Source organism: Medicago truncatula, chromosome 3, assembly GCF_003473485.1.
Source record: "Medicago truncatula cultivar Jemalong A17 chromosome 3, MtrunA17r5.0-ANR, whole genome shotgun sequence".
Lineage (NCBI taxonomy): Eukaryota > Viridiplantae > Streptophyta > Magnoliopsida > Fabales > Fabaceae > Medicago > Medicago truncatula.
In genome coordinates, this window is record NC_053044.1 from 44,285,919 (window position 1) to 44,339,332 (window position 53,414).

Genomic DNA, 53,414 nt, shown 5'->3' on the forward strand with positions numbered 1-53,414 from the left:
AGAGAGAAAACGACATATATTAGACACTAGACACGTCTTAGTTAGAAGTGTCCGTGGTTAACAGAGAGAAAACATAGAGAAGAAAGCAGCTAAGTAAAACATACACAGGTGCCAAGAAGAGGAACAAAGCAGAAGCATTCCCTGAACCAACAAAGAACAAACTGTGAGAATCAGAAAAAAAAAAATTATACAACAAGGTAAAAGTAAGAGTAAAAATGATAATAAATTAATTAACCTACCAAATATGCCAAACAAAAGATGTGCAACATGCATGATGTTGAATACTATTTTTTTCCTCTCCTTTCTTTTTGTTGAGAGAACAAAATTGGTGAAAGAATGCTATTTATTAGTTTCTTGAGAAATGGTAATGGATTATGATGATAGTAGTAGAGTAGTAGTTAGTGGGTTTATATAGGAAAAGGAATCATTAATAACAAGTGTAAGGTTAAACACATATGATCATAATAATAATGATACTGTTATATGAATATGATCTTATCCGTTGAATTTGATGCTGAGAGATGTTTCCTTTCTTAGTTTTCCAACCCAAATGGATTCATTCAGATGCTCATCCTATTGTCAATTGTCATACATACACGTACGTAACTCACGGGATGTGCTACAGAAAAAAATGTTGATTAACATAACATGTGTGCTACTCTGCAGATTTTACCATTAAGGTAACAGTTCTATTGATATTTTCATTAAACCAAGTGTCTGTTTTTATATTAAAATTATTGCAAAAATAGGCTGAAGGGCCAATGTGAAGTAAAAACTTAAATTTAACCGATTTTTTTTTAAAAAGATTGGCCTCCATTAATGTATATATTTCTATATTTACCGATGAAACACATATCAGATTAGACGTGTTCCGGTATCGGATACATATTGTATGTGATTAACACAATACCGTGATAATATTATCAAATTGAATCATGTCAGTTTCTTAAATTATTATCGATGTTGTTGTGTTTGTCCGTGTCGTATCCGGTATCTATGTTTGGGTCTATGGTTCATAAATGTTTACCTTTGGGGTTATTTACATTTACAATTTTACATTTACATTTGAATGTCCTTCAAATATATCAATTGGACTTTTTTTTTTCCTAGGTTTCTCCGTGGCTTATCATTGAATTCCACGAATTCTTTGCTGGATAACTCCGAGGATTCAATTACATTGTGTATTTGTGGGATTTGCAGCAGATATATAATGTAAAGCTAGGTAAAGACAAATTCTATATTTGTTTATGCATTTGTTTAAAAATTTGAGGGGAGAATACCTCATTCACATTTTCTTTCTCTTCAACAGTTCTACAATGCTACACAAATATTGTGGTAAATTATAGTATAATATACGATTTTGAGTTACATACATGATTTATGATTAATGGATACCGGCCACTGGCTGTGTTGAGCCAATGTCACCCATTGCAGAAGTGATGCAAATGTAAACAGTGTTTGAATGAAGCATTTCTTCGAGGAAGTGTAACTTTATGGAGTAATACAAATTCATCTATACAGATTTTATAAAGTTATATTTAGTGAATTTCAAATATCATTTAAAAATTCTTTTTTATTCTATATAATGTGAATTTCATTAATAACTTTTTCAAATCGGCCCTTATATTTTTCAAAATTAACAAGTCGGTCCCACTTTGTTTTAAAAATTGCAAATTGGTTGCTACAAATAAAAGAATGCAAATTAGTCCCTTTAATTTTGCAAAAAAATGCAATTAGGACCCTGAATTTTAAACTTTTGAAAATTCATTCCTATTATCCATATTTTGACATTAATCCTTCATTTGTTTTTTTGAAATTTCATAAAAAATAGCCCAACAAAGTTTAAGAATGAAAAATTTAATTATTCTATCAACAAAATAAATTAGAAATAAAGAGAATTCAATTGTATCAATTGAATTATCTATAGTTCATTTTTTTTTTTAACTTTCAATCACTCCATCCAAACACATTCTAAGGATATCGAGATAGACAATGAAATTTAATATTTTGTTCATCGTTGTTTTGTACTTATTTATTTTAATCTTTTTCCTTTATTTATTCTTTTGGTGAGAAATGTTATGCCTTTTCATAGATTGAATGATCATTTTGTTGAATAAAATGACAAGGTTGTAGTTGATGGGAGAAACAACTTACAAAAATTAAAGAATAAGCTAAACTACACTTTTCGTCCCCTAAGTTTTAAAATGTTGCGATTTTGGTCCTCTATTAAAAAAATGCGATTTTGGCCCCTTTCGTTCCAAAATTGCTGAGAAGCCGCCACGTGTCCCAAAAAAGGGGCCATAATCGCAACTTTTTTTGAGATATAAGGGGTCAAAAAACATATTTCCCTTATATTAGGGGGTCAAAAGAACATATTTCCCTAAACATGGGGTCACTTTTGCCATTTTTTTTTAATAGGGGGTCAAAATCGCAACATTTTAAAACTTAGGGGGCGAAAAATGCAGTTTAGCCTAAAAAATACAATCGTAACACAAGAATTGTTTGGTTGCCAACTAACTAGAGAATCAATTTTACCGTCTTGTATCGTCATTGCCCTCAATTTTTAACGAATAAAGAGACAACTTAAAAATTTACCTTTATAATCTCAACTCAGCACCCTTAAAAAATCAAATTGACCTTTCGAATTTAACCCTCGTTTTGTCACCTCTATTGAAGTTGGTTTTGAAATTGTTTGTAGTTTCTTGTTAGTCTCACGTCGTGCATATTCTTGTGTTGTCGAGTGTATAAATATGTTTGATTACCTTTTTTCTTTGAGCTAATTTTTAATATGAGATTCAAATCTATTTAACGTGGTTTCCATGCGAACCACTTAATTATCATGCCAAATCAGCAAGTGTGTCAACATTACCTGATTGGAACTAATTTGTCTAAACTAACATGGCTTAGGAAAATGGTTGTTGCATGACTTATGATAGTAACATGCTTTATAGTTTAATGACCAGCATTAACTTTATTTATTCATTTTTTTAAAATAAAAAATTAACACCTCCCTACAATATTTTTGAAGACAAAATCTCAAAATTGGCAAAATTCTTTCAACCCAATTTTTCTCCATAGGTTCCCTATTTAGATTAATCTTACTCTAAACATGTGAGACATTAAGTATAGATATCTCTTTAACTAATTAACACTTGAGTTTGTTTTGCATGTTGTAAATCTAGCTCCTTACTCTAGACTATCTTCTTCTGTTTCTTTTTAGCATATAAACTTAACATACTTTTATCAAGTATCAAAATTTCTTACTCACACTCAACACGCCAAAGATAAGCCATAATTAATTATATAAAACAGAATAGCCATAAATTAGAAGAAATTGTTTATCTCCACGCATGCACCCAATATCTCTATCATTACTCAATTATTACATTGGAAGATTAGGTAGTTTAACTTGTCTGAATGAAGAGATAAAGAGTTGAAAGTCACGAGTTTAAACCCGAACAAACGACAAAAAAAAATTAATATAACAAATAATTATTAACATTTATCAATTAAAAAAAAAACTCAATTATCATAGTGGTTTTTTTTAGGTGAATAGTGGTTTATGTCGATGGTGCATATATTTGGATTAAATGACTCTAAGCAAGGGTGATCATGGTGCACTTTCCCCTCAAGAAATAAATTTAATATTGTATGGACTAATAACCCATAATTAGATATTAAACTCACAATAATAAATACTACACTTTTTATACCAAAAAAAAATTAAAAATACTACACTTTATCTTGTCGTGCATTATGTAAATTAAAATCTAATTGTAATTGTAAAAATTTGAGCCGCAATAGAACGGGGACAAGTTTTTCATCTTCGTCTTTGATGGGGTTCGTGTATCCTTATATTCGTCCCTAATTCTAACGGAGTGAAAAATAGAACTCCAATCTCATACTTGATCAGCTTTGGTTATCCCAGATCTATTTGTTAACTTGGACACTATTTTTGTATTTTTTTACTAAAAATGTAAGAAGGTTAAAACTCTATTGTTTCAACAATCTAATTTTTCTAAGAGAAAATAACTTGTATAGAGACTCACGTTAAAAATAAAAAGAAACATATGAAGATAATTAATGAGTTTGTTTAAGGGTTTCTAATTTCCTAGAGGTAAAATTTAATTGAGATACAAGTAAAGTGAGTTTGTGCATGAGTTTAGGTCTTCAATATCCGTCCCACACATGTCTTTTAAAATTGGGAGAAACTCATCCAAACCCAATCAATTCGAATTTTCTTCATCAAAATCAGATGGGTTCAAATAAGTACATGCGTGTACAGATTATGTGGCCACCCATAGACAAATTTGATGTCCCGTGTTTGATTTGAAGAAAGACATAAACGGAAGGATATTAGGTGAAGAATAACTTTCAATTTAGTGGTAATCATTCAATCCAACAGTTTATAATATTCCTCACTCATTTTGGCTTTACCTCAGTCCTCAGTGCCTTATACAATACTACTGGCTAATAGTGCAGTTGGCAAAACATGGAAGTAGTGAAATATGATTTGATTTATCTTAAATTCAAATGGGGAAAATTATGGGCGTGAATGTGTGACGAGGATTTATTTACTATATCAATTTTGTTAAATCAATCATTAATAAATATGCTGCAAATTTTAAGACAAAAAAAATAGGTTTAATTACACTTTTGATCCTCGCATTTTGACCAACTCACGAAAATGGTCATACCTCTTTTAAATCAAACAAAATCGTCCATAAACTATATGTTTTTTGCAGTTTTAGTCATATCCCCCTATTTCCAACTCCAGAAACGCACAGAAATGACAGTTTTAGTCCAACCACCTATACTCAACCATGAAATAAACAAAGAATAAAGCATGTGGGTACAAGGAATCTACTTTGTTCAGCAAACAACCCAAAAAAAACCTTAATTTCTAAGACATGTTTCAGGTATGTAACATGTCTCAGAAATTAGGTTAGTGTGCTGAATAAAGTAGATTCCTTGTACCCACATGTTTTATTCCTTGTTTATTTCATGGTTGAGCATATGTAGTTGGACTAAAACTGTCATTTCTGTGCGTTTCTGGAGTTAGAAATAGGGAGATAGGACTAAAACTGCAAAAAACATATAGTTTAGGGACGATTTTGTTCGATTTAAAAGAGGTAAGACCATTTTCGTGAGTTTGTCAAAATGTGAGGACCAAAAGTGTAATTAAACCAAAAAAATATGCTACAACTTCACAGAATTCTACTGACGTCTTAATATTTGTTGTCATCTATTAAACATAAGATAGAAGAAAAAAAAAATCTTTTGTAGCCATTTAGTTGAAATATATACGAGGCTAAAGTTAAGTAGTGATCACAACATTAATTGTCCTAAAACTTGTAAAAAAAATAAAATAAATAGAACATTGCCCTAAAAAGAAGATGATGGAAACCAACATGTCGCGGTATGAGTGATAGTTATATGTGAATCCCTTAACTATTAAGTTTAAAGTTCAATCCATCGTAGAATAGGTAGCCATAGCAAGTAAATCCCTTGGGATACGGAGGGGGAGGGTGGAGCAGCGGCATGATTAGGGTTTGAGGAGATTACATACCTAATTGTGGTTATGGGAAATTGAGATTGTGTGTTTTGTTTGTTGTGTTGTCGTTGTTGAGAAGAATAAAAGGAAAAGAAGAAGACAATTGAGAGGAGGGACATAATAAAAGGAAAAGAGAGGAGAACAACAATATGTGAATTTTTAGGTTTGTTTGAGTTTTTCAATGAATTAATGTTATTTTATTTAATTATTTAAAAAATTGAAGGTTTGTGTGAACACAATGAACAAATTGATGAATAAAATGATGGATTTTCTATGCTTTGAATTTGTGATGATTGTTTAGAAGAAGATGATGAATTTAATCTAAATTTTTCATGTTTTTAGTTTTTTCTTTCTTGAAGGGATGTTTTTAGTCATTTAAAACTAGTTTTTAATAATAGAAAATACAAGTGGATTAAAATTAATTGAAGAAGAATCAACAAAAGTCAAATCACTGTGCTATATCACCGTTTCTGGACAATTAGATGTATGAGGTTCTAAAATAAAATAAAATAAATTTTAAATTGAAAAGGAAAAATCTAGCTAAAAAAAAATTCTTTACAAAAGATAAACCAAAACTCGTTTAAATAATAGGATAAATATTATTTAAGAAGTCCTAGCTCAACTGGCAAAAATGCCGAAATTGTTAGGCCGGATGCCATGACCGGGGTTCGAACCCCGGTACCTCCACTTGTGTGTGAGTTTATAATGGCTTTGCCATTTCGTCTATCTACCAAAAAAAAAAAAAAAAAAAAAAATGTATGATAAAAAGATATCAACTTTTTTTGGAACAAGGATAAAAAGATATCAACCTATCAAAGGAGAGTAACTTCAATGATCTATTCAAAATTTGAGACATGAATGCAGTTACATCAAGCTTTGAGGGCACCTTCTAAAATCACGATGTTGGCCCACACACACCACACTCAAAAACTAACCATCAAAATTATGGAGCTACATGTCTCAAAGAAACAATTGTGGATCAATCGATGTACGACACATATGAAGGTTTCAACTTTCAATTAAATTAAACTTAATTGGTTACTGAATGTATTAAAGGGAAATGATACTTTATCAAGAAAATTTCAAGAGAGTGTATAGGTTAACTCTTTCTTTGATTATACATCATTACCTCCTTTGATTTCCGCCAAATAATAAATTTAATTAGTTGAAACATTTTTTTGATAAATATTTGATAAAAATTCTCTAAATAAATAGACCAATGCTCGTGTTAAAAATATATCACTAAGTATATCTTAATGATCATTGAATGCATGTTTTATTACACATAGTTTGATCATCAAATTATTAACACAAGATGCATTTTAAGATATTTTTATATTGGTAATGTTGCTTATAGCGAAAAGTAGTATAGCGAAAATATCATGACAATGCATTTGCATAAAGCATGATTGTGGAAGACTATTTTGCTTTTAATCTAACGGTGGCAGAGCACTTCGTGAAATGTTCATGATGATATGCTTCACGAGGAATAGTACTACCCTTTTTATATATAATTTAGTCAATTCAAAGATTATATATTGACATTGTGACACATATTTAGAAATGAAAATTATCATTTTAAAGTTAATATGTGGTGTTTAATTTCTCTTACATGTTGTTGTTCAAAATTCAACATGATAAACATACAATATTTTAGGACTCCTCTCATAATCGAACAATAAGGAACTCGAATCTATGTGTAAAATTATACAATGTCATTAGTTTCTTACAAAATACCCATGGTTATGCATTGCACCAGCACACAATGAACTTGAGATGTATACAAGCAACTTGTAGAAAGCATCACATCAATCTAGTTTTATGCACCCATATTCTTAGTTTCTTACCACTTCCTTTTTCCATTTTTCATTTTCATTCTTGGCATGGCAAGGTTGGCATATATATGCTGGCCATTGACGCAAGTCTAGGAACCTATTTTTCGAGCGGTTTATGACTTAAACCTATCAATGCCTTATCTTATCTTAGGGTCTACAATTAACTTCTATTTTTTTCTTTTTAATTTTGACAAATGGTCTACAATTAGCTTGTTGCGTAATTTAAATGGTTAATAATTTTACTATAATTAATATCCAATCTATCTTATAAATTTTTAGCTAACCGAAAATAACCATACATGATACAACCCGTGGGAAAGGTGCCATGGCGTACATTGCACCATCCTCCCAACTACATGTGATCAAATGGATCATTTTATGTCAATGGTTAATTATCATATAGTTTGGTTGAGTATATATCCTTCACCCAATCAAATCATACCATGTCATATTTTTATATTAATTTATTTTAAAATAAATTTAAGGTTAAACAAATTTTACTTATATATATTATGGACTTGTCTAAATCAAACCACGTGTATTGATTGGTTTGGATTAAAAAAAATTGAATTCAATTTAGGTCAACTTATATTATTTTTTTAATAAAATTTATCTTTTTAAGTATTATTTGAAAACTTAGTCAACAAAAACATAGTATTTGATAATATTAATTTAATTGGTGCAGCACCTATAAAAAGTCAAACTGGATGTATAAACTTTTGCTGGTGTACATTGAGATGATGGTGTGACATATTTAATCGAAGAGTCTCTTAATTGAACATGTTGTATGAAATCATATTTTTCGTCAAATTATAGGTGAAATAATTTAGATATACAATGCATGATGATTGTGAATATTATGATGGAATAGTTTGACTTCTTAAAAAACCTTAGGATCGACGGTATCTTTTAGTTATTATCAAAAGAAAAAACGTCTTTTAGTTCATGAAGATAATGTTGATGAATTTCCTCTAAAAAAGACAATGTTGATGAATTAAGAGCAAATATAAGAGTTGAGTGTAAATCCTAGATTGATTTGTACATGAAGCAGAATGATCAATCAATAAGAGAGGAAGAGTAATTCAAGGGCTACAAAAGAGGAAGATGTCACATCTCCATCTAAAATTTAAGACATTAGATATATAAATCATGTCTATTATATATTCAATATTTAGTTCATTTGCAATTGATGTGAGACTAAACTACTCACACTTGAATTCAACATAATTGAACGTCTATAAAAAAAATTGCTTTCATAATCATATTTATTTTGTCCAACATATAATTGAATCGTTATGTTAACATTTTCAAAGTAGATGAAACATACACATACCAAACAATTGATAACCATATGCATATGTGCCTCAATGGACATGATATTATCCACTTCTTCTTTTTTCTCCCATTATGTTTTTATCAGGCTTCTACATCAATTGCACTAAAACTCTTGTTCATGGTAGGATAATTCGGGGTTCTACATCTTATCAAGCTTCTTCGGGGCAAACGATTTTATTGATTCTACTGCCAAGCAAAGTCACCACATTAGGGTCTTAATTGTATTGAAGTTAATGTTTTAAAAATCAAACTCGTAAATCTTTTGAGTTATGGTTCAATTGATTCAGTTGCAACTAGATCACTAATAAAGAAAAATGTTAGGATATTGGTTAAACAACTAAAATAAATAAATTTTTAATAAAAAGTAATATAATTATTACTTGATCAAATAACAACCCATATTTTCAAAAATTGGTTAACTCAAAACCCATAAATAAATACAAAAGCAAAAAATGTATTAAAAATTAAAAATAAATTAAGAAGAAATTTTACTGAACTATAGTTTTTTTTTTTTTGGTCGAAACTGGACTATAGTTCAAACAAATTAACCGATTGGTTCGATCCGGTTTTCAAAACCCCAATTGAAACTCCACAAGAAAGATGGTTCCCCCTAAAAAAGAAAAAGAAAGTGCATGGTATCACATTTCATGATGTCAATTCCTTGCGCACGCATCTATTAATGATTGGCAATATGCTGCACTTACAAGGTAGCCAATAATTGCTAGTTAGAACTTAGAACTTTGGAATATATAACACGTCCCAAACTTTGGGTTCCATTAAAATGGGCATGTGTTCTTCTAACATTAGTTGATTTTTGTAAAACAACACACTGTTTACCCATTATGTATCAACAATTATTGTCTATTTATGATCCATATTTATATTTATTTTTTACTCGTATAAGATTTTCTGTACTCAATAGCATTGCTCAACCAACTTCGGTGTATTATTTGATAAGAATTTTAGGTTGCCAAGATACAAAGTTACCCGACAATGTTAATTAGATTTGATTCTAGTTAGATTTAATGCTAATGTGGATTCATTAATAAACTTAGTTTTTTACTTTTCTCCCCGGTGAATAGATCCCCTTTGTTTTAATCATGCTACCTGGACAGTGTTTTGTTTCGATCACTAGCTAGCTAGTGGCTTTTTAATGTTTTCTTATTACATTTGAAGGTGGATTCGAATTTCAACCCTTACATATATTATGTATTATTCTATTAATTGAGATAAATTTACAGGGATTTTTAGAGGCGAATATGGTTCATGGTCATGTCTGATTATAGCCACACAAATTTTTCCATTTTTTTTAGCGACCGAATTTTCAATCGATAAGATCCATAGGAGCCCCTGGACCTCCTTTAATATCATAATGAAATTGTCATTAGCCTCTAACACTCTCAAATTCATGAATGAAACCTGCAATTTAAAGTGAGATTGTCCTCATATGGTTTTCAAATTTTTACAAATTCAAAGTAAACCAAAAGTCAAAGTTATATTGTTAACTGAATTTAAACTTTTCCTTGTAAATTTTTGATATATTTTATATAAATGTTAAAAATAAACAATCCAACATCCTACCAGTACTTTTCCTCAAAAAAAAAAACATCCTACCAGTACTGCATTTCAAAAAAATAAAATCCTACTGGTACTAGAGTAATCCTTTGTTTAAAATATAAAAAGGTTACCAACTTTTAATTTACCTTTTCATTTTAATTTTATCCTTTATGTTGTGAATTCGGACAAAATTACACAATGAATAACAAAGATGTGTGGAGTAAAAGAAGTGGTAATCAATAGATAAAGTGTCTCCAAGCAACAACAACAAAAACAAACCTAAATCTAAGTGTAGAGCAACACTACAAGCATAATCAAAGCAATAAAGATAAGCAATGAAAGAAATGAACGAACACACCAAGATTGTTGATTCAGTTCGGTCCAATATGACCTAATCTGGGGAGAGAGCAGCCCTCAAATCCACTATGATGAAAGTGTTACAAAAGAGTTACAAGAAATTAGCTTATAAGCTTACACAAGAACAAGACCTAATTTCTACCCATTTTGTGTCACCCACACTCTCAATGAATCCTAAGAGAAAACACAAAAGGAAGCTTTTTGATCCTTCCAATGGTCAGGTCAAATCTCATTACTCAAGGTGTTTACAATGTTTCTCAACCCAATAGATCCTCACTACAAAGACACTCAACCCTAAAGTTACCTCCTTTGTAATCTAAGTTTCTCTATCTTAAAACTCTCCTTCAAAATTTGCACAAGAACACTTATAGCAGTCTTCAGCTATCTAAATTGTGTCACGTTTGTCCAAATCGTGACACGATTGGTGCGTACAACCCAAGGTACGACCAACCTTATCCTAAAAAACGTGTCCAGCACGTTGAAAATCGTGTCACGTTTTCCCAAAATCTCAACATGATTGAGCACCCTGAAAAATCATGCTCACTGCCTAGAAAATCATGACATGTTGATAAAATCGTGTCACGATTTCTCTGTTCTCCCAAAACATAAATTTGAAGACAAATCTCAACACTTTATTTAGACTATTTTACATATAGTCAGTATGTGACATTTTTTATAGTTTGATCGATGACATTTTGTTAACATAAGTTACAAATTTTTATATAAATTGTCCTATAAATTATGTAATCTTTAAAAAATATTACACTCGACTTATAACTCAAAATCCTTAAAAAAAACATTTATCTCATAATTTAATCTCTTTAATTAGATATTAACAAAAAACAATTTTTCTCTCAATTTTTCTTCTCTTTACTTTACAAATATTTGTTTGACAAAAGGATACCAATCAATATAGTTTTCGGTGGTTCCTTCAAAAAAATATATATAGTTTTCGGTGGTTCCTTCAAAAAATATAGTTTTCGGTGGTCTTTGTTCCATTTTATGTATAAAAAAAAAAAACAGGTTAAGCAAAGTTTGTGGAAAATAATTGGGAACACCTTAGATATAAATATATAACAAAATTAAAATTTTATTAATTATATGATGCAATTTATTTTCATTGGTTTTAGTTACTGAAAAAATATATTTTATTTTTATAAACTTTTATTGCATATTAATTAAAAATTATAATGAAATCAGATATAAACAAAATAACCAGGGGCGGTTCTAAGGCCCGGCGACCTCGGGCATTCGCCCGGGTTCCGGGTCAAATTTTTTGCAATTTTTTGTGTAAATCCCTATGAATTTCTTATATAAACCCCTATAAATTGGGCAATTTCTTTACATTTTTTATTATTTGCTTGCAATTTCTTATGTACGCCCTATAAATGTGTTGCAAATTTTTTTTTGCCCGGGCTTTACAATATTCCTGGCTCCGCCATTGAAAATAACTAAAGTTATTGTATCTCACGTTGTAGTACAGTGGTTAGCAGTACCAGGACATTGGTGTGGGTGTGTCACTGTGTTGGATCAAACCCTTGACCGTCGACTAGCCTTCTACCACCATGCTTACTTGTGCACAAGTTGGCCGCTAAGCTTATACTAAAAAACAAATATAAATAAAATATTGATATGTGAGTTAAAGTTATGGGACCCAATATGAGTCCTAAAGACTTATGAGTTGCAACGTTGAAAATGAATGAATCACACATATATGATGAGTCAATAATTAGTAGTTTTAATATAATATTTGAGTCTGTTTTATTTAGATTTGATTTCGTTTTATTTAAATATTATTTCCTTTTAGAACTATTTTACTTCAATTGCAATTTATTATATTTCAGGAACAAATATTTGATAGATTGAGTCTTGGAGCAAAAGAAAGAGGATTAGGAGCTGATTCGGGATGAAAATACGAAGATTGAAGACAAAAATATGTTTTCCCCAAGTCAGAAGTTTGGCACGGGCACCAGCCACACGGCCGTACCACCTCTCAGGACACTCTTTTGCTGCTTTTGCTTCAGAAACAAGCTACCTATTTTGACCTAAAAACTCGTGGTTTCTTGTGGAACATTCTAGTGATGTATTGTTTAGGTATTAATCGAAGGATCGAAAGATGAAGTTTAATAGTTGTTATTGATTCATCACAAATATTAAGCGAAGGATCGAAAGATGAAGTTTTAATATTGGAACAAGTGAATATAGACAAGGATTGCAAAACATGAAAATAGTCTAGCAAACATTGGGACAATAAAGTTTCGAGCTTCAAGGATTTCAATAGCAATCAACCATGAAAATAGGCGTGGTTTCTAGAGAAACACACTCACTGAGACCGAAAGGAGATGTGATAGGCTAAAGAGAAACTTGTCTTTAGAAAGTAGGTCTAACATAAAATTCTAAGTTTAAGGTTTTGGCTTGTGAAGGGTTTGTCATTATGATGAACCAATAATCCCAAGGCGCTTTTATTTTTATTATTTTCTTTTAATTAAAAATCCAAACTTTAATCTCAAACTCTCATCTAATCATTCTTAAAAGTTAATTGAATTCATAACTCGATGTCGGAACGATACTCATCTTTTTACTACTTCGGTAAATCGTGCACTCGCGGATTTACTCATCATCATAGTGAATCCCGTGTAAAACACTCCAAGTTGCACCATTCAAGGTGTTCTAAGAGACTAACCTTTTTTCCTTATTTTCCGTAAAGTACTTGCGTCTTGTAATAATATCGTAACCACCAACAAAAGACGGGAAGCCTTTCTGTTTGCCTTCTCCCACAATGCTTACTTGTGTATGAGTTGGCCGCTAAGCTTATACTAATAAACAAATATAAATAAAATATTGATATGTGAGCTAAAGTTATGGGACCCAATACGGGTCTTTTAAGACTTAAGAGTTGCAACATAGAAAGAAAAAAAATAAATCTGGCATAGTGAATTCCGTGTAAAACATCCTAAGTTTCATCATTCAAGATGCTATGAGATGCTAACCTTTTTTTTCTTATTTTCCGTGAATTACTTATGTCTTGTAATAATATCGTAACCACCAGAAGCCTTTTTGTTTGGCTTATGCTATGGATGTTGTTTCATGAAGTATTAGAGCCAATGATGCCTATATTCAGTTATTGCTCTTGCCATATGTTACACGTTTCTGTTTCTTCCTCACCATGTCTCACATTATTTGTTCCCTTCTATTATGATAGATGTGCATCCGTCTCACTCACACTTTTCACCACATATTATGCCCCTTTTCATAATCATAATTATAGTTACATATGCCCCCCCCCCCCCTTTTTTTTTTTTTTTTCTCTTTCAACATTACGTTGTTTGCTTCCAATTTTTGTAAAAATAATATAATTAAAATAAACATTAACCGGTGTCTTAATATCCATTACTCACGCTATCTATTTTCTTTCATTTATTTATAGGCCTTCAAAACTTCAAGTCTGATGTACTTGTATTTGTGATTTTTGTGTAAGATTGCTTCTCTCTGCAACTAAAAATGAAGAATCGCGTTGCAGAGAAGAAGAACAATGATAAGATTGAGAAACCAAAAGAAACACCGATGCCTCTTCCTTCCAAGCTTGAAAGGAACCCTTCTCTTGATTTTGAACCCAAAACATTACATAAAGATGAATTAAACTTGGCTCGGGTTTGTTTTTTTTTTTTTTTATCAATTAGTTTTATTTAATAAATTTCTCATATTTATATACTATTAAATTGAAAAATCTCATCGTAGGAGGAAGCTCTTAAAGTCATCAACACTCACTCAAAAGAAGAAGCTACGAAGATATTTTTAACGGTAAACATGAATTTTTTTTAGGGGTAAAAATGAATTTTTTATTATTTAATTCCTTTTCTTTTTATTTTTAAGGCTTAATTGCACTTTTCCCCCTATAGTTTGCCAATTGTGCGATTTTACACCCCATAGTTTTAAACGAGCGATTTTGCCCCCTATAGTTTTCCCCCTTTCTGATTTTATGGTCCCCATGACATTTAGCGCTGGTTTTTTTTTTATCAATTAATGTGTGCCACGTGTGTAATTCCATTTTTTAAAAAATAAAAAAAATTGGTATTTTTCAGATTTTGAGAGAAGGGGGCACGTGATTTTTCAGATTTTAAGAAGAAATATCACGTGTCTCCTTCTCTCAAAATCTGAAAAATACCATTTTTTTATTTTTTAAAAAATGGAATTACACACGTGGCACACATTAATTGATAAAAAACAGGCATATCAACACTAAATGTCATGGGGACCATAAAATCAGAAAGGGTGAAAACTATAGGGGGCAAAATCGCTTGTTTAAAACTATGGGGTGCAAAATCGCACAATTGGCAAACTATAGAGGGGAAAAGTGCAATTAAGCCTATTTTTAATTCTAGATTGACCCCTTATGTTTACTTTTTCAAAAGCTTTCCAAATTCTACAAGATCTAATAAACATTGTATCATTTAAATGCTTTACAAATTCTACAGGATCTAATAAATACTATATTATTTAAAATTTATAGATATATAATGTGCTTTGATGGTGTTAGGGGTTGGTGCCGGGGACAAGCTCAAAGCAAACAAAAGAGTAAGATGGTGTGTTTGACGATGACAAATGAAGCTTGGATGAGAGTTTGGAAAGCTAAACAATGAAGAGTACTTTTTTCAGAAGAAAAAGAAGTTGTTGTTTCTTATGAAATAGTTCATTAGTACCTTCAATTAGGAAATGTTAAATCTTGTATTTGACATATTCAAATGTTCTTTGTAATATCTTCTCTCTTTTCATTGATTCAACTTTAAATTAAATATAATATTTCTTGTGGTGAACTTTGAAGATTTTAATTTGCTAAATAATTAGAGTTTAATTATGGATTACAAAGCATTTTTAACACTAGGTATATTAGTAAAGAATTGGTAAATTTCAAAAATAAAAATTGCCTAGCTACTAATATATTGGTTAAGTGAGAAAGTATATTGAAAAGTGTAGAGTAAATTGAAAAGTATATGCGTGAGACTATAATAACTAACATCTAATCATGTGTGGTTTGTTACTCAAAAGAGTATGAAAAACGCTACACTAAAAACAAGGTGAACAAATAAGACACAATGGGATTCCCTTCGGAAAAAAAAAATAAGACACAATGAGATGGTTTCTTATAACTCCATAAACAAAATATTGCCTCTTTTTTTGTTCCAGGCCCTAACAATTTTTTCACAATAAATAAATTTGATTTATTTATTACAATCACAATCAAATAAATAAATTTGATTTATTTATTTGTCTCATATTAATATACATTTAAAATATATTTTTTGTCAAACTCAATGAAATAAAACATAATAAAGTTTTTTATAATATAAATAATAAAGTTTTTATAATATAAATTTGTTAAATTTTGCAAATTATTATGAAAATATGAATTATTATTATTATTATTATTATTAATGCATATAACATTTAGAAATGATACATATAACATTTATTTGGAACAAACATAAAAACAACTTGAATTTATTAAATATATTATAGTTTATCGTGAAGGTGAGAAAAACACAAGAACGGGGGGTTGAATTGTGTTAGTTTTTTCTTCTTTTTCTCCTAACTGAAAAATGCAGTTCAGAAGCCGATAGAGTTCTACTTCTGAAGAGATGTTCAGAATTAAATGCAGCGGATAAAACAGAGAGAAAGAGAGAAGAAAGACACAAGCAATTTATACAGGTTCCTTCCACAAACCGGAAGTCAGTCATGTCCCCCTTGCACTTCCAAGGGGAGTTCACTATGTAATATCTGATTACAAATGCTCACTACTAAACTTAGTAAGAGAGTTCAAATTGCTCAAGCACAACTGCAAGAGACTTCCTATGCTCCTGAACACAATCAAGAGACTTCTATTGCTCAAGTACAACTGCAAGAGACTTCTTAATTCAAACAGAATTACAAAGAAAAATGTTTGAGGTTGAACACTTGATATACAATCAGTGGTGTTCACAATACAAATTAGATAAAAACTCTAAAGACTTTAGAATTCCTAAGATATAAGCTTTGTTAAGAAATTCTAAGTGAACTTTGAAGTGGAGAACAATTTCAACAGAGTATTGGCATAGCTAATGCGTAGTATTGTTCTTTTGTAACTCTGAGTCTTCACTCCTTTATATAGAGGTGTGAAAGAGACGTTGAAATTTCATCACATTCAAAATAGAGTCGTTTGAAGCTTTTGATCTATCAGCAATGATCCTTTTCCTGATATGGTTATTGTCCTATGAAAGATCAATTTCAAATGCGTTCCCAATGTGAATAAACATTGTTGAAGGCAGAGTTGTTATCCTTGTCTTGTAGCAGAGACAAAAACAGAGTAGTGGTTGTACACTTCGTACAAACATACTATGTCAACGCTCTTTGAAGAATAAGCATCCAATGCATTTCAAAATAGTCGTTGCCATACTTTTCCAGTCTTCTGCAATTTCTAGGCGAGTTAGAGTCCTTGAACCAGCTTTTGAAGCTTTAAGTTCCATCTCCTGATGAACTGTAGCTTCTGGTGATACACAACTTCTGATGAACTTGCTTCTGATGACGTCATCACTTCAGGAGCACTTTGTCTTCAGGAGCACTTCAAACTTCAGGAGCAGTTTTCTTCAGACGCTTTAAGCTTCCCTTTTTGTTGATGTACTTGCTCTTTATTTGTTCTTTCAAGACCAATTTAAGATGTCAAATTTTGTCTATAGTCCTGTACACTTGAACAAATATTAGCGTATCCAATTGACAATTTTTAATACTTTGTTATCATCAAAACTCTTAAGGATTATTATTGCTAGACACATTTTGTTCCAACATATCGTAGCTTAGATTAGAGTTTAATGTCTAGTTGCTAAGTACTCTTGTCAATTTTCTAATTATTTGCTAATTATTTCGTTTGTTGCCATTTTTAGTTGTGGAACTACTATTTTTTTTAGCAAAGGTAATATTTATTCATTTCGTTCATAATCAACGAATACAAAGTAGTTGGTCAATAATTGAAAACATGGGGACTAGGATGAGATAAAGATGCTCTGGCTGGGTTAGGATCCTCTCCATTTATGTATTTCTCCATTTCTTCAATTTGGAGAGATAAAGACACATAAAATCTTGAAAAAAGTAAAATATGATTTAATGATGGTAGGACCCACTTAGTGGTTGAACCCACCATCTATTTTTTGTGTCTATCTTTCTCCAACTTGCAAAACTCCATTTATTTTGTCAAATTGAGAGGATCTTCACTCGCTCTGGCTATGCAATAAGCAACCATATTAGTTTGCCTACGAACATGAGACACTACATAGTCAGGTCTATTAAATAAGAGACTTCTACATTGAAAGACAAGGTCTCCAAATTCATTTAGAGGAACCTTTGTGGAACAAATAGCATCTGGTAGAGATTTGCAATCTGTTTCAAACAAAATAGTGTGCATTCCGTTTGATATGGCCAATAAGCCTATGGTTTCAGCTTCTAGAATTGTGGCTGGTGAGTGAAAATAATCTGATTTCCCAAGCGATAATAGTCTAATAAAACCCATAATGTATCCCATAATGGCGTTATTGTTGAAAGCAGTGGCGTCCACATTACATTTAATCATACCGCCCGAGGGTTTTCTCCAATTATGATAGGCTTCAGCTTCATGTAATGGTAACTTTGCTCTTTGCATGCAACTCCATTTATCAAGTGTGTCTTTCGCTCGAGTAACAATGGAGGCTGGTGTGGTGTCAGAGGCTTCCCAAAGCTTTTAGTTCTGACTCTTCCATAGACTCCAAAGAGTCATTGCAACTAAGATTTGTTATTGTGATTGTAACCTCTGTTAAATAATTCAAAAAGCATAACAGTGAAATCATTAGCATTTTGTAGCAGCTCGTGTACAATGTTATGGATCCCTATCAATTCCGAACAACTAGTCGCTTTTGAGCAAATAAAAAAGACGTGCATATGAGATTCTGCTAATAGGTCGCAAGAGACGCATGTATCATCACAAGGGATGCCTCTATGAAGAAGAATCACTCGAGTGAGTGAGCATTGATGAGCGGTGCGCCAAATAAAAGAGCGAACTTGAGGATGTATTATCATAAATAGAGTTGCATTGCCCTTTTGGGTTATAAAAATTAGGGTTAAATATGTTTTTGATCCCTATAAATATGTCAACTTTTAGTCCCTAAAAAATTTTCATCTTCACTTTTGGTCCCTCTTTTAAAGTAAACTCATATGTAGAATCCAAATTTTTGCAAAAAAATTTATAATATTACAAGAAACTCACAAAAAAAAAAAGAATTTTTTAACAAAACATAAATTTAATATGAATTTTTATATTTTTGACAGTTAAAAACTCATATTTAATTTGTGCTTTGTTAAAAAATTCTAATTTTTTTTGATTTTTTTTACAATATTCTACACATTTCTGCACAATTTCATTAAAAAAAAAATACAAAAATTAACTTAAAAATAGGAATCAAAAGTAGTGATTTAAAATTTTATAGGGACTAAAAGTTGAAGAAAATTTTTAAAGAAACTAAAACGAAAAATTGGTATATTTATAAGGACCAAAAATATATTTAACCCTAAAAATGATTTGAGTGGTGATAGGTAAACCACCTTAGATGCCAGACCATCTTATACACCTTCCAACATTTCAAAAAATATATAAAATACTCTTAAAAAGTGCCAGCTCAAAAAAAAAATAAAATTGCAGATTTCATTTCTCTCTCATCTCTCTCACTTCTCTCTATCTCACCACCATAACCTCCACGGCTCCACCCTCCTTAACCACCACCACTCCCTCTTTCTTTTCCGTCAGCCGCCACCACCTGCGTCACCGGCCACCACCATAACCCCGCCTTCATTTGAATACGACCCAGTCTCCAAAACAACCTTGCTATGCTGATATTTGTAAGTATGATCCTCCTTTTGTGTTGAATCAACCCAAAGATTTTTATATTCTAACACAAAAATAACTTGCAGATTCTGTAGCAAATCCAAACTCCAGTGTATGTCCTAAGCTACAATCATGAGCAGACAGTCCTTTGGATAATTTTCCCTGTGATGAAGAATGTGCTATAATCGTAAAAATAACAGCTTTATTAAAATTAATTGAAATTGAAATTTGGAAGTGGATTTGAATTTGGATTTGGATTTACAGAGTTTGAATTGAAAATCCATGATTTGTCTATGGAAGAGATTGAGGTGAATTGTTGAAGTAAGTTAGAGTGAAGTTAAAATTGTTATTCAGTTTCTTCATGGATTCATAGTGGAAATTCTTTGGTTTTTGATTGTCCATTGATGAAGATTTTGTGCTGAAGATTATAGTTGAATTAAGTAAGTTAGATTGAAATTAAGTCAGTCAGAATTATTGTATGCTATAAGCTTCTCATGATTACTTGATGGTGGCCGTTGACGGAAGTGGTGGTGGCCGACGAGAAAGAAAGAGGGAGTGATGGTGGTTAAGGAGTGTGGAGGTTGTGGTGGTGAGATAGAGAGAACAGAGAAAGATGTTTGGAGATGAAGAAAGAGTGGTTGTGAGAGGGGTGTACCAAAGAGTGGTTATGTATCTTTTCCAAATGATTTAGAAGTGTCATGAATTGATTGGTTGTTAACTACTTGTTTGTTATACGTATGGATAAACTGTCGCATATTATCAATGATACAATGAACAGAGGGTGACTAGTTAAAGCATGCAACAAGTAAAAAAAATTGGTGGAATCACAAAGAGTTTCAACCCATCAAATTGGTCTCATTCAATAAGGAACAACAGTACTAACCAAGCATCATTGAAAAGGGCTCTTGTTTTGTATAAACAAACTCGCCATGACACAACACACGACCCCACCGTGATCCCTCAGTTACTCAAAGCATGCGATTCTCACCCCTTCCTTCCTTACGTTAAATCCTTACACGCAGAATCCATCAAAGCTGGTTCTGATGTGGATGTGTTCATTGGAACCGCCATTGTTGCAGCATATGCAAAATGTGGCGTTGTTTGTGATGCACGCAAGGTGTTTGATTTAATGCCTGAAAGAAATGTTGTGACTTGGAATGCAATGATTGGTGGGTATTTGAGAAATGGTGATGCTAAATCTGCGTTACTTGCGTTTGAAGAAATGCCAGGGAAAACGAGGGTGAGTTGGAGTCAGATGATTGGTGGGTTTGCTAGGAATGGTGATACTTTAACTGCTAGGAAGTTTTTTGATAAGGTTCCGTATGAGTTGAAGGATGTGGTGATATGGACTGTGATGGTTGATGGATATGCTAAGAAAGGGGAAATGGAAGATGCAAGAGAGGTTTTTGAGTTAATGCCTGAAAGGAATTATTTTGTTTGGTCATCTATGGTTTGTGGGTACTGCAAGAAGGGTGATGTTATGGAGGCTGAGGCGATTTTTCGACGGATTCCAGTTCGGAATTTGGAGATTTGGAATTCCATGATTGCTGGGTATGTACAGAATGGATGTGGTGAGAAAGCATTGGAGGCTTTTGGAGAAATGGGAGTCGATGGGTTTGAGCCGGATGAGTTCACCGTTGTTAGTGTTTTATCTGCTTGTGCTCAGCTTGGGGACTTGGATGCTGGAAAACAGATGCATCACATGATAGAATGTAAAGGAATAGCTGTGAACCAGTTTGTTTTGAGTGGATTGATCGACATGTATGCAAAATGTGGGGACTTGGTTAATGCAAGGTTGGTATTTGAAAGTTGTAATGAGAGAAACGTTTTCTGCTGGAATGCTATGATTGCGGGTTTTGCCGTCAATGGACAATGCAATGAGGTTCTTGAGTATTTGGATAGGATGCAGGAGTCAAATATAAGGCTTGATGCTGTCACGTTTATTACTGTACTCTCAGCTTGTGCTCATGGAGGTCTGATGAGCGAAGCATTGGAAGTGATATCTAAAATGGAGGAATATGGAATTGAAATGGGCATCAGGCATTATGGATGCATGGTTGACCTCTTGGGAAGAGCAGGGAAGTTAAAAGAGGCATATGAGTTAATAAAAAGAATGCCAATGAAACCTAATGAAACAGTTTTGGGGGCAATGATCGGTGCTTGTTGGATTCATTCAGATATGAAAATGGCAGAACAAGTAATGAAGATGATCGGTGCAGACTCTGCTGCTTGTGTTAATTCGCACAATGTGCTTCTGTCAAATATCTACGCAGCTTCAGAAAAATGGGAGAAAGCTGAAATGATAAGGAGTAGCATGGTTGATGGAGGATCTGAAAAGATACCAGGGTATAGTTCAATCATCCTTAGTAACTCTGCTGTTGATTTAAGTATAAGTAAAGAAATTTCACGTCAAATGAATGGGCTAAGTGCAATCTAAAGAGTAGAAATAACAAAATGAACACTGCTATGATTCTCCAAGCAACGTGCCATGACCAATTGGTTGTTGCTGCCTCCATTAATATTCCCAAAGTTCATAATAACATATGCTATTTGATCTGTGATTTAGATGAGCGCAAGGAGCTGTGCTGTGAAGCCACATCTGAAGTGTTGAAAGCCAATGAAGATTGACACAGATAACTCCAACAAAGAGTGGGATAAGGAACAATTAAATGTAGCCAATGAGATTAAATAGAGTCCCAACCAAAATCAAGGTCCATTTGGAGAGAAAGGAATCAAGGCATGTTTCAGATAAAATCTATTTTAGTTGAGAATATTACAGAGTATTGGAAGGTGACAGACAACTCAGAGTTGGTTGAAATCTAAAGCACCGGGTTTTAAGTTTTCGTTGACGCGGTGGATGTTAAACCCATTAGCTTGTCTGGGCTTTGTTTCACAAGTTTTGGTCAAGCTAGTGTGTATCTGATAAAGGTGGATAGGCTGATGAAGGGTTATATGCAGATAACACGTTTCCTGCTGTGGCGTGGTCTGGAAGAGCCGTTTCTGTTTTGGTGCCGGCTAATTGGTCTGCAAAAACTACTGGTGGCTTGAAACTGTGCTGGGGCCTGATGTAGTTACCTATCATACTGTGGAATCATTTCTGCTAGTTTTGCAGACTGAGTTAATGGATCGGATCTGCAATATTTTTATGCAGTAGCTGTTTTTGTATGACTGTAACAGAGGTTGAGTGGTCGGCCTTCTTGTACAGGCCGGGTTTTGTGGATGGAAGCCGAGTTAATGCAGCTGTGTTGGTAGTGAGTCACAATAATATAGCCTGGGAGGCTTCAAGGAGTTAGTTAGCTAAAGGCTTAGTGGTTATGGTCGGCTGTCAAATAAATCAAAGAAATCTTCTACTTTTGTTATCAAAGTGTTACCTAGTCTGCATAATTGTGCAGATGGGAAAGCTATTTAATGTTTTTAGATCCTAGTGGTAGTAGGAGATAACAAGTTTTTCTGTTTTGGTTGATTTGGTATCGATGTTCAACTAAAGTGACTATCTTCCTTTGTTAGTGTAATTGTTCCTTATTTATATAATCTTGGCACGTCTTGTGCTTAGATTAGAGATTTTAATATAGATTGCCTTGAGTTCAATTTTTCCTGGTGGTTCTTCATTAATAGGTTATTTATAATCACCAGCAGGTCTTTACTGAGACCCGCGACAATGCCCTTTAACATAATAGAAAAAAAATTATACCCTTTCCTTTAAATTGTACAAGATATATAACCAAGCTTGTTAATTATCACAGAGTTTTTGTGATCAAGCCTGAAAGAATAGCATCTCGTGAGTACTTAGCAGGTCGAAAAGCAATAACCAAGAGTGGTCAGCTTCATAACAGACTTATTTACTCTCCACCCTGCCTAAGCATAACAATGTAACAAAACTGTTATGGTATATTGAAGGTACAAAGACTTTACATATTTGATCTCTTGATTCACAGAAATCCCAATCAGGAAAAGTAGTGGGAAATTTCTGCATTACAGCACTATTCTACACATAAGAAAATTTAATATTTTCAATTTATTGGAAATTCCAATTATACAACTCGAAAAGAGTCAGATATCTTCTTCAAATCATTGTAGTGTCTCTTCCACTGAAGGCCTGCAATTAAGATGACATAAGATTATTTTCTGTTAACTTTGTAATTTTTTTAAATACTTTGTTTATGACAGTTCAGACTGGATGCTGTAAAACTACTTAGAAGAGAATGAGTAAACATACCATTACCGGTTACACCAAACAAGTATAGGCGGTTGCCAGCAGCGGTGGCAGTAATGAAAATATGAGGAGGCTCTAGCTCAAACTGATAGTAAGTTCTCCCTTCATGTTCTGCAACATTTGAACTAAGAACTTTCCCTTCCACATTTTCTCCAATCATTTCAGGACCAAATGCACTGATCACTTTGTCTGGAGGTCCAATTTTTTCTATTGTAGCATCATCACCAATAACTGCATATTAAAGATTCACATTCTTTCTGTTACAATTTTATTCTCCTTCTCTCCAGAAAGTTAAAATGAACAAAAGGAAATCAGGCTAACTCACTATCGGAGAATCTAAGAACAGGAGCAACAATGACAAACAGACGTCCTTCCTTAGAGCTGGAAAATCTCAAATCTAACTCTGTTCCACCAAGATCTGCTATTGATACAGGTACCTGTTAAGCAAATATATGCTTAAGTTTAGATAAAGCAAGCAAGCATAAGAACAAAAAACATATATAATGTCCTCCAGATGATCAAATGTGAGTAAATATGTTCTGAATAAAAGAGTGTGAAATCTCTCCGCTAAAAAGGGAGCAAGAAAAGTTATTTTCTGCACTCTTCCAAAAAATGTCCACTCTATGTTCTAAATACTTTGAGACCATTTGAGACTGAACTTAACAGAGGAGTTCATAGATCATTACCTCTTCCCATTCTTGAGGCACTTTAAAGGTGTATGGAATAATAGGACTCCATCCAACACCATGTCCTCCTGATTTCTCATCTGGCCTGCGATATGTCCTCCAACCTGTCTGGTCAAAAACTTACTACATTATTTCATTTTCACTTAGGGTGTGTTTGGATTGAGGGTCTAGGATGGGAGGGCTCACTTTTATTTTTTAAATTACGAACAATGTAAAATGTTTTTTTAAAATAAATTTAGTGTTTTTGAAGTATTATATGATCATTTATCATGTTGTTAATTCAATTTTCAAAAGATCATTTTATAATGTCCGTAATTTAAAAAAGAAAACTAAACCCTCCCCTCCTAAACCCTCCATCCAAACACACCCATTAAAAAAATTACCAAGCTGGAATTCAGACTTGAAATCATCTAAAATGACCAAGTTCAGAATTAACATCAAGTCTACAAATGGAACCATCAACACATTTCTTTTGTCATGACCTCCATTTGAAGTTCAATTTCTTGTGGTTTTTATTATAGGATGTTGTCATGTTATAACTTATAAATAAAATCATTTGCAACAGTACGATTTACAATCATGCAAATCATTGTTTTGTCAAGGACAATGTGACAGGAACAGTTCTGGTGCAAGGGATGCTTAGGGAAGGACTAAATCAAATGGCATGTCTCTTGTCTGTCAAATTTATCAGACAAAGAGAGTCGGCATAGAAGGCTTGGACATTCTAGTAGTAGAGTCCTAGAAGTCCTCTTGAAATATTGTCAAATAAAAGTGTCACCTAGCGACCCCTTTTCATTTTGTGGTGGTAGTGTAAGTGAACATTGTGCATTGTAGCTAAGGGGGGATTTAGCCCCCACTTAGTTAGTTATATATATGTTTCTCTTATCTTGTGACCAATAAATGGCAAAAGATATTTATGTATAATGATACTTGTTTTAGAAATGATTATAATATTTTTTAGTTTATTTCTGTATTTCCCCGTGCGTATCCATTTTATGATGTTTTTTGGTCACGAATATATTACAACTTTTCCTATATATAAGACCCCATTCTGAAATTGCTCATATATAGTTATTGAGCTTCTATTTAAGCTCACCAGATAAGTCTTAAAACCATCTACAATAGCACAAGTTTACTTTAACAAATTATACTCACCAAAACTACAACAGTATTCTGTTGCAAACTTACAAGGTAAAAATATTACCCCAGTAATTGTAAGTTGTAGGGAAGCTAAGTAATCAGTCTTCTTACCTTCATTTGAGAAGTTGGCTATTTATAGCCCAAGTTTTAGATAGTGCTACCTCCCACTTTCAAAACCATTTCTACTTATTTTCGCTTCCCTCTCATTCTTACCGATCCTTCATAAATTCCCAATTAACTTCGTATATTTTACAAAACTTTTAGAAAACAAGTGGCACCCAAATTCCCAATTTTTTTATATTAAACTTCTTCACTTGTTGCATTAATTCAATACCAAGGCACCCTGTTAGGTAACCATTTATGATTTCAAAACCTTGTATGTGTAATAATCGGAATCTGAAAAAAGTGTCAGAATTTAATCAGTTAAAATATAACTTTAATGATGCAAAGTTAACGAACCTTGTTCATCTGGCTCAGACAGACCAGGAATTCTCCCTGCTAAAAGACCTTGTTTCACCACAGCCAAACTCACTCCTGGAAAACCCAACAAGGAAACTCCAGAAGCCAAAATTGCTCTTCTGTTCGCCAACAAAGATGAACATTTATCACTCTCTTCATTGATTGATAAACTGTCTATTGAGACTGAAGCATGCATAGTTCTTGAAACTTCATTTTTAACTGAACAAGGTTGGATATACATGTGTTGTGGGTTTCTTCTATAGGAAAGTAGAGTGGTTGTGGACAAGGATGTTGCCATGTCCACGAAGATTGATGATGTTTGGAAAATATAATTTAGTCACCTTAAAGAACAAGAGTGCAGATAATATAAATCATTAAAACTAGTGGAAATATTAACGTGGAAGTTAAGGTCCAAAGGCTAAGTTTTTTTTTTTTTTTTTTTTTTTTTTTTTAAGACCTAAGGCTAAGGTTATGAAGTACATGAGATTTTTGTGGACTCGGTTGCTGCCACTCTGATGAGTGAATCCCACAATATTTATTTCTTTAAAATATTTTATTTTATTCTATTAAGAAAGTTGCAATTTCTGGTCCAACTACACGTGTCAATACAAGTATTTTTTTTTTTTTGAGAGAAATGTCAATACAAGTGATGAATATTAATCCTTCGAATTTTTTTGGTCAAAAAATTAATAAATCATATGTAGGTAATTTTCATATTGCGTCAGTTGATTGCATTTTTATAAAGATGGTTCTCGAGTATCTATAATGTTTGATAGATTCATTTCGAGAAACCATCAAATTGATCGTTGATTTTGAAAGTCATTTTTAAATTAGTTTCTTTATTAATATTTTAAATTAATTTTTGTTTTGTCAAAAATTTCCCGTTCTTCATCATGTGACAAAAACATATAGCCAAAGACTTAATTGAGAAACTTTTGACAAAGACTAATTTGAAATATTAATAAAATCAGAGACTAAATTAAGAATGACTTACAAAGACGGAGATCAATTTGGTAGCTTACTCGTTTCATTTCATACTTCCAATTTCCACCGTATCTAATTATTATCTACCCTACTAAACTTGATTCATGAGGTTCTGCCCAAGACATGATTTTTATATGCTACAAGGAGCGTATCCTAAGAGCATCTACAATAGAGACATTTAATGAATCACACGTGTATACATCATCCATTTATAATTTTTTAATTGTAGTATCTAATAAGTATTCAATCTCTCTAACCAAAAATCTCATACAAATTTCTTAAACGAGACACATTAATCATTTATCAATAACTCTACATCATTACGTTTCAATATTCTAATATTGAAAACACATGGATCTCATCGTAAAAGATAGTGCTTAATGTAGCACCTCTCCCCAACAGAAACCCATTTTTTTATTCCATAATGAAAATACTTGTTAAATATTGTGTCTTCAAAAGGAAGGTCCTTCTATTGTGGATGGTCTAGGTTAATAGGCTAAAAGTCTCTTTTTACCTGTCAATTTACCTGACGAGCAGATGCATTCACTTAACAAATTAGCCGTTTATAAAATGCTACAAAACTACACAAAACTTGTCTTTGCTTCAACAATAACCAAAATTTGCCTTGTTAACATAGTTCAAACTTGCAAAATGAAAGAATTAAAACATAAACAACTTAGTTAAAAGAATATGAATAAAAAGATTGTTACCTTCCAACAAACGTTTGTTTAACGTCAAAAGCTCGACGTTTGATATGTTAGAGTGGAAAAAATGACACATATAATACATCATCCTTCGTCTTTGTTTGTTTACGAGGAACTCCATTAATTCGAGGAAGAGATGATGTGGGTTGATTTCCTCTCCCCATTGAACTTTTGTGAACGAGACACAAAATTCCATGACTCTGTCGATCTTAACCCTGTTCTCATTCACCCTCATTTGTTCTATTGCATTATCTTTTTCAGCTAATACTTCCTTATCTTCTTCATTAGTCATTTTTGTTTCTCTGCCAACAATAGTGGTCTTTAGAGATACTCTTTGATGAGTTAATTCTATGCGTTCCGCCTTTATTTCAACAACTTTCTTCGCATACAATTTAAGGAAGCTTTGTGGCCTATGCATGTCCATTTCTTTTAATGCTCTCGACCAACGATCTCGTGAACTTAGCTCAGTTGTTATGAACAATGTATAATAATATGTAAGGTCGAACCTCGACCACCACAAAAAAAAAAAAAAAATTCCCAACAGAGGTTTTACGATGCAAACAAATATTATATACAATATAAATAAAATTAACATATACAATATAATTTGATTTCTTCATTGTTAAGTAAATCTTTCAATTACATTTCCTTGGTGGCTATATTTATTTTTATTTTTTATTTCTTCGTGGTTAAGTAAACTTACTAGCAAAATTAGCTTTTATTTGATTTCTAGAAAAAACAATTATGGTAAAAATAATGTAAATAATTAAGTGAAAATGGTACTTACATGACCTTCTTTCGTTTTTATTGACAAGGAACGACAAAGTAGTAGAAATAATTAAGTGATTTTTTAATAGTCAAAGATGCATCAAAATTTTAAAATAGTTCATGATGATGCACTTTATTAGTTAAAATAATTCTGTTGTTAAAATAATCTTTCAATACTTGCAATAACCTTTTTCATACATAAACTAAACAACAATAATTAAGTTTATTGAATAAATGATACGATAAAATTAACAAAACATTTTTATATGAGAGACTATTTTAAAATTTCTATACGATACTATTGTATTTACTCGCTACTCATTCATAAAACAAAGTAACTGTTGCATATGGAAGGTGTGAAGATCAAACCTTGATCACAAAAAAAAATTGGTTTAATTCACTAAAAAACGGTAAAAGTAAGGGAAATCCAAACATCCCATTATATATTGTTATTTTTTTTTGAAAGGATCCCATTATATATTTTTATTGTTATGGATAAAAAAATCCGAATAGTCGATTTTATTTCATTTTTTGAGAATAATAAAATAGGGCTAACAATGTATCAAATTGAATCGGGGGGAAAGATAACCATTGCTGAAATCCAATCTAGGGTTACAGAGCAAAGAACCCACCTCTTCAATTTCACACTTCACATTCACATTCACATTCACATTCATCCATCCAATTCCAATTCTCTCAAAAATTCCAATAGAGTTAACCAATTTTCGGTTCCGCTCGCGTCTCATTTCCCTATAAAAGGACCCCTCGCATCATAGTTTTCTCATTCACAAAATCACTCGCACTCGCGCATCACAAAATTAGGGTTTGCATCGCTATTGCTCTCGCGAATCGCGAAATTAGGTTTTGCGGCGATGAGTCGTCGAGGAATGGATCGTGACGATGAAGACGACGAGGAGTATGAGGAACAGGTTGAAGATTTCGATGAAGAGGAAGCTGAGGAGGAAGAGGAGAGAGGCGGTGGCGGTGGCGGTGGAAAGAAGCGGAGGAGGCCCAGTTTTATCGATGATGATGCGGAGGAGGTAGATGAAGATGAGGAGGAGGACGAAGAGGATTATGATGATGATGATTACGACGGCGGCGGCAAAGGAAGTAGCCGTAAGCGGCAGTATAGGAAGGTTTCCGCTTCAAATTTCTTTGACGAAGAGGCTGCTGTTGATTCGGATGAGGAGGAGGAGGAAGAAGAAGTCGAAGACGGTACATTTTGTTTTATTTTATCGCATTTTTTGTTCTTCAATTAATTTCACTTAAGATTAGAGAGAAATCGATATGATTAGGTTTTGGTTGAAATTAGGGTTGAAACTGGGCTGGTTTCAGTTTTGATTTCAGTTTCATAAGATTGAAAATTCATTATATGCTAATTAGTAGATGCACATTATTATCGGTTTTTGCTTGAAGTTATATTGATTTCAGTCTATAGTGCTTATTTTTGTTTAAAAATTGGGATTATAAAAAACTGGTATTTATGTGGTAATCTGCAAATCAATCAAGTGAATGTGAATTTGAAGCAGCATTTTCTTTGGATCTGTTCATTGAAACACTGGTAATTTTCATCTACAATGTCTTCCGAGTGTTTATAACTCTATTAGAGTATCATACTAGGCTATATAATAATTGATTTGTACGATCTCTCTCTCTCTCTCTATATATATATATATATATCTATCTATGTCCAGTAACTTGTTTGATACACATATTTTTTCTTTTTACAATGCGGGGTTCTTATTTTTATGTGTTACTAAATGCTGGGAAATGATTGAATTTCATGCGTTTCTACTGTTTTGCACACCATTGGACTGGTCTATAATATTGTTCGGCTCAGGCTCTAAGCTATGCTGTATAAAGTATGTCTCTTATCTATATTGATCAATTAATAAACTAGAAAACATCTAAACACATGCAGGCTTCATTGTTGGGCCTGATGTGCAAGACGAAGATGATAATAGAGGAAGGCCACGTCACAGACAGCCACCCCACCAAGAAGATCATGAAGACCTTGAAGAGATGGCAAGAAGGATACAAGAGAGATATGGAAAGCAGCGGTTGGCAGAATACGATGAAGAAACTACAGATGTAGAACAGCAAGCACTTTTGCCATCTGTGAGAGACCCAAAGCTGTGGATGGTCAAATGCGCGGTATGATCCTCTCATTTTTTTGTTTATTTAATCCGACTACCTAGCCGACCCCACTTAATAGTATAAGGCTCAGTTGTTGTATTTATTCCGATACTGGCAAGGATATAGAGTTTGTCTCATCCTTTGATTTGATACTCAGATTGGCCGTGAGCGTGAAACAGCTGTTTGCCTCATGCAAAAGTACATAGATAAGGGGTCAGAATTGCAAATCAGATCAGCTATTGCTCTTGATCATCTCAAAAACTACATATATGTGGAAGCAGATAAAGAAGCTCATGTTAGAGAGGTATTGTGTGAAATATCTATCGTTTATCACACATACATCATGGATAAAATTGTGAACTTTTTTGCATGTGTTTCAGGCTTGCAAAGGTCTTCGCAATATATTTGGACAAAAAATAACACTCGTTCCAATAAGAGAAATGACTGATGTGCTGTCAGTTGAAAGCAAAGCCATTGATCTTGCTAGAGATACTTGGGTTAGAATGAAGATTGGGACATACAAGGGGGACCTTGCCAAAGTATGCACTGTATTCTGGGAAATTCATGACTCTATCCCTCATACATTCTTAATTTGTCACCTAATTTATATCCCTTCAACAGGTAGTGGATGTTGATAATGTACGGCAGAGGGTTAGAGTGAAACTAATTCCGAGGATAGATTTACAGGCTCTCGCAAACAAATTGGTATGGAATGTTTCTGTCTTGTTGAATGCATGATTTGTATTGTTGAATTGTTAATTTCGTTGAAAATTCGAGTCCACATTTTCTTTACAAAATGTATTTGTCATGCAGGAAGGTAGAGAAGTTGTGAAAAAGAAGGCATTTGTCCCCCCTCCTCGTTTTATGAATGTTGAAGAAGCTAGGTATTGCCGACTGTCCTAGTTGTTGCTTATATGTTTCTACTTTCTACAAATCTTTTAATTTCCTGGTCTTACGGAGCTTAATTTTTTTATCAGGGAACTGCATATCCGTGTTGAGCATAGGCGTGATGCCACCGGCGGGGAACGGTTTGACACCATTGGAGGCATGATGTTTAAAGATGGGTTCTTATACAAATCTGTATCTATAAAATCCCTTTATTCCCAGAACATCAAACCTACGTTTGACGAGCTCGAAAAATTTCGTAAACCGGGTGAAACTGGAGATGTAGCCAGTCTGTCAACTCTGTTTGCCAACAGAAAGAAAGGGCATTTCATGAAAGGTGATGCAGTTATTGTCATCAAGGGCGATTTGAAGAATTTAAAGGGATGGGTGGAGAAAGTTGACGAGGATAATGTTCATATTAGACCAGAAATGAAGGATTTACCTGTAAGTATGAATTGACATATCATTATGGTCATATGGTGGGTTTCCTCCAGTGTATAGACCATAGCCTGCCAGTTCTGCATGTTGCTAATTAGTGATAAATTGCCTTTATGATGATCTAATTATCTTGTTTTTTTTCCTTTCCCTTTTCGTAGAAAACTCTTGCAGTAAATGAAAAGGAACTTTGTAAATATTTTGAACCCGGAAACCATGTTAAAGTTGTTTCTGGTGCTCAAGAGGGTGCTACTGGCATGGTTGTGAAGGTGGAGCAGCATGTCCTGATCTTAATATCTGATACCACAAAGGAGCATGTGAGTTTTATAGTACTTTGATAGGCTTTCTGCAAAACTTTTGTATTTCTACTTGCATCTAGCGCAGAAATGACAATTATTCTCTCTTTAGATCCGTGCGTTTGCAGATGATGTTGTAGAGAGTTCTGAAGTAACCACCGGTGTGACTAAAATTGGGGACTATGAACTTCGTGATCTTGTATTGCTAGAGTAAGCATTTTTCTTGAGCCTGAGATTACACACAGTACCTTGCCTTGTTTTGCTCTGGTTCAAACCTTTCTCACTTCTAATTTAACATGGTCCAGCAATTCGAGTTTTGGTGTCATAATCCGTGTAGAAAGTGAGGCATTTCAGGTTAGTATCTCAACAAATCAAAACTTCAATGCTTTCTCAATCAAAATTAAGACTTTTTGTCATTATGCTATTGTATTTTTCCTTTATTAGGTTCTTAAGGGTGTTACTGACAGACCTGAAGTTGTGCTTGTTAAATTAAGAGAGATCAAGTGTAAGCTAGAGAAGAAAATAAATGTGCAGGATAAGTTTAGGAATACAGTATCATCAAAAGATGTTGTGCGGATTCTTGAAGGTCCCTGCAAAGTAAGGTTCTGACTGTTCGCTAGATTTTTTTTATGGAAGTTGTTTTTAAGGCTTTTAACATTTTTTTTTTTTTTTTTGGGTTAGGGAAACCAAGGTTCTGTGGAGCACATATATAGAGGGGTCTTGTTCGTCTTCGATCGCCATCATCTTGAACATGCAGGCTTTATGTGTGTTAAGGCCCAATCATGTGTAGTTGTGGGAGGTTCACGCTCCAATAGTGACAGAAATGTATATTTTTCCTATTTTGATTCTTGAGTTCGTTTTTCTTTTTTTAAATTAGAAAATTCATCATTGATGTAATGTTCTGTTTCCTCTACAGGGTGATGTACACTCGAGATTCCCCGGTCTTAGAACTCCACCTCGCATTCCACAGTCCCCACATAGGTTTTCTCGAGGAGGGCCTCCATCTGGTATATGTTTAAATCTTTCGTTGTTGAGTGCTAAACATTGGATCAATTTGTTATGATAATAGACCTTTTTAAGAAAGTTGTCTGATGTTAATTTATCTGAATGTGGCAAAGCTGGAGGTAGACATAATAGGGGTGGAAGGGGGCATGATGGTTTGACGGGTGCAACTGTTAAAGTACGACAGGGCTCCTATAAAGGTTATCGTGGACGTGTTATAGAAGTTAAAGGATCATTCGTTCGGGTTGAATTGGAATCCCAAATGAAGGTTGTAACCGGTAAGTTTTGTAATTTGAGCAAATACCTGAGCTGCATGTTTCTTTGTATTCACATGTTCTCTGACTTGGTTGTCTGCAGTTGACCGCAATCATATATCTGACAATGTGGCCGTTACCCCACAACGGTAAGTTATATCTACATAAATTTTGTGATTTCTTGTGTGTATTAAAAGATATTCAATCATATGACTCTTGTCTTCTTCCAGTGAAACATCATCTCGATATGGGATGGGAAGTGAAACCCCAATGCATCCATCTCGAACTCCTTTGCACCCATATATGACTCCGATGAGAGATGCAGGAGGTATGGTTGATTTAATATTTCTAGCTTTCTGCTAGATTTTTTTAGATTTAACATTTGATTCTCTTGTAAACTGCTAATATTTCTTAAATGCATTGTTATTTGCAGCAACTCCAATTCATGATGGAATGAGGACACCTATGCGTGACCGAGCTTGGAATCCTTATGCGCCAATGAGTCCTCCTAGGTTAGTGCTAACATCATCAATAGATATCAGTATTCTAAAAACATCCTACTAGAACAAGGGTTGTACCGAATTCAGTAGTTTAATTAAGTTTAAATGCATTTTTTCTCAGTTTACAGACTGCAGCACCATCATATTATATAGTATATGTGGTTTATGAATTCTGACAGTGAAATAAATTCAGGGATAACTGGGAAGATGGAAATCCAGGCTCTTGGGGGGCCAGTCCACAGTATCAGGTCAGAAATATTAGCCAACTTCAGACACACTACTCTACAACTTTAATTCATTTGAGCATCCATACTGAACCATGCTGATCTTTATTTTATTGTCTTCTCCTTCTGTTTAATATTTTCAGCCAGGTAGCCCTCCTTCCCGGCCATATGAAGCACCAACTCCTGGTGCTGGTTGGGCTAGTACTCCCGGTGGCAATTATAGTGAGGCCGGAACGCCACGGGACAGTTCTGCCTACGGTAACACCACCTCTTACTTGCCCCCTGAAATCATTTGAATATCTGTAGTTTTAGTTTTTGTACTAATTCTATTTGGACCGATGGGTTTGTATTGCAGCTAATGCTCCAAGCCCATATTTACCATCAACACCAGGGCAGCCTATGACACCAAATTCTGCATCTTATCTTCCTGGCACCCCTGGAGGACAGCCTATGACTCCAGGAACTGGTGGTCTGGACATCATGTCCCCAGTATTGGGTAAGTTTCTATATTTTGTCTAACCTACAGATTTAGTGTGTACAAAATTGTTTCTGCAACTTTTTTGTTTAGTTAAATCATCACACCACAATTGTGATGGACCTAGTTATTGTCATCTATGATAGAAATAGCCTATGACAAGCACGGTCTTGTTATGGTGCATTTAATATGAAATTGATTAGAAACCCTGCACATGTATTTGGATGACCACTTGTATGTTTCTGTCTTATTTGAATGCAGTCGTTAGTCTAACATGATTTAATGGAGTTGATATTCTAGTTAAAACATCATATCTCTTCCTATTAGTTGTTTGTTTATATCCGTCGTGTAACAATGCTATAGCCCCATAATTTGACAATATTTTATACCAAAAGCATATTGCGGTACATGACAATTTGTTTAAATTCCGCTATGCCATAGCGCTATGGCCCCCCTATAGCCGCTATTTAACATCACTGCTCTATCCGTCCCATCGAGGTTGTCACTTTAGGTTATTTCAGATTGTTAAAAAATGTTTAAATAAATTAGGAGTGTGACAATTTTACCAATGTATCCTAACAATTGGTCGTTAACCATTGTCATGATTGTATAGTGGATTACAGTGAACATGGGAGTTATTATGCACATAGTATTACTTTAGAGGTAGAGAATAATAATTAATACATAGGAAACATAATAAAGTGACACTTATTTTGGGACGTTTTTTCCTTAACACGATACTCTATGGGACAGAAGAAGTAATATCTTTGGGTGATTTTCGCCTAAACACCACATGTTCCTACTACCCCAATGCTGTGAACGTCTTGCATTAGACGCCCACATAAGAACAATTGTTTGCCTTTCCATTTTTGTCATAGGTCATGGGATAACTCGTGGTTTTATGTGGAGATTATCCTATCATTTACCAAGCATATTCCTGGATCTATTTCTTGAATCACTTTGGATCATCAATTTATCAGCAAGATTTGAAGTGGCACGTGATTTCTTCCACATAGATTTGCTAATGTTTAACTTTTTGTAGGTGGGGACAATGAAGGGCCTTGGTTTATGCCAGACATATTGGTCAATGTACACAGGGCCGGAGAGGAGTCTGTTGGAGTTATAAAAGAAGTTCTCCCGGTATGTTGACCTAGGAAGCTTTGTTTTACGTTGGTATAGTTTAGATTATCTGTTTAGGTTTGGTTTTTAAATTTCTCGGTTATTGCCATGGCATAGAGTTGGTATTTGGTATGAATAAAAAAAATAGTGCTTAGTTTTTATTTCATCATCATACATCAAATATTAAACCGTGATTGTAATTCGAAGTCTCATTTGTTATCAAAAACTTCACATCTTTAGACAGATAATACTATTTCAATTGTTTGGGTTTCCATTATTGATATTATTGACACATGATTTGTTTTCTCCAGGATGGTTCTTATAGGGTAGCCCTTGGGTCTAACGGAAATGGTGAAACAATATCGGCCCTTTCCAATGAAGTGGAGGCTGTAGTGCCAAGAAAATCTGATAAAATAAAGATAATGGGAGGAGGGACTTTGCGAGGTTCCACTGGCAAGTTGATTGGTGTGGATGGCACTGATGGCATAGTAAAAGTAGACGACACGTTGGATGTGAAGATTTTAGACTTGGTTATTCTGGCAAAATTAGCTCAACCATGAGACTTCTTGTAGAGCAATTGTTTAACAGGGACACTATTATCGTAGGAATGAGGATTTAACGAAACATACGAATGTGTGATTGCCTCTTTTTCTCATGTATGTTTTTTTTTTGTTTTGTTTTCCAAATAAATATAATATAAAAATATATAAAATGAAATCACATATATATCTTTCAAAATAAAAAAGCCTTCCGACACACTGCACAGGGATCGTATTGTTATGAAACTAACTAGTTTTTATTCCACCTGCAACCCTTTCCTAATGATTGTTTGCGCTCTGATGATTGCTTTGTATCTATAATCAATAATGGAAGCAAACATCAATTTGTGTGCATCTTACTAAATACTCCAGACAAAAATGAATTGGAACCGAATAATGGGTTTGGTTTTGTTCAATGGAGTTGATTAAGCAACTTTAAAAACTTAAACCAGGAGCTTAATTTTTTACAAAATCTCGCATTATTAATTAAATTAAGTACATTCCTTACAAATTATGGATTAGACGCGACTTTCTAATTTTATTTTCATCAATGCAGTTTAAGGACTCTTATTTATTGGGAATATTTACCATGAGGATAAATTGATTTTTTTTTTTTTTTGAAATTTTATTCCCAAGCCTTCCCTTGATGAAGTTCATTATGCTTTTATTGAGCCGGATTTACCGTTAATGGTTTGGTTTACCTACTTTTCACATTTCTTTGTTCTTTTTCTTGAGAATTGCTGATGACATATGTTGTTTGGCTGAGAAACACATGTAAAATACTGCCGAGGAAAAATAAAATCGGCTGCAGTTAACTATCGAGGAAAATGGCAGTTAACTGCCGAAATTCAATTAAATCCATCGGCAATTGAGTGCCGTGGAATCACTTCGTGTTCCTGTATTAACCCAAACAATTTTTCCATCAAAATTTCTTTTCCAAATCAATTTGTGTTCATGAACAATTTTTTATCTTCACCTAAATTTCCTTTTCCCAATCACTTTGTGTTCCTGAACAATCAAACAATTTTTTTATCTTCACCCAAATTTCCTTTTCCCATCAAATTTAATATTGTTTCTTTGTGGGTAGTTCCCAAATTCATCAAACCAAAAAAGGCAATTGAAATTTGTTATGTGGATCAAACTACCATTGCAAAACCTTGGGTAATTTAGGACCAGAATAATTGAATAAGAGAAGAATTGGAATCTAAGTGTCTCAACAGTGTATGAGGGTTTTTCACACATGGATTCTTTCACCAACCTTCAATGAACTCTCACATGAGGCTTGTAGATATGAAAATGCATGTGGTTTCAATATTTTTTTTTTCTAATTTTGTATGAGCCTGCACCGACAAACAAAAAGAAAAAGATGAATTGGAAAAAAGAGACAGATGAAAGATTTTCTCAATTACATAGATGTTCCTCAATTCATAGGAGTGATTCCACGTCACTCAATTGCCGTTGGATTTAATTGAATTTCGGCAGTGAGGTTTTTTTCGGCAGTTAACTGCAGGCGATTTTATTTTTCCTCGGTAGTTAACTGCCAAGGGGTATTTTGATATTTTACATGTGTTTCTCAGCCAAACAACATGTATCATCAACAATTCTCCCTTTTCTTTTGGTGAGGTTTAAGTCCAACTTTTTTTTATTAATTAATAAATAATAGAAAATTGTTGACACATTTGGTTTGGCAGAGAAACACATGTAAAAGACGAAAATACCCCTCGGTAGTTAACTGCCGAATTATGGAACAGGCTGCAGTTAACTACCGAGGAAAAATTCGGCAGTAAACTATCGAGGAAAACTGAAAACTTCACCAGGTGTCAACGAATTCGTTGACATAAAATCCTAACCGTTTATATCATTTGATCTAAAAGCCAGAAATTATTCATTAAACTGCTCATGTGATTATTGTGTCTGTTAGCCCACATGATTTCTTTCTTCATGTTGGGTTTGAGTTTGTCTCTCTCATTGTAGCTTCATCACTGATTTTCACCCTTTCCGATTAATTTCAATAAGAATGGTGAAAGCAATTGAGCTGTTTGGGTCTTCAGGACAGAGAATTATAAGTAATTCAATTTTATTCAATTGGAGATTTAGGAAAATACTAGATGTCAACGAATCTAGTATTTATTTTATTCAATTGGCAATTTAACGCGAGATAAATGGAATTGAGGCTTATCATTTTTCAAAACAAGAATGAATCTGCTCTGTCTGAACAACATACTATCAAATTTATTTTATTCTATTTTATTAAAATATTAGATATGCTTGTGGAAGAGATTGTCAATTTAATGAATTGTGATAGAACTTTTTCTGCAAAAATAAAAACATCATAGCTGCTGTGAGTGAGTTCAAGAAAAGGAAGAAGAAGATGAGTGATTTCTTTTATCCGCTAAGGAGTCTTCACCATAACAACCAAGGTGAATAAATGTCAACCGTTGAGATGGAAAAAAGAACGGATAGAATTTGGTGTCAATGAATCCGTTGACACCTGGTGTCAACGGATCTTAACTATATATATATATATATATATATATATATATATATATATATATATATATATATATATGAGAAGGGATCCATTGACTCCAAGAGTAAGTCTAAACACTTACTCCAAATCATGACCATTCATTTTAATTATAATTAATGGTTGTGATTAATTCAATTTAATTGTTAGGGTGGGGTGTTTTCCTCTCTCCACAGCAGCACACGTTTATCCTCCAATACACAACAATTCACAATTATCTTTCTGACAAAACACACAGTTATCGTCATTTGTCAAATGTGTTTATCACCTCCACCTGCTACATCCATTGTTAAGCACATGCCCTTCTTTTCAATATAGAGGTAATCAACTTGCTAATTATGTTTTATTTTATATTTTATTTGTGTTGCCAATTTCTTATATAATTAGGGTTCGATGCTTTTTTTTTGTGATTCCTTTCTATTTTTTTTTTTTTTGATAGAAGCTTTTTTAGATTATTTTATTTTTGATAAATCGATGCCTTTCTATTTTGGCCATTTTTTTCTTTCTAATTTATAAAGATGATATAACTTGCTGTATATTGGTTTATGTCCTGTGCTATACTTATCGTGGGTGTTTTGCTGTGTTTTTTTTATTGTTACGTTCATGGACTGTACTAGTCCTTCAACTATAATTGGCTTTTTTTGTTTGGATCCATTTGTACTTCTTGTACATTGTGTATCGTGGTATATAACTATGTTGTTAAAATAATATATCATAATTCTGATTATTGTTTAATGATTTGAATTGACAATTATTTTTATAAAAAACAGGTGCATTAGTCAATTATGGATGGTAATGTTCCTGAAGAAGCCACACAGTCAACAAATGTGGAAATATCTGAAGAAGATATTTTAGTTGCTGCTCCTAATATTGGTGTGGAATTAAATAGTGAACCTTGTAAGGGGATGGAATTCAAATCTGTGGAAAAGGTTAGAGAATTTTATAATTCATTTGCAAAAAGGATGGGTTTTGGAGTACGTGTTCGCTCAACTAAACCAAAGAGAGCTGTCTTTGTATGTTGTAATGAAGGTCATCATATAGTGAAAAGTTCAACAAACAAAGAAATCCAAGATGGCACAAATCAAACTAAAAGAAAGTGTTCTACTTCTCGAACTGGTTGTCTAGCCACACTTGTTGTTAAAAGAGGTACATTAGAAGGAAATTGGATTATATGTTCATTTAAGAATGATCATAACCATCCCATGGTTAGCCCTAAAAGTGTGTCTTATATGCGGTGTCATAAAAGCATGAATGGTGCTGCAAAAAGTCTTGTTGAACATTTTAAGGAAGAAGGTATACCGACAGGAAAGGTTGCTACAATGTTCAGTGAAGGGGACTTGGCTTTCTCTAATAGGGATTGTTGGAATCATGTTAGAAGTCTTCGAAGAAAAAATTTAGACGTTGGAGATGCTCAAGCTGTTTTTAATTATTGTAAACAGAAACAGGTAGAAAATTCAAACTTTTTCTATGAAATCCAATGTGATGAAGATTCTCGGATGATAAACTTTTTTTGGGTTGATGCTAGATCAAGATTAGCTTACCAACAATTTGGAGATGTAATATCTTTTGACACCACATATAAGACTAACAAGTATAGTATGCCATTTGCCCCGTTTGTTGGATTGAATAATCATTATCAATCAATTTTATTTGGTTGTGCTTTACTACAAGATGAGTCAGAACGCTCGTTTATATGGTTGTTTGAAACTTTTCTTAAGGCAATGGATGGTAAAAAGCCCAAATCTGTCATAACTGACCAGGATTTGGCTATGAAAGGTGCTTTAGCCAATGTTTTTCCAGAAACTAGACATCGCCTCTGCTTATGGCATATTAGGAAAAAATTTGCTGAAAAGTTAGCTCATGTTTATCATAAAAATTCCACTTTCAAGCGAGAATTGAAAAAATGCATTCATGTTTCACCAAGTATAGAAAGTTTTGAAGAAGACTGGAGCCGATTAATGATTGAGTACGGACTAGACAACAATGAATGGCTTCAAGGGTTATATAAAATTAGAGAATCTTGGATACCAGTTTATAATAGAAGCTGTTTTTTTGCTGGGATGAATACAAGTCAAAGAAGTGAGAGCATCAATGCGTTTTTTGATTCTTTTGTGAATGCATCAACAACATTGCAAGAATTTGTGTTGAAATTTGAAAAGGCGGTTGATAGCCGCTTAGAAGTAGAAAAAAGAGAGGATTATGAAAGTAGGCATAAAAAACGCATTTTGGCTACAGGGTCAAAACTTGAGGAGCATGCTGCGTCTATTTATTCGAGAAACATTTTTGGTAAATTTCAAGATGAGATCAGGAAGATCTACAAATTTTAAAAAAAGAAGATTAGCAAAGATGGACATAACTATGTCGATCAAGTTTCCAGTAACTACAATGCTCGAGATATGTTTTTCGTTGATATAAATTTGGACGCACAGATTGCAAAATGTGGATGTCAATTATATGAGTTTTTTGGGGATATTGTGTAGGCATATACTAGTAATTTTTCAAGAAAAAGGTATCACTCAAATTCCTGACCATTTTATTTTGCAGCGTTGGACTAAAAATGCTAACAGAAGCATTGAAGTTTGTGATACGACGAGTAATTTTGATGGTCAAAATAGCACACCAAAGATATTAAGAAGGATGCATGCTCAACAAGAAGCAAAGGTATTACTTGATTTGGCTGAAGAGTCTGATGAGATATACAAATTCATTATATCTGATTTGAGGCGCACTCGTATGTCAGCCATTGCAATGAAGAAATCAAATTTAGGTATCAGTGATGGAGTTTCTCCTTTGGAATCTAGCCAAAATGTCAACCAAAATTGCTTGTCGGAGGAAGAAAGTGAACCAGAATTGACTATTAGAAATCCACGCAATGCACAAACAAAAGGGAGAAAGAAGGATGGACAGAAAAACACTCAAAATTGTAGATTCAAGAGTGGAATTGAACTGTCACATGCTCAACAAGTAGCAGTCAAAAGAAAAGCATGTCATGAGTGTGGTGAATCTGGTCACAACAGCAGAACTTGCAAGAAAAGAAATCAAAATGATTAATACTATTAGTTAATGGCATAGTGTGTTAAGAAATTATCCCTTTTGTATTGTTGGATGTTTTACTATTTTATTTTTGAATTAATACTGTTTCCAGTTTCCAATTTCCAATTTTCCAGTTTTATTTTTGAATTAATACTGTTTCCAATAAATGAAATGGAGTTGGTTATTTTAATATGTCATTGTTATTGTTATTATAAGAAAAGGAATCGATTATTGTTGTTCCCTTATTCTGGCGTGTTGCTCACTTTTTGTTGATAATAGACAGCCCTAGCACAAGTAGTACCAAAAGGGCAATAGATAGAATTACAAGAGTTCCAAAGGCAGCTGAACTGAAAAGCAAAACAACAATACATTTTTGTCGACAGTAAAACAGCAAAACTTGTAACTATTTTATGTAACTATATGACCATTAATTAATTTGTCGACAGTAAAATAGCAAAACTTGTTCCAAAGGTAGCTGAACTGAAACAGCAAAACAGCTCCCAGACCAACAAAATTTGTTAGTTTTTCAATAAACATGACATCCTATTTTATGTAACTATATGACCATTAATTAATTTTGTTCAAAGAGGTCCTAATAAACTGGTATCATTTTTGTCGACTTAAGAAAGAGATCCTAATACCATTCACATAAAACTGTCATTTTTCCCTCCACTGTAACAATTCACTAACACTGTTAATCAATTGAAAACAAATGGTTTTGTATTTTCTCCCTCTTAGAATCTCTCTCCTTGTAACTTCTCTTCAGAGAAGCTTCTCCTTTCTTTTTTGCTTGTATCAGTTTTCTCCGTTAAATATTATGCTCCTCAAATATTCCACAACCACTCTTTTCGATGCACATAAACTCAATTTCTTATAAAATAACAATCAAAGGTTGTGTATCAAATAAACCCTAACTAGATTTTTTATTTTTGGAGGAACAAAAAACACAAAATTTTCATTGTGAAGAACCACCATTGATAAGTAAGGATTCAACATGTTAATAAAGAACCCTAAAATAGAAGCATGGAAGCTTTTGCAAATTGATAGAGAGAGAAGAAGAAAAGGAAGGATTATGCATGGAAGCTTTTGCAAATTGTGTATCAGAGAAACCCTAACTAGATTTTTTTTTAGGAATAAAAACACAAAGGATTCAACATGTTAATAAAGAACCTTAAATTGAGAAAGAGAGAGAAGAAGAAGAAGAACGATTATGCAAATTGATAGAGTAGAAGAAAAAGAAAAGAACGATTCATATGGTGTAACTGTAATGTCGTGAACTTGAAAAGAGGAAAACACCCCACCCTAACAATTAAATTGAATTAATCACAACCATTAATTATAATTAAAATGAATGGTCATGATTTGGAGTAAGTGTTTAGACTTACTCTTGGAGTCAATGGATCCCTTCTATATATATATATATCTTAATAAGAATATCATTTAAATCTTGACCAAAACAATAAAGAGCATTTAAGTCCTCAAAAAACATTTCAATAAGTGTAAAAATTAAGCATTTGAATATTGTTTTGCAAATTACTTAAATAAATAAAAAAATCTTTGTGCACAATTATTTTAACGTAGAAAATATAACAACATATTATACCATAAAAAAAATCGTTGTGCACAATTATTTTAACGATTTTTTATTATTATTTTTATTTAAGTAATGTGCAAAACTATATTCAAATGCTTAATTTTTACACTGATTTAAATGCTATTCTTATTAATATATATACACATAAGTATAATACTGTAATTGTTTGAAACGTACCAAAATAATGATTGAAACATACAAAATCAATAAATATTAATTATGATAATTTATGGTTTTTGTAAAAAAAAAAAGGTTTGAAGTTTCCTCGGCAGTTAACTGCCGAAGTTTTCCTCGGTAGTTTACTGCCGAAGTTTTCCTCGAAAGTTAACTGTAGTCGGTTTCATAATTCGGCAGTTAACCGCCGAGGGACATCTTTATCTTTTATATATGTTTCTCCACCAAACCAAATGTTTCAACAACAATTTTCTAAATAATATTGACTTGTGATTTTTCAGTTTGGTTCAGCGGTAATAACTTATCTGGGATGATTCATCCTCTCTAATGCCACTTGCCTTTGCTTAGAAAAACCTGTACGGCCTGGGTAAATAATTTTAGCACGTAAGTTTAATACATTTATTATATATACACAGTTTTTGAGATTTTAAAAAAAAATAATACTATAACAATGTGCATACTTTTCTTACACCTAAATTGAATACTACTACTTTCTTTTTTGATAGATAGGAGAGATAACAAAACCATAATAAACTCACACATAAAGTGGAGGTATCGGGGTTCGAACCTCAATCATGACGTTCGACCTAACAATTTCGGTCTGTTGTCAGTTGAGTTAAAATGCAGTAAAATATTGGTACCCTTGAAAATTGTAATAAATTGATAAAAAAAAAACCTAAATTTAATTATATCGAGCAATTTGGCCCATATGCTAATTTTTATATAATTCACTGTCAAGAATTAACTTACTAACAAAAATTAATAACTAAATTGTATCATTAAATTATAGCACTTGGTCACAAATTAGTCCTTACAAATTAACATAATGACCAAATTATCTAACGTCATTCATGATCAAGATTTTTTTTGCCTATTTACAAATTTCAAAGATGTAGATGTCCACCCTTACAATTTCAAGAGACGAATGTATGATTTACTGAAATTAAACTATATTTAATGATTAATATGGCATGTTATCAAAGAAAAAGTTAACAAATGCATTGAAAAGGAAAAAGGTAGCACCTGTAGTAGTGGTCCTTCTTCTAGTCGTGTCGTGTCGTGGCACATCGTTTTCATGGAAGGGTCATTAGTTTTTATCAAAACCACTTAACCACTTAATCTATGTCCCGTGATTAAGATTCTTACAAACAAAATACGATGTCCTTAGAATTAAGGGAAGCTTAAAAACCGGCAACGCTGGCGTGGCAGTATGTTTTGCAAAAAACAACAAATGGTTTTTTCTCTCTATAGTAGATTTTGAATATCATTGGTTTGTTTTTGTCACACTATAAATAAATAAACACCAACAACAGAAGGACACACAATTTGTTTGATCAACAATACAGTACAGAACTTTCTAAACAATTCTCAATTGTTTCTTGCAATCTTCATCCGTTGATTTTCTTAAGTCATGTCGAGTACAGCTGGTCAAGTCATCAAATGCAAAGGTATGAGCCCTGAATTCATTGGATCAAATTTCAATTTGTATTTAACTCTCTTTTAGATTATAGATTATATACATTAATTATTTAATATATTTAAAAAATAAAGTTTTGCTTGTAATAGTGTTAAACACAGTTCATGAAAAAATATTAGTTGAATTGACTTCAATTGTAAAATTAGTATTTTTTTTTGATGAAAATTGTAAAATTAATATTATTTACTTAAATATCTTTATTAAATATAGTTAAAAGAAGTAAAATTCAATAAATAACGTATACTATTAGTGCAAAAAAAAAAAAAAAAAATTTATAAAGGAAGACGGTGTAAGAATATTAGTAGAAACAAAAAGGAAAAAGGAATAAGACTAAAGAGAGTCGAAAACCAGGTGGTATAGTTTGTGGCTTGGTGGTAAAGTCAAAGCCTAAAGGCGCAGCTGGTAAAATATTTCTTGTACAAAAATTAAAATTAAATACTATGTTTTGAAAATCATTCGGTTTTTTCACTACTATAAATAAAGGTCACTGACAGTAGTTGGTTCCACACACAACTCACTCGTTATCATCTTTTGTTAATTAACCATGTCCAACACTACTGTTCAGGTCATCAAGTGCAGAGGTACCATCTCTTTTTTTCTTTGTTACAAACATGTTATGTTGTACAAATTGTGTTTTTGCTTTTTTATGGATCTTCCTAAGGGTCCATTTGGATTGTGTTACTTTCTTTCTTTATTAATAGTAGTTTTTTTTCTTTCTTTCTTTCTTTCTTGCGTCTATTCTGATCTTTTTATGAGTGCTACATGAATTCATTGAATGTATCATACCTGCAGCTGCGGTTGCATGGGAGGCAGGGAAGCCACTGGTGATGGAGGAAGTGGAGGTGGCGCCACCGCAGGCCGGTGAAGTCCGTCTCAAGATACTCTTCACCTCTCTTTGTCACACTGATGTTTACTTCTGGGAAGCTAAGGTATATTATATTTAAATACTATACATGAAGTTTTATAAATTTAGACATTAAGCTTCACTCTTATGATTTAGTTTGATTTTATTGTATATGAAAATGGTGTGTTTAGTTTCTTTTGCATATGTTTGTTTTTCTGTAATATAAAATTTTTCTGATGTTTAATTTTCGATTAAAGGAAATTAAGATGGTGATTATTGGAGTCTTTTTTTTTATTTGGGTGCTTGTGTCATGCTGCATCGCAATAGCTTAATATTTGTTTTCTTTTTTCCTTCTGTTTCAGGGTCAAACTCCATTGTTTCCTCGTATCTTTGGTCATGAAGCTGGAGGGTATGTTTCTATTCTCAATATTAAAAGTTGAATTACATATTTTAAGATTTAATTCTTGTTTTTTGAGGGGTTCCTTGTAATATGAATGAATTTTATTCATAATGTTGATCAGGATTGTGGAGAGTGTAGGTGAGGGTGTGACTCATCTGAAACCAGGGGATCATGCCCTGCCTGTATTCACAGGGGAGTGTGGGGACTGTCCACATTGTAAGTCAGAGGAAAGCAACATGTGTGATCTTCTTAGGATCAACACTGACAGGGGTGTTATGATCAATGACAATCAGTCAAGATTCTCTATTAAGGGACAGCCCATTCACCATTTTGTCGGTACATCGACATTCAGTGAATACACTGTGGTTCATGCTGGATGTGTTGCAAAGATCAACCCTGATGCACCTCTTGATAAAGTTTGTATTCTCAGCTGTGGAATATGCACAGGTATAGGAGATTCCAATGTTTGGATTGACTTATTTAAGCTTATCTATTGAAATGAACATACGTGAGACTGTTTGAGAGAGCTTATGAAAACAACTTATGACATGACCGTAAGTTGTTTTAAACTTATTTTTATAACTTCTCTAGGATAGTTTATGAAAACAATTTATAGCTTATATTGAAACACTGACTTTATTTTTATATTTCATTATGGAAATAGCTTATGAGTAAGTACTTAAATGATAAGGGCTTATATTGTAAACTCTTATTAATTAAGCTGTTTATCCAAGTAGTGTATAATATATCCTTGCATTGAGATATTAATATATAACTAGGTTGAGTATATGATTTCCTAATTCAATTTGCATTCATGGTCTTAGGTCTTGGTGCTACCATCAATGTTGCTAAACCGAAACCCGGTTCTTCTGTTGCTATCTTTGGACTTGGAGCTGTTGGCCTTGCTGTATGTTACTTTCATACCATGAGTGTGTGTGTTTGTGATACTGTTATCATATATAGCAGCAACTAAAAAGATTCAATAATACAAATTTCAGGCTGCTGAAGGAGCAAGGATATCTGGTGCATCAAGAATCATTGGAGTCGATTTAGTTTCCAGCCGTTTCGAATTAGGTAAAATGCTTTCTTATTCCACCAAATGCTTTAAGCTTTGAGATAACCATAAATAATGTGACTTAATTTTTGTAATATTCTTGTTCTCAGCTAAGAAGTTTGGGGTAAATGAGTTTGTGAACCCAAAAGATCATGACAAACCTGTACAACAGGTTAGTTCAACAAAATATTAGTATTTACATTCTCTCTAAACTTTGTTAGTTGAATATTGAAATTATGAATTGAACATGCTGTGTCATTTTGCGTGTAAGGTAATTGCTGAAATGACAAATGGAGGTGTAGATCGTGCTGTTGAATGTACCGGTAGCATACAAGCTATGATATCGGCATTTGAATGTGTCCATGATGTATGTAAAACGTTAACTTTTTGCATTTGTTGATAAAAGTTTATAATAATCTTTAGTGTGGCTGAACCTTTATTTGTTGTTTTTCTTAGGGTTGGGGTGTTGCTGTACTTGTTGGAGTGCCAAACAAAGATGATGCATTCAAAACTCATCCTATGAATTTGTTGAATGAAAGGACTCTTAAGGGTACCTTTTATGGAAACTACAAACCCCGCACCGATCTTCCTAATGTTGTAGAAAAGTACATGAAAGGGGTAAGTTTATTTATATTGAATTGTGCAAGCTTTTAGTAGAAGTGAGTGATCACTAATGTAGATTGATATTATTTATTTTGATGCTAATTTGTTGATAATTTGATACTGCAGGAGCTGGAACTTGAGAAATTCATCACTCACACAATTCCATTTTCAGAGATTAACAAAGCTTTTGATTACATGTTGAAAGGAGAGTCCATCAGATGTATCATCCGAATGGAGGAGTAAAACTCTAGAACATTGTTGAAGTAGTCCCTACTAGGGGACTATGTTCTCAATCTGGTAGTTAAAAAATAAATAATGAAATTGATTCGTTCCATTTCTGTTTATTGAATTTGCGCACTTTGTGAAGTTTGATTGGAGAGACAGAGACTGTGACATTTGGTACCTATAGTATATGCAAATATAATGTTTGTTTTGTTAACTTCTTGCTACTATTCTTGTAATTTTTTAATTGATACTTTAGATCCTAAAATAAAATAAAAAACATTTTTTATTTATTAAGTGCGAAATTCATTTATGAAAAAGGGAAAACAAAAGTCAAGAGGACACAAATAAAACTTAGTAGAATAAAAAAAGAGAAGAAAAATACGAATAAAACTAAAAAGATTCACAGATTCTCAAAAATAGTTTTTCTCCGTATCAGTACAAGAATCAAGAATACGCATATCAGAGAAAGTAATACTCTTTTAATCCTCTATTTATTTTTTGTCTCAATTATCCATAAAATTTTCAGCATGTAATACTCGAGCATGTGATAATGACTTTGACCAAAGACAAACTTTTTATGAGGCTAGTGACAATGGGATCACTATTTCCTTTACGCCTAACAACCCTTTTTACATGCTTTAAATCAAACTCAAGTGAGGATTTCTACATTCTAATTTATTTTCGACCATAGTTTAAGTTTCAAGGCGCATGTAAATGGCCTCTCGTATCATAATTACAATAGATTGGTCTAAATGTTAGGGACTTTGGGCTACTTAAACAAATGATCCGGGATTCAATCTCTATCTTATGCGTATGGAAAAAATTCAGTTAAAAGGGTGAACTCAATTTGTGTGCCAAACAGATTCTTCAACGGATATTGTTCACTGCTAAGCAGTAGGGAAAACTTTGTATCTATAACATGGTAATGTCTAACAAAAAATACAACATTTGCTTATAAGGGACATTCAAACTCACTTCGATTGACTTGATGGTGTTGACTTGGAACCTTGGAGTATGCTGCTCCTCAAGGTCTCATGTTCGATCATTCCTAGTGCTAATTTAGATGAGCTAATTTCTCTTCTTTATTTATCGCTTTAAAATATAAAGACAATATTTATGAATTTTTCTTGATAATAATCAATTAATTTAATTGTATATTTTAAGGAGATTAAATGGTTCACTAATTCACTTAACTATTCTACTATTACTACTTTTGTAAAAAAATATTCTACTATTACTATTTTTTTTCGACAAAATAAACAATATTCATTCATTCAAATTGATAGAGTACATTGATACAATACAAATCCAAATTCGCTAAAAACAAAAAGGATGAATCTGTGAACAAACTCACATCATCCGTGTTAATAGCATAAAACGACAAAGTACCCAAGCCTACAAATATGACTATATTCATGTATCCGAAATACTCATGTCTTCGGATCTGCAACGTCGACGACGCCAAAGTCATTGTCATTGATCGGATCTGCACTTGCTCAAAACTAATCTTTCAACCTGAATCAAAGAAACACCGCACTAAGACGGGAAATCAAAAACACACCGCACAAAGACGGGAAATCAAAACAAACAGAGAGTCGTTCAGAAACGACGAAATCACAAAAACAAACGAAAGAAAACAGAAAATAAGTGAAATCACTTATTCAATTAGGATAAAAGGAAAAAACAATTCGAATTGATGATTTTTGGGTCAAAATTGACCCTAAATCACCCCTAAAAGAAGAAGGGAGCGACGACTAGGGTTTGAGAAGGAGAGAAGAGAGAGACCTCTTGATATATTTATTTACCTTTTTTTTTTCTTTCTACTATTACTACTGTTTTTATTACTTTTTTTTAGGGATGTTTTTATTACTTATACTGTTACTATTTTAAACAACTATGATTAACATTAATATTTTAGATTACATACGATATTTTTTATTTTTTTTAAAACAGTTTTGTGGTTAGAATTTAAACCTCGATCATTGTATATTGTAATGTATTGTCTTTATCAATTGCGTGATGTTAATAGAGACATACCCATTATTTACTTACAAGAATCAACATATTTATTTAATTTTCACATTATTTTTTAAATCAGAAAAACATATTTTGTTTTATTTTTTTGAAATATGTGCCTAGCTTTAAATGTCAGTTATGTTAATCCCGTATCACTCTCATCTTTCCATCATTTGTGTGGTGTGTGAAAAATGAGTTACTCCCTATGTCTTATGTCCTTTTAGAAAGAAAAAAAAAATGTTGCCATTAATTATATGTCATTTTACGATATCAAAAAATTATTAAGGACTATTTTTCTATTGTGTCACTTTTCTATACATTTTCTATCATGTTATTTACTATTTATTACTTTATTTTTTCAATTTTTTTAATTTATGTTTTTCAAAAAAATATTTTTGTAAAAATAACTCACAATCACTCTTTACTATACAACATTAACTATATTTCTCAATTTGTGGGAAAATATTAAAATGACCTATTTTGGGATGAAATGAGTAAATTTTATGTTATTTTACTCCGGTTGATATAGTTTAGGCCTAAATGGGTGTTTGGGCTGAGGACTTGCACTCCAAGGTTTAGAGAAGAGAAACGTGGAGAACTAACTTTGAGAGCCGAAATATTAGGGGTAAAAATTAAGTTTGATTTACTCTGATTGATCATTTGCAATTATTATTTCATTTTCATTAATTACACCCAAATATTTTACTGCCAAAAATAAACTCAGAGTCGGTTATCATATTTCTATAAAATGCCATCAGTCTCATACTCTCATTTCAATTTCATTTGTAAATTCATCACTTTCGTTTGATTCTATCTTTTGAAATCACAATCACAATGTTTTTCAGCAAGAAGCAGGAAGGAATCAAATCACACATGGTTTGTGCCGTTCTCTTATTTACTTTGAAAATACATGCATCTAATTCATTTTTTTGTTGTTGTCAAAAACAAAAAATAACTTTTCATTTGTTATTTTTTTTCGTTGTAGACTTGTGCTTTGAAAGTCGACACCAATACTAAAAAATGGTCGGAAACTACTACCAAAATATTGGAGAAAATCAAAGGTATGTGTTTTGTGTCTCATCCTGCAAGTTTTAATTTTAAATCTATTTGTTTTCTTATGATGAAATATCTAAATATACTATATGTTAATGTTGATTTTAGGTGTAAACTACAATTTTGATACAAATGAAGGGATGATATACATCTCAGGAAAAGCAGATCCACAAAAAATATTGAAGAGGATTGCAAAACATCAAAAGAAAGTAGAACTTTGTTGGGTTCGGACTGGAGAACAATATTCCTATGGGAACAATATGTCTGCTTACCCTACAACATATCCCAGTGGATACTATCCCCCTCCATCAGGGTCCTACTATCAGAATTTTGATCCCTATCAAAATTATGATCCTTATTTTGGTCCTCAGACTCATGGTTATCCTCCATATAACAATTATTATATGTAAAACAGATGGATGTTGCACCACTCCAACAGTATAGTATTAGTATCACTGTTGGTGTTTTTGTGTTTTTTATTAAGTCCTTTGTATTGGTATTAGGTCATATAAAATTGATTTATGACCTAATGCTTTGTCCTAGTATATGATCACATGAGATCCTTTTTTTGTAAGGTTACTGCTATGATTGTGGACCGATATTTATGGTTCATTATTATGAAGTTTAATGTGATCCTCGTTATTTTGTTTTGAAGCAGATTTATTTCTTTATTTATTTATTACCTTTGATCATGCGAATCAAATTTCTCTTGACCGTTGTTTAATACTACAATTTTTTTTTAAAGTTTCCTATAAACATTAGGGAAATGCTAACTTTTGCACTTAGGTACATGTAAGAAATTTAAAATAGAAATTATGAATTGAAAATTATGTTATTTATTTTTCAAGACGTTAATTTTTTTTTTTTAATAAATAATAAAATTCTTAATATGTGTCCTTATGATATAAGTTAGCATGACCTAACATTATAGTTTAGACTAGAAAGTAGAAACTAATATCTCCTAAAAAGGAATATTTTTTTTAATGAAAAAAAGAATGATTTTTTGATCAATCATTAATTGGAAAGATTAATTAAAGAATAAATCATTTTATTGAGCAGATTTATTTATTTATTACCTTTTGTCATGCGAATTAAAATTTTCTTGACCCTTGTTTACTACAAACTTTTTTTTTGGACAATTTACTTACTATAAACTTTATTACTAATATCATTTTTTTTGTCCGACGTTCAAACCTCGAACCTTGTATAAATTATGCATTGTTGCTATCAACTGAATTTATACTAATACTCTTTTTTTGGTGATGGTCAGGCATTGAATCCCAGACATTGCATATATTATGCATTGTCCTATTCAACAGAGCTAAGTTCACGATGACAGTTTATACTAATACTCTAATATTGTAGAAAATATAGTGTACGTATACTACAAACTAATATCCATCCTCTAAAATGGAATATTATTTTAATGAAAAAATGAATAATTTTCTCCTGTATATAAAAGAATATTTTTTTTTTACCATTGCGTGAAATTCTTTTACCGGACTTTTAAAGAGAGTTATGTGAAATGTAACATATTTTCTTAAAAAGAGTTATGAGAAATGTAACAGATTGTCTTTATGTTAGATAAGATTAGATAACACTACGGATATTTTTGTTGTGATTATCTTATTCTTAACCATTTGTTTGATCTATTAGCACCTGATAAATTTTCAAATCATTACTGTAACGTTCTGGATTTTAAATCAAAGACATTATGTTTAATTCTTTTTTTTTAGACAAGACTATTTTGTTTTTTCTTAACTAGAACATAACAAAAATTAAGTAAATTAATTAAATCCTTTGGTAAATTAAGACTAAAAAAATTTCTCAAAAAAAAAAAATTAAGTAAATTAATTTAATTACAATTCAGAAAACCCAAATCCTTTGGTAGCTAAAATGTTGGTTGCAAGGGTTAGTCTTCAACACCCATGAAATAAAATCAATAATAAATTACAACATCAAATAGGTGGCATTTCACATGGGAAAGGTTAATTTTTCAACATATTCTTTTAAGTGAAGGACATATCTTTTAACACTAGATTTTTCTTCACACTATCTTTCAACAATTTAAAAATT

The 53,414-nt window shown here is 32.6% G+C and overlaps 7 protein-coding genes across 11 annotated transcripts in view; 5 read left to right on the forward strand and 2 right to left on the reverse strand.

Moving 5' to 3' along the window:
• The window catches only part of LOC25489764 (bidirectional sugar transporter SWEET1), a 2,730-nt gene extending 2,076 nt beyond the window's left edge, over positions 1-654 (reverse strand). The window contains exons 1-2 of the mRNA XM_013605920.3: positions 240-654; positions 105-141 (exon numbers count right to left, since the gene is read on the reverse strand). Coding sequence (XP_013461374.1) covers positions 105-141; positions 240-273 — 71 coding nt within the window. The 5' untranslated portion in view covers positions 274-654. The remainder of the gene's footprint in view (positions 1-104; positions 142-239) is intronic.
• An 18,685-nt stretch (positions 655-19,339) lies between these two features.
• LOC11417411 (pentatricopeptide repeat-containing protein At3g21470) lies at positions 19,340-23,823 on the forward strand. 4 transcript variants are annotated; one of them, XM_024779299.2, is made up of 4 exons: positions 19,340-19,533; positions 19,606-21,865; positions 23,263-23,416; positions 23,687-23,823. In XM_024779299.2, exons 2-3 carry the CDS (start codon positions 20,316-20,318, stop codon positions 23,390-23,392), a joined length of 1,680 nt encoding a protein of 559 aa, XP_024635067.1. In that variant the 5' UTR covers positions 19,340-19,533; positions 19,606-20,315; the 3' UTR covers positions 23,393-23,416; positions 23,687-23,823. The 4 variants fall into 4 exon arrangements, with proteins under 4 accessions (XP_024635067.1, XP_039687593.1, XP_039687592.1 ...); XM_039831659.1 differs by having other exon boundaries at positions 23,692-23,818; XM_039831658.1 differs by lacking the exon at positions 23,687-23,823 and having other exon boundaries at positions 23,263-23,427.
• LOC11418122 (psbP domain-containing protein 4, chloroplastic) lies at positions 23,390-26,454 on the reverse strand. The gene is made up of 5 exons (XM_003602077.4): positions 26,018-26,454; positions 24,419-24,522; positions 24,058-24,169; positions 23,736-23,963; positions 23,390-23,615 (listed from the first exon to the last, which is right to left on the reverse strand). Exons 1-5 carry the CDS (start codon positions 26,313-26,315, stop codon positions 23,551-23,553), a joined length of 807 nt encoding a protein of 268 aa, XP_003602125.1. The 5' UTR covers positions 26,316-26,454; the 3' UTR covers positions 23,390-23,550.
• Positions 26,455-29,030: 2,576 nt separating this feature from the next.
• On the forward strand, positions 29,031-36,454 carry LOC11433805 (putative transcription elongation factor SPT5 homolog 1). Its single transcript, XM_003602079.4, has 22 exons — positions 29,031-29,688; positions 30,395-30,627; positions 30,767-30,913; positions 30,990-31,148; positions 31,231-31,314; positions 31,423-31,493; positions 31,587-31,938; positions 32,091-32,246; positions 32,338-32,435; positions 32,531-32,579; positions 32,670-32,822; positions 32,907-33,050; positions 33,142-33,232; positions 33,344-33,505; positions 33,585-33,630; positions 33,712-33,809; positions 33,915-33,993; positions 34,175-34,229; positions 34,349-34,463; positions 34,561-34,701; positions 35,723-35,820; positions 36,111-36,454. The coding sequence occupies exons 1-22, from the start codon at positions 29,346-29,348 to the stop codon at positions 36,357-36,359; spliced, it is 3,123 nt and encodes a 1,040-aa protein (XP_003602127.1). The 5' UTR covers positions 29,031-29,345; the 3' UTR covers positions 36,360-36,454.
• Positions 36,455-39,650: 3,196 nt separating this feature from the next.
• LOC112420246 (protein FAR1-RELATED SEQUENCE 5-like) lies at positions 39,651-41,192 on the forward strand. Its single transcript, XM_024778999.1, has one exon. The coding sequence runs from the start codon at positions 39,651-39,653 to the stop codon at positions 41,190-41,192; it is 1,542 nt and encodes a 513-aa protein (XP_024634767.1).
• A 3,690-nt stretch (positions 41,193-44,882) lies between these two features.
• LOC11422713 (alcohol dehydrogenase 1) lies at positions 44,883-48,483 on the forward strand. Of its 2 annotated transcripts, none has more exons than XM_003602081.4 (10): positions 44,883-45,114; positions 45,936-46,072; positions 46,350-46,396; positions 46,509-46,834; positions 47,212-47,294; positions 47,386-47,461; positions 47,552-47,613; positions 47,713-47,808; positions 47,898-48,059; positions 48,171-48,483. In XM_003602081.4, the coding sequence occupies exons 1-10, from the start codon at positions 45,078-45,080 to the stop codon at positions 48,285-48,287; spliced, it is 1,143 nt and encodes a 380-aa protein (XP_003602129.1). In that variant the 5' UTR covers positions 44,883-45,077; the 3' UTR covers positions 48,288-48,483. The 2 variants fall into 2 exon arrangements, with proteins under 2 accessions (XP_003602129.1, XP_003602130.1); XM_003602082.4 differs by lacking the exon at positions 44,883-45,114 and adding an exon at positions 45,573-45,724.
• Positions 48,484-51,077: 2,594 nt separating this feature from the next.
• On the forward strand, positions 51,078-51,972 carry LOC11415357 (uncharacterized). The gene is made up of 3 exons (XM_003602084.3): positions 51,078-51,161; positions 51,271-51,346; positions 51,447-51,972. The coding sequence occupies exons 1-3, from the start codon at positions 51,120-51,122 to the stop codon at positions 51,746-51,748; spliced, it is 420 nt and encodes a 139-aa protein (XP_003602132.1). The 5' UTR covers positions 51,078-51,119; the 3' UTR covers positions 51,749-51,972.
• The last annotated feature ends 1,442 nt before the right edge of the window (positions 51,973-53,414 follow it).

Excerpts from the sequence above, each read along its gene's own strand:
- LOC11417411 (XM_024779299.2), top strand. The coding sequence starts at position 20,316 with ATGCAACAAGTAAAAAAAATTGGTGGAATCACAAAGAGTTTCAACCCA. Across the intron at positions 21,866-23,262 it reads GGATCTGAAAAGATACCAGG|AGTTTTTGTGATCAAGCCTG; the intron begins GTATAGTTCAAT and ends TAATTATCACAG.
- LOC11418122 (XM_003602077.4), bottom strand. The coding sequence starts at position 26,315 with ATGGCAACATCCTTGTCCACAACCACTCTACTTTCCTATAGAAGAAAC. Across the intron at positions 24,170-24,418 it reads TGCCTCAAGAATGGGAAGAG|GTACCTGTATCAATAGCAGA; the intron begins GTAATGATCTAT and ends TTTGCTTAACAG. Across the intron at positions 23,616-23,735 it reads GTTTGGTGTAACCGGTAATG|GCCTTCAGTGGAAGAGACAC; the intron begins GTATGTTTACTC and ends TCTTAATTGCAG.
- LOC11433805 (XM_003602079.4), top strand. The coding sequence starts at position 29,346 with ATGAGTCGTCGAGGAATGGATCGTGACGATGAAGACGACGAGGAGTAT. Across the intron at positions 32,247-32,337 it reads CTGATACCACAAAGGAGCAT|ATCCGTGCGTTTGCAGATGA; the intron begins GTGAGTTTTATA and ends TTCTCTCTTTAG. Across the intron at positions 32,436-32,530 it reads CGTGATCTTGTATTGCTAGA|CAATTCGAGTTTTGGTGTCA; the intron begins GTAAGCATTTTT and ends AACATGGTCCAG.
- LOC112420246 (XM_024778999.1), top strand. The coding sequence starts at position 39,651 with ATGGATGGTAATGTTCCTGAAGAAGCCACACAGTCAACAAATGTGGAA.
- LOC11422713 (XM_003602081.4), top strand. The coding sequence starts at position 45,078 with ATGTCGAGTACAGCTGGTCAAGTCATCAAATGCAAAG. Across the intron at positions 46,073-46,349 it reads TTTACTTCTGGGAAGCTAAG|GGTCAAACTCCATTGTTTCC; the intron begins GTATATTATATT and ends CTTCTGTTTCAG. Across the intron at positions 47,295-47,385 it reads TTGGAGCTGTTGGCCTTGCT|GCTGCTGAAGGAGCAAGGAT; the intron begins GTATGTTACTTT and ends TACAAATTTCAG.
- LOC11415357 (XM_003602084.3), top strand. The coding sequence starts at position 51,120 with ATGTTTTTCAGCAAGAAGCAGGAAGGAATCAAATCACACATG. Across the intron at positions 51,162-51,270 it reads AAGGAATCAAATCACACATG|ACTTGTGCTTTGAAAGTCGA; the intron begins GTTTGTGCCGTT and ends TTTTCGTTGTAG. Across the intron at positions 51,347-51,446 it reads AATATTGGAGAAAATCAAAG|GTGTAAACTACAATTTTGAT; the intron begins GTATGTGTTTTG and ends TGTTGATTTTAG.